General features: G+C 38.1%; 1 non-coding gene and 1 pseudogene across 2 annotated transcripts; both read right to left on the bottom strand.

Moving 5' to 3' along the window:
- Window positions 1-22,721: 22,721 nt before the first annotated feature.
- LOC149814589 (callose synthase 12 pseudogene) lies at window positions 22,722-43,586 on the bottom strand (annotated as a pseudogene). Its single transcript, XR_016428048.1, has 2 exons — window positions 38,074-43,586; window positions 22,722-23,044 (listed from the first exon to the last, which is right to left on the bottom strand). The product of XR_016428048.1 is annotated as a callose synthase 12 pseudogene (transcript).
- LOC149814590 (small nucleolar RNA J33) lies at window positions 40,381-40,460 on the bottom strand. Its single transcript, XR_016428141.1, has one exon. It is a non-coding gene; the product is annotated as a small nucleolar RNA J33 (small nucleolar RNA).
- Window positions 43,587-63,008: the final 19,422 nt, after the last annotated feature.

The raw sequence follows: 63,008 nt of genomic DNA, 5'->3' as shown, positions 1-63,008 counted from the left end.
AGACCAAAAAGGCGGGCGGAAAAAAGGGGGAGAGCTCCCCGTTCTTGCTTCTACTAGAGTTGGATACTCTTGGGAAATGAAAACCTTCCAAACCTATACAATAACAAACATTTATCGAATTTTTGGTATTTTTTTCATATTTCTGACCTTACATATGTGTTCAACATGATTGATTTACTAGAAATCAACATTTGGACCATGCATTTTGGATGGAAAAAATGATATTTGGAGCCTCAAAATTTTATGAAATTGTAGGCCATTGATTTTTAAAACCTTATAAAAACATATCCATGCATCGAAATCAAATGCTCGAAAAACTCATTCCTATAAAAAAATTATGCATAGATCACATCTGTAAGGTTAGAATTTTGAAAAGACACCGAAAATCCAATAAATGTTTGTTATTAAGTAGGTTTGAGGGGTTTTCTATTGGGTAGGTTTTCATTCCTCTATATATATATTGGTAGCTGCCTGCCACTTTCTTGCTAATTGACGGCGAATGCGCATGCGCTGTCCATCGCACGTGCATCTCACGCATGTGTGAAAAGTCCTTTAATGGTGATTTGAAAGCGTCATAAAGGACTTCATTGGCACTTTTGTGTGGCGCTAAAGGCCCTTTTAAATAATGCCTATATATATATGGCTTAACGTGGACGCACACCTGCTGCTGATACAAAAAAAATGACCTTTAGCCGCTGCTAAAGGTTGTTTTGCTCGGCGCTTTAGTGGCGGTCAAGACCACCACTAAAGCCCCTAAAATCACAAAAAAAATACAATCGGACATTCTGAGCACGTTCGATGTTTGTTTGACGGAAGGGCGTTCACTATATATATATATATATATATATATATATATATATATATATATATATATATATATATATATATATATATATATATATATATATAAACACAGGTTGAATGGATTTGTGTTGCTGATCACACGCTATCAGTGGCACAAAAGGTGCCCGGGCCCAGAGGCCCACCATCATCTTCACTGCTACCACGTTCGTGGGCTTCAATGGTGCCCGACTCTACTAATCATGTAGTAGGCTTCAAACCTACCAGCTAGTCTAAGCAACCTCCCATCTGTGTTGGGAAGGTTGAGGGGCGTCCTCGTGATGATTTCTGCTTCATGTTACTCTAACATGCTTGTGCCTTGCCAAGTTTTGATGATTGTTGGTTTTCAAGGAGGATTATCCAAAAGCAGATGGAATACCGCTTTATTTTTTAATACACTGAGTGCCTCATGGCCTAATAATATCAAGCGCAAAGTTTTTGGCCATCCATGATGGAATGTTTTTCATTCGGGTGTGGAATGAAGGTGACATGAGGAAGGATGCTTGGAAAGTTCACGTTTCTCGTTAACAAATGGTACTCTGGTATGGAATTGAAGGTAGTAGAATCTCACTCAGTACCATTTGGATTGGACTGCCACAAGTATTGGCAGAGTTATGTGCATGATTTTTTTGGTTGTGGTGGCAGAGCAGGGTCGGAGCCACATGGTGGGTAGGGTGGACACATGCCCACCCTGACCCAGAAAATATGCTCAAATGGTAATTGCTAACCCAGAGCGTAGGTGGATAGTGCCCACCCTGGCATTGCCCTCAGGTGGGGGTGGGCACCACTTGTGCTCGACACAAATGGGTCAGGGCATAGTTGGCAAACTCATTCGAGTCAAACCGTTGACTTTTTATGTTTCTTTTTCACGTAACATATTTATGAATCATGTTCTTATATTCATGGTTTTGATTTGTTTTTTATTAGTAGCAAATCCTTTGCAGCCTATGGCATTTATCTTGACACTGACTACAGACTCCGATCATCCTCCTATTGTGATATAATTCAATCACTCTGCCAATGAGATTTGCCGAGTATTCTGGTGATTTCAATGCCGATTCTTGTTTGCATTTCAGAGACCATTTATATTCCTCAAATTTTGGCTTTTACATAATGAGTGCAGGGAGATAGTCGAATCTTATTGGCATATCAAAGTGAGAGGTGCAACATGAAGCCAATGTTATTCAAGCTTAATGAAGTTTGTAGTAAGCTCCATACTTGGAATCAAGATGTTCTTGGCTGGGTTGAAAATAAAGTGAGCCAACCACAAGAGCAACAGTCCCAACTTCAATCTTGGTGGCGGGTGATCTTGAGGTCATCAATAAAGAAATCCAGCTTCGGGAGTCTCACAGCAGCACTTGATGAAGAAGGGATCATGTGGCAGAAAAAATAGGGCCTCGGGTGAAGGAAGGAGATACGAATTTGGCGTTCTTTCACGCTTCAGTTTGAGGGAGAAGGCAACGTAATAACATCATCTCCATTGAGCATGAAGATGCCGTCCTTACTGAATTTTCGCAAATCCAAGAGGTTGGTCATGATTTCCTCTCAAGATCCTTTCCAAAAAGTGTAACAAGTGTTGGAGATTTACTACTCTTTGTCTTGATCATGGAACCAAAGCTTTGAGGCGTGCAGCAATGGTGTACCCCACCAGGATTGAACCCGGGTATAGTATGCTTGAACACAAGCTCGCTTTTGAGATACAACCAAGATTACATCTCTCGTGCAATACTAACCTTTCTTGGCATTGGGTAGGTTAGTCACCATGACACAGTTACCCTGAACAACTTCACAATCAAAGAGAGAAGGAAAGCGACATGAAAGAAGGGAGAGCATAAAGAAGAGACTTGTCTTTGTATATTCTCTGTAAGGCAATTGAGTATACCAAACCAAATAGTGCAAGGTAACTCGCCCATTATGGGCAGCCACTGTCCCGATATGGGTGCCACGTGCCACTAGTGTCCCAGCATGAGCAATCACCATCCCAACATGAGTGCCACGTGTCACTCACATCCTATCATGGGCAGCCACTGTTCCAATATGGGTGTCATGTGTCACTTACGTCTCATCATGCTTACATGTAGAGGCTATCCAAATATGATAGGTGTCGCCTCCCAGCAAAGTCACAAAGTTCATTAGACTGCCTTGGTCAACCATAAAAACCTTTTTGAAAAAACCTTTAAAGAGAGAAATTTATAAGGTAAAAAAATATCCAAAACAAGTGGCGAGAAAAGAAAGGCCAAGAACAAGTCTGTGTTTGGGTTCGGGTTGAAATCCAAATCATTAATGATTAATAAAAGTTTATTAGATAAGCCCAAGATCTAATGCTTTTGAAGGTGTTTTCTTCTAAGGCAACTCTTCTCATTTTAAACTTTTGGAGTTTTTCAATAATGATCAATATGAGAATAAACATTTTCATATAGTGGGCTGTTTCCTCCAAAAGGCTTTTTCAAACAACTTGACAAAAGAAGGGGTTATTTTGCCAAAAACTTTGATTCCAAAGAGATATATTTTGAGCCAAATAACAATAATCCCCTACGTGGGTCAAAATACAGGATAGAAGGGACGAATGAAGTTTTACATGAAAGTTATATGCATAAATGAAGGTACCTTTCGGTTTGAATCTATACTTACTGTGAACAAGATTCAGACAATCTCATAAACTAATTAACTAACCGATTTAAACTTAGTCTCAAATGTGGACTTTCTAGGCTCAGTCACACATATACTCCTTTCAAGTAACTATATATGTCATCAATATATAATGGATGCATTTGTTTAAGGTCTTATGCAATATCCCCAACATCAATCTTATAAAAGGCGACCCACACTTTCACACTTATAAAGGTGAGTTTGTCAAAAGTAAAAACCATTTTAAACCACTTTAGCCAATCCGGCATAGAGATCTCATCAAACACTTATATACGTGAGTGTGTCAAAAGTAAAAATTGGGTGAAGGAAGGAGATACGAATTTGGCGTTCTTTCATGCTCGAGTTTGAGGGAGAAGGCAACGTAATAACATTATCTCCATTGAGCATGAAGGTGTTGTCCTTACTGAATTTTTGCAAATCCAAGAGGTTGGTCATGATTTCCTATTAAAGATCCTTTCCAAACAGTGTGACAAGTGTTGGAGATTTAGTACTCTCTGGCTTGATCGTGGAACCAAAGCTTGGAGGCGTGCAACAATGGTGTTGTCTTGAAAGCGACAGTTACCCCACCAGAATTGAACCTGGGTGTAGTATGGTCGAACACAATCTCGCTTTCAAGATACAACTAAGATTGCATCTCTCGTGCAATACTAACCTCTCCTGGCACTGGGTAGGTTAGTCACCACGACACAGTTACCCTGGACAACTTCACAATGAGAGAGAGAAGGAGAGCGACATGAAAGAAGGGAGAGCAGAAAGAAGAGGCTTGTCTTTGTATATTCTTTGTAAGGCAGTTGGATATGCCAAACCAAATAGTGTAAGGTAATTCGACCATTTTGGGTGGCCACCATCCCGATATGGGTGTCATGTCTCACTAGTGTCCCATCATGAGCAATCACCATCCCAACATGAGTGCCACATGTCACTGCATCCCATCATGGGCGGCCACCATTCCAAAATGGGTGTCATGTGTCACTTACGTCTCATCATACTTAAACATAGAGACTATCTAAATAGGATAGGTGTTGCCTCACAGAAAAGTCACAAAGGACATTTGACTGCCTTGGTCAAACATAAAAACCTTTTCGAAAAAAACTTTAAAGAGAGAATTGTATAATGTAAAAAAAATGTCCAAAACAAGTGCCGAGAAAAGAAAGATAGCCCAAGACCAAGGTTGAGTCTGGTTTCGGGTTCGGGTCCAAATCTAAATCATAAATGATTAATAATTAATAAAAGATTATTAGACAAGCCCAAGATCTAATGCCCTTTAGGGAGTTTCTCACTAAGGCAACTCTTCTCATTTTAAACTTTTGAAGTTTTTTAACAATGATCAATATGGGAATTAACATTTTCATAAAATGAGTTTTTTTTCTCCAAAAGGCTTTCTCAAACAACTTGGCAAAAGAAAGGGTTATTTTGCTAAAAACCTTGATTCCAAAGAGATATATTTTAAGCCAAATAACAACAATCCCCTACGTGGGTCAAAATATAGGATAGAAGGAAAGAATGAAGTTTTACATGAAAGTTATATGCATAAATGAAGGTACCTTTCGGTTTGAACCTACACTTAGTGTGAACAAGATTGAGACAGTCTCGTAAACTAATTAGCTAGCCGCTTTGAACTTGGTCTCTAATATGGACTTTCTAAGCTCAGTCACACATATACTCCTTTCAAGTAACTATATGTCATAAATATATAATGGATGCATTTATTTAAGGTCTTATGCAGTATCTCATTTTATGAGTGCTCTAGAAACAACCTTAATCTTATAAAAGGTGACCCACACCTTCACACTTATATAGGTGAGTGTGTCAAAAGTAAAATTTGGGTGAAGAAAGGAGATATGAATTTGGCGTTCTTTCATGCTCCAGTTTGAGGGAGAAGGCAAGGTAATAACATCTTCTCCATTTAGAATGAAGGTGTTGTCCTTAATGAATTTTCGCAAATCCAAGAGGTTGGTCATGATTTTCTCTCAACGATCCTTTTCAAAAAGTGTGACAAGTGTTGGAGATTTAGTACTCTCTATCTTGATCGTGGAACCAAAGCTTGGAGGCATGCAGTAATGGTGCTTGCTTAAAAGCGTCAATTACCCCACCAGGATTGAACCCGGGTGCAGTATAGTTGAACACAACCTCGCTTTTGAGATACAACTAAGCTTGCATCTCTCGTGCAGTACTAATCTCTCCTGATACTAGGTTGGTTAGTCTCCACGACATGGTTACCCTGAACAACTTCACAATGACAGAGAGATTGAGAGCGACATGAAAGAAGGGAGAGAAGAAAGAAGAGACTGGTCATTGTATATTCTCTATAAGGCAGCTGGGTAGACCAAACCAAATAGAGCAAACCACATTCCCGATATTGGTGTCACGTGTCACTAGTGTCCCATCATGAGCAATCACCATCCCAACATGAGTGCCAAGTGTCACTAACATCCCATTATGGGCGGCCACCATTCCAAAATGGGTGCCATGTGTCACTTATGTCTCATCATGCTTACACGTAGAGGCTATCAAAATAGGATATGTGTCGCCTCCCAGAAAAGTCACAATGGACATTTGACTGCCTTGGTCAAACATAAAAACCTTTTCAAAAAAAACTTTAAAGATAGAATTTTATAATATAAAAAAACATCCAAAACAAGTGGCGAGAAAAGAAAGATAGACCAAGGCCAAGGCTGAGTCTGGGTTCGGGTTCAAATCAAAATCATTAATGATTAATGATTAATGATTAGTGATTAATGATTATTGGTTAATGATTAATAATTAATTATTAATAAAAGTTTATTAGAGAAGCCCAAGATCTAATGCCTTTAAGGGTGTTTCCCTCTAAGGCAACTCTTCTCATTTTAAACTTTTGGAGTTTTTTAACAATGATCAATATGGGAATAAACATTTTCATAAAATGGGTTTTTTTCTCCAAAAGGCTTTCTCAAACAACTTGACAAAAAAAGAGTTATTTTTCCAAAAACCTTGATTCCAAAGAGATATATTTTAAGCCAAATAACAACAATCCCCTACGTGGGTCAAAATATAGGATAGAAGGAAAGAACGAAGTTTTACGTAAAAGTTATATGCATAAATGAAGGTACCTTTCGCTTTGAACCTATACTTAGTGTGAACAAGATTGAGACAGTCTCATAAACTAATTAGCTAGCCGCTTTGAACTTGGTCTCTAATGTGGACTTTCTAAGCTCAGTCACACATATACTCCTTTCAAGTAAGTATATATGTCATCAATATATATTGGATGCATTTATTTAAGGTCTTATGCAGTATCTCATTTTATGAGTGCTCTAGAAACAACCTTAATCTTATAAAAGGTGACCCACACCTTCACACTTATATAGGTGAGTGTGTCAAAAGAAAAAATTGGGTGAAGGAAGGAGATACGAATTTGGCGTTCTTTCATGCTCCAAATTGAAGGAGAATGCAACATAATAAAATCATCTCCATTTAGAATGAAGGTGTTGCCCTTACTAAATTTTTGCAAATTCAAGTGATTGGTCATAATTTTCTCTCAAAGATCCTTTTCAAAAAGTGTGACAGGTGTTGGGGATTTAGTACTCTTTGTCTTGATTGTGGAACCAAAGCTTGGAGGCATGCAACATTGGTGTTATCTTGAAAGCGATAGTTACCCCACCAGGATTTAACCCGGGTGCAGTATAGTTGAACACAACCTCACTTTTGAGATACAACTAAGCTTGCATCTCTCGTGTAATACTAACCTTTCCTGGCACTGGGTAGGTTAGTCACCACGGCACAGTTACCCTGAACAATGTCACAATGACAGAGAATGAGAGCGACATGAAAGAAGGGAGAGCAAAAAGAAGAGACTTGTCATTGTATATTCTCTGTAAGGCAGCTGGGTATATCAAACCAAATAGTGCAAGATAACTGGCCCAATATGGGCAGCCCCCGCCCCAATATAGGTGCCACATGTCACTAGTGTCCCATCATGAGCAATCACCATCCCAACATGAGTGACATGTGTCACTAACATCCCATCATGGGCAGCCACCATTCCAAAATGGGTGCCATGTGTCACTTACATCTCATCATGCTTACACGTAGAGGCTATCCAAATAGGATATGTGTCGCCTCCCAGAAAAGTCACAAAGGGCATTTGTCTGCCTTGGTCAAACACAAAAACCTTTTCAAAAAAACCTTTAAAGAGAGAATCTTTTAATGTAAAAAATGTCCAAAACAAGTGGCGAGAAAAGAACGATAGCCCTAGGCCAAGGCTAAGTCTGGGTTCGGGTTCGGGTTCAAATCCAAATCATTAATGATTAATGATTAATGATTAATTACTAATAAAAATTTATTAGACAAGCCCAAGATGTAATGCCCTTGAGGGTGTTTCCCTCTAAGGCAACTCTTCTCATTTTTAACTTTTGGTTTTTTTTAAGAATGATCAAATAAACATTTTCATAAGGTGAGATTTTTCCTGCAAAAGACTTTCTCAAACAACTTGGCAAAAGAAAGGATTATTTTGCCAAAAACCTTGATTCCAAAGAGATATATTTTAACCAAATAACAACAATCCCCTACGTGGGTCAAAATATTGGATAGAATGGAAGAACAAAGTTTTTCATGAAATTATATGAATAAATGAAGGTACCTTTCAGTTTGAACCTACACTCAGTGTGAACAATATTCAGACAATCTCATAGACTAATTAGCTAGCTGCTTTGAACTTGGTCTCTAATGTGGACTTTCTAGGCTCAATCACGCATATACTACTTTCAAGTAACTATATATGTCGTCAATATATAATGGATGCATTTATTTAAGGTCTTACGTAGTATCCCATTTTATGAGTGCTCTAAATACAACCTCAATCTTATAAAAGGCGACCCATACCTTCACACTTATATAAGTGAGTCTGCGAAAAGTAAAAATTGGGTGAAGAAAAAAGATACGAATTTGGCATTCTTTCATACTCCAGTTTGAGGAAGAAGGCAACATAATAACATTATCTCCATTGAGCATGAAGGTGTTGTCCTTACTGAATTTTTGCAAATCCAAGAGGTTGATCATGATTTCCTATTAAAGATCCTTTCCAAAAAGTGTGACAAGTGTTGGAGATTTAGTACTCTCTGTCTTGATCGTGGAACCAAAGCTTGGAGGCGTGCAACAATGGTGTTGTCTTACCAGAATTGAACCCGGGTGCAGTATGGTCGAACACAATCTCGCTTTCAAGATACAACTAAGCTTGCATCTCTCGTGCAATACTAACCTCTCCTGGCACTGGGTAGGTTAGTCACCACGACACAGTTACCCTGAACAGCTTGACAGTGAGATAGAGAAGGAGAGCGACATGAAAGAAGGGAGAGCAGAAAGAAGATACTTGTCTTTGTATATTCTTTGCAAGGCAGTTGGGTATGCCAAACCAAATAGTGCAAGGTAACTCGACCATTTTGGGTGGCCACCGTCCCGATATAAGTGTCATGTCTCACTAGTGTCCCATCATGAGCAATCACCATCCCAACATGAGTGCCACATGTCACTGCATCCCATCATGGGCGACCACCATTCCAAAATGGGTGTCATGTGTCATTTACGTCTCATCATACGTAAACATAGAGACTATCCAAATAGGATAGGTATCACCTTACAGAAAAGTCACAACGAACATTTGACTGCCTTCGTCAAACATAAAAACCTTTTCGAAAAAACCTTTAAAGAGAGAATTGTATAATGTTAAAAATTGTCCTAAACAAGTGGCGAGAAAAGAAAGATAGCCCAAGACCAAGGCTGAGTCTGGGTTCGGGTCCAAATCTAAATGATTAATAATTAATTATTATTAAAAGATTATTAGACAAGCCCAAGATCTAATTCCCTTTAGGGAGTTTCCCACCAAGGCAACTCTTCTCATTTTAAACTTTTGGAGTTTTTTAACAATGATCTATATGGGAATAAACATTTTCACAAAATGGTTTTTTTTCTCCAAAAGGCTTTCTCAAACAACTTGACAAAAGAAAGGGTTATTTTGCCAAAAACCTTGATTCCAAAGAGATATATTTTAAGCCAAATAACAACAATCCCCTACGTGGGTTAAAATACAGGATAGAAGGAAAGAACGAAGTTTTACATGAAAGTTATATGCATAAATAAATGTACCTTTCAGTTTGAACCTACACTTAGTGTGAACTTGGCGTTCTGAGCTACACCTTAATCTTATAAAAGGTGAGCCACACCTTAATCTTATAAAAGGCGACCCACACCTTCACACATATATAGGTGAGTGTGTCAAAAGTAAAAATGGGGTGAAGGAAGGAGATACGAATTTGGCGTTCTTTCATGCTCCAGTTTGAGGGAGAAGGCAATGTAATAACATCATCTCCATTGAGCATGAAGGTGTTGTCCTTAATGAATTTTTGCAACTCCAAGAGGTTGGTCATGATTTCCTCTCAAATATCATTTCCAAAAAGTGTGACGGGTGTTGGAGATTTAGTATTCTTTGTCTTGATCGTGGAACCAAAGCTTGGAGGCGTGGAGCAATGGTGTTGTCTTGAAAGCGCCAGTTACCCCACCAGGATTGAACCCGGGTGCATCTCTCGTACAATACTAATCTCTCTTGGCACTGGGTAGGTCAGTCACCATGACACAATTACCTTGAACAACTTCACAATGAGAGAGAGAGAGAGAAGAAGTCCAACATGAAATAAGAGACTTGTCTTTGTATATTCTCTGTAAGGCAGCTATGTATATCAAACCAAATAGTGCAAGGTAACTCACCCATTATCGGCAGCCACCTTCCCGATATGGGTGCCATGTGTCACTAGTGTCCCATCATGAGCAATCACCATCCCAACATGGGTGCCACGTGTCATTGACATCCCATCATGGGCAGCCACCATTCCAATATGGGTGTCATGTGTCACTTATGTCTCATCATGCTTACACGTAGAGGTAACCAAATAGGATAGGTGTCGCCTCCCAGAAAAGTCACAAAGGACATTTGATTACCTTGCTCAAACATAAAAACCTTTTCGAAAAAATCTTTAGAGAGAAAAAATTGTAAGGTAAAAAAATGTTCAAAATGAGGGGAAGAAAAGAAAGATAGTCCAAGGCCAAGGCTGAGTCTGGGTTTGAATTCGGGTCCAAATCAAAATCATTAATGATTAATGATTAATATTTAATGTTTAATAAAAGTTTATTAGACAAGCCCAAGATCTAATGCCCTTGAGGGTGTTTCTCTCTAAAGCAACTCTTCTCATTTTTAACTTTTGGAGTTTTTCAACAATGACCAATATAGGAATAAACATTTTTATAAAATGTTTTTTTTTCCTCCAAAAGGTTTTCTCAAACAACTTTCCAAAAGAAAGGGTTATTTTGCTAGAAACCTTGATTCCAAAGAGATATATTTTGAGCCAAATGACAGCAATCTCTCACGTGGGTCAAAATATAAGATAGAAGGGAAGAACAAAGTTTTTCATGAAAGTTATATCCATAAATGAAGGTACCTTTTGTTTTGAACCTACACTTAGTGCGAACAGGATTCAGATAGTCTCGTAAACTAATTAGCTATCACCTTTGAACTTAGTATCTAATGTGGACTTTCTAGGCTCAGTCACACATACACTTCTTTCAAGTAACTATATATGTCATCAATTTATAATGGATGTACTTATTTAAGGTCTTATGCAGTATCCTATTTTATGAGTGCTCTAGAAGCGACCTCAATCTTATAAAAGTTGACCCACACCTTCACAGGTGAGCCTGTCAAAAGTAAAAACCTCTTTAAACCACTTTAGCTAATCTGGCATAGAGATCTCATTAAGTGCGAAGGCTCATCCTCATATCACAAGTTTTTCATGCACTTATATCAAAATGGGACAAGATACTCTCTATCTTTATATATTCCTTTGTGCTCACCGAATTACTTTAGTGACTTTTCTTTCCATTGAACCAAGAACTTAGGTGACCCAAGTCACTCGGTTGGGTTTTCATCATTGGTAATTTTTTTAGTGGGTTTTAATCTCATTCCCTCATATATACTTTTAATGATTTTAGGTGAAAGGCCTTTTGTAAGTAGATCTACCAAATTTTGACAATATTTATCATATTTCATTGAAAATTATTTATAGCCTGAGTAAATTATTCACAATATTATACTTTAGACTGATATGTCTAGATTGTCCATTGTATATGTTGCTCCCTATTTTATATATAGTAGCTTAGTTGTCATTGTGAATAGCTACAGGAGGCAAGGGTTTGCTACCCAATGAAATCTCAATCAAGAGGTTCCTTAGTCATTCATCTTCCATACTAACAGATGTTAGTGCTATGAGTTTAGCCTCTATAGTGGATTCAATTATAATGGTTTGCTTCTTGAAAGCCCATGATATAGCCCCAGATCCAAGGGTAAAGACCCATCCGCTTATGTTTATCAAGTCATCCTAGATTCAATTAGCATTGCTATAACTTTCAAGGTTAGCTGATTCCTTCTTATAGAATAATCTATAATCCAAAGTCCATTTAAGTTACTTCAAGACCCTAAAAACCGCATCCCAATGTTCAAGTCCTAGATTGGTAGTATATTTTCTTAGTTTGTTTATGCAAAATGTAGTCTAGTCTAGTTTTATTCATTGCATACATAAGTGTATTTAGATCATTTAAAACTAGGATTAAGTGGAGTGTCAACAGTCTTAAAATCAAAATGGTTAAATTTTCTAAGCACTTTCTCAATATAACATGATTGAGTTAGTGTAACGCCCCAAAATTCTAACCGAAAACACATAAAAAAATTTTTTACAATAATGAAAACATTGTGTTGCTTTTGATAGAACTTTAGGCTAGTTACAGATCATACAATCATCTCAACTGAATTAAAATATGAATAACCTTCATCACTAAAATGAGTTGAGTCCCAAATAAATTAATAATTTATTCAGAGTATCTCAAATCCAAAATAAATAGTAATTGTTTTCTAAAAAGTAATCCTGAGAAAGGAAAATGATTTGACCTTGATACCGTCGCAACATCTCATTATCACAAGGCTTCTCAATTAATACCTACATATTTATAAGTGGAGTCAGACTTATTGAGTCTCAGTAAGAAATATAATTGCGCAATACATATGGATAAAACCAATAATAAATAGAACATGCATTCATTCACATACATACTTCAATTAAACAATTATCTTAATGAGAACATGATATCAATTTCAAAACCATTAAGCAGTTATTTCAATTAGAACATTCTATCAATTTCAAATATATGTCACAGTTTAACTTAGATGCAAATATCTTACATGTGCTTAGGGTAATGTATATGATTGAGCGTCAATATGTGATAGATATGTATGTCATTGTATTGTACATACACATATTTTTGTGTTGTTATTCATGCATATGCAATTGAGGCATGCATGTGAATGCTAGTATTATGCATATTTGTGCGCGTATGTAAGAGGCATATGCATGAACACGAGTGGCATAATACATACATATGCAATTACAATATACATATGAAAATTATGTTTTTTTTTGTGTGCATGTGTCAAGACGACATACGTATGAGTATATAATTGTGTGTGTATGTGATTAAGGCATACACATAGACTTATATGATGTGTATGTATGCAATCGTGGCATACATACAGGAAAATAGAATTTGGGTGGTTTATGTATAACTGACTGTTGATATGTGTATGCAAATGAAACATATGTATGAAAGTTTGATGTGATGTGTGTATGTCAGTGTGACATACATATGAATGTTTGAGATATTTGTGTGTGTATGCTAGTATGGCATATGTATGAATGTTGAGGTAATACATACGTATGCAAGTTTGGCATATGTATAAACAAGTGTTAAAATGGATATGTATGCAATTATGCATACATATAAATATATGTTGATGAGAACTGCACATATGCAACTATGCTATATGTACGAATACATAATTGTTGTCAATAGGCAACATGTACGTATGCAATGATGTCATACGTGTGAATACTTGGGTGACATTATGTGCATATATGTAATTGTGACATATGTGCAAACACTTGTGTTATTAATTGTGCATGTGTTGGATTGACACACGAATGATTGTTTATTTGTGCTCATATGCAATAGAGACCTATGCATGATTTTTGTGATGCAATGTACATGTAGTTGTTGTGCTTTTCTCTTATGTGCTTCTACCTTTTCTTTTGCCTCATACATAATAACGTTGGTTGACATTTTTTTTCTAATATGCTTTCTTTTCTCAAACAGTTTCACCAGCATAAGACAAAGTCTTTCCAGAAGAGGCACTAGGGGCTTATCATGTATGGGGAGAATCCAAGAATTGAAGCATTATGTTATATTAATAGTCAAGTGCTTCATGCAATATCCAACATGACATCTACAAAAAATATAGGGGATGACATACTTTAGTCATGGGTGCCTATATGTGATAATAATAGTCAATTTTGTTCACTCTCTAAACTCATTGATGTGTCTGAATTCGTGCTTAAGAGACTTCAAAAACCATACCCATGACTCTTTGGACTCCTTATCTACAACTACAAATGCTATAAAAAATATCTTACCACAAACGCTTTAATGAATTTCAATTGTTCTTCATTGTATGTGAATCCATTAAATGAGAACTTATTCAACCATGTCTCATTAGTATAAAAACATAAAATAATTTTACTATCCAATAAATGTTTATATAGCTTTTACAAAACACTAAAGGTTCGACTTTTCAATTGTCATTTGTGTATCATTTGCACCTGCCATTAATTATTCGATATCATCGGTGTCTTGGTCTTCTCCTATCCTTTATGAGTCATCCTCATCCGACATAATATAGTCATCATAATTATATGATTCTCCACTGTCAACGTGATCATTGCTACAATTAATTGATTGTTTGAATGCATAAACTAAATCAAAAGTCATTGTATTTATCACTTCATTTGCTTTTATGCATGCAACATTTCTGAATTTTTAAATTTCATGATTTACTATAAAAATAACACATTCAACATCACACCTATATCTCAAGCATAAATTACAAAGTCAAACAACTTGTACCTAGTTATGTCATCTGCCTTAGAAGGTTGGATGTTGTCAAAATTACTACAATAAAGATCAATAGCATCGGTTTATTGACATAGTTGTACATCGTCTATAATAATCCTTTGATTATATACATCAATTGTTCATGGAGGTTCTTCATTGCCTGCACATATAAAATTTATATCCCTAATTGGTTTGGGCAACTACATGCCCTCTACATGCATATTAAGAACAATAATATTGTTCAATGCTTGGGACAGATGAATGTTCACCAAAATACTAAATTCAATAGATGATGTCTGAGATAAATGCATATTCTTCATAGGATTCTCACCATTCTTATCATCAACTGCTTTATATATATCGCTTCCAACTGCTTTTTGTTTAGATATGAAAGCAACTACTCATTATTTAACTCTTAGAGCCTCCAAGTAAACATCACCACTAAATAACAATGATTCTACATTATAATCGTCCAAAACATTTATCCATATTTGTTGGTTGTCTATGTTTGGAGAATAATTATACCAAAGGCTCAATAACTCTTCTACATATCCGATTTTATAAAACATCAAAGCCACAAATTTCTTAAACCTATTATTTTTGAAAACCACTATAGATCTCTAATTAGTGTGATTAGTGATACAGTAATGTACTTTAACACTTTTAGAAGTTATCATTAACTGCTTACACCAACCACACAACATATCATTCATCTAATGAAAATTGCATTGAACAAAAAAGTCATCTAACCTATCATTCATATATTCAATTAAAAAAACTAATTACAATAACCACTCTAAAAACCAACTACCTACAAAAACCCTAACCCTATTGAATATTTGTGCACAGTCAACCTTGCCCCATCACACTAATTAAATGCTTGTGCATAGTTAACCTTAACTCTATTACCCCAAGACAAAACTATCAAATATTAAATAAAAGATAAGAAAACAAACATAAATAATCTACAATACCAATAAATATATATCTATAAAATAACCCGTAAATAGTAAATCTTAAACAAAAAATTTAGCACCAAATATTAATTAAAATACAGGCAAACATACATAAATCTTTCATGGCAACAACCAAATACAAATACTACAAGGTTGTATTAAATATATATATCTACAAAAAAATAACTTAAGAATGCAGGAAAATAATATATATATATATATATATATATATATATATATATATATAATAGAACTCACTTCAAGACCTAATCAAAAGTTGACCAAAAGATTGTTGTAACCTCGTCGAAATGTTGCAAGATGATTTCACAAGAATTGCCGCAAAGAGAAAAGTCATACTATATTTATAAAGGTTGTATTGTATTTGCGAAGGTCATACTATATTTGTGAAGGTCTAATCAGAGTGTGAATGTCGGGCATATTCACAATAGGTATTTGCGAATATCAACGAACATTTGTAGACCTCCTCAAGAAGTATTTACTTAAAGGAGGTTTGCAAGTTATATTTGTGGACGTACTGTATTTGCAAAGGTCTCATCAGAGTGCACACATCGAGGACATTCATAACAAGTATTTGTGAATGTCATCAGACATTTATAGACTTCCTCAATGAGTATTTAGTTAAAGAAAGTTCATAGGTTATATTTGTGAAGATCGTACTGTATTTTTGAAGGTCTCATCAGAGTGTGAATGTCGGAGACATTCACAACAGGTATTTACGAATGTTAACAAATATTTGCAGACCTTCTCAAGGAGTATTTACTTAAAAGAGATTTGCAGTTTATATTCACGAAGGTCATACTATATTTGTAAATGTTGTACTGTATTTGAAGAGGTCTCGTCAAAGTGCAAATGTCAAAAACATTCACAATAGGTGACTACGAATGTCAACACACATTAGCAGAGCTCCTTGAAGAGTATTTACTTAAGTGAGGTCTGCATGTTATATTCGCAAAGGTCATATTGTATTTGTTAATGTCGTATTATATTTGTGCTACATTCTACCTATATATCGCGCGAACCTCAGCAGGTCTGCATGTGCGAAGACAACAATATCATAAAAAAGTCGGGTATCGGCGATTTTGGATATGTGAAAGATTTTATCAAATTTTTATGTATTTTGGAAAGCACGCCAGTTTGCAAGAACAGTATAGTCATTTTCTAATTTTTCTTTTCCTTTTCCCTCTTTCTTCCTCCTTATACCTTGTGCGTGTAACATTCATGTTGGCTTTGTGATTTGTTGCTACAATTTCACCAATTTACTACAAATGTCTCACTTCAGCCCATGCCTGATCCACATGATCGATTGGCCAAATGGACCAAGGGTTTGGGACACAAGTTTCCTTTAAGGCCCAAGCCTATTAAGAATCGGACTGAAACTCGGCTCGTTAATAAACCAGGCAAGGTTGTCAGGCTGGGTCACCCCAAAAACCCGATGGGCCAAAGCTAAAAGAGTTCAGGTCGGGCATAATCGCCTCCATTGCCCACCCCCAGTCGCAGCCTCAATGATAATACATGGAACAAAATAGTAATCACGAATTTCAAAGCTATTGTGTGGTCAGATATAAACAAAAACTTCAACATGATCCAAGCAAATAACATCATGTTTCTTGTCCTGTTGGAAATTTTCCATAAATTTTTTTATAGGAATGCACCAAAAAAGGCTACATAACAAATTGGAGAACACCAATGATGTAAAAGTCTGGCCAAATCGGCCAGCTTTTAGCAGTCCATTTTTTCGTGTAAATAAGTCATAGATCCTCCAGAACCCAAAGATCAAACTGGTATAAAACTCCTAAAAGAGCTGGCGTTTTAGGATGAAACCAAACCTACCCATTACTTTCAATAAATCCTAATCAGTGTTATTAAAAACGCACCTCAAGGCGCAAAAAGCGTGCCTCGCCTCAAGGCGAGGGCCTTTGTGCCTTGAGGCACAGCATAAAAGCGTAAATACCCTAAGGCGTATGCCTCATACGCCTTGAGGCGTACGCCTCAGGGCGAGGCGCGCCTCAAAGTGAGGCGTAGATGCCTCAAATTTTTGGTCAAATGGGGGTCAAAGCACCCATTTGATTGAAAATTAGGGTTAATATATCGAGGGCCCTCATTCTCTGCTCGTTTCTCTGCGAGGCAAACAGCCTGCGTAAGCTCACCCAACAGGGGGGCATTTAGCCAATCCCTTCCGCCTGGCTTGTGGCAGCAGCAATAGGGTTGCTGCAGTTGTCGCCAACGGCAAAAAAAAGAAAAGTATAAGAAGAAGAAGAAGAAGGGGAGGAGGGCACTCACCTGCGCAGTGGGCGGCGACGACGACTTTCTTGGTGGTGGTAGTGGAGTACGCAGAGCAGAGAGAGGGATCTGAGAGGGAGCGTGGGGGTAAACATAGAGAGGAGTGAACGAGAGAGAGACTGTCATGAAGAGGAAGAGTCGGGGGTGGAGGTCGGCTAGTGTCTGGATCAGGGTTGGATCCAACCTCGATCTAAACCCTTTGTTTTAAGAGGGTCGGTTAGAGTGTTTGGATCTGGGTTGAATCTAAGTGGGTCGAACCTTGATCCAAACCATCTTAAGAGAGGGGAAATCAGTTAATGAGGTCGGATTGGGTTGGGCCCATTTGGACCCAACTCAATCTAATTACATATTTATTTAATATATATATATCATTTGGGTGTTGTTATTTCAGATTGGATTGGTAATGTTGGATCCAAGATCCGAACAAAACCAAAAATGAGTCTCACATTGAATAGCTTTGGGTTTGGGTCCAAACGGACCCAGCCAAATTCTAAATACAACACAATTGCATTGAATTGGAATTGGATCCAATCCAATCTCAATCCAATGCAATATAACGTAGAGATAGATTTTTAAAATGGATTTGGATTTGTATCCAAATCCAAAACCACACCTACACTATATATATATATATATATATATATATATATATATATATATATATATATATATATATATATATATATATATATATATATATATATAATTAGGTCTTCGCATGTCTTGACAATGAGTCCATATCCAATTCTAGTCCCATAGTTCTTATCAATATGGACCTAGCTTGGATCCAACCTGTTTTAGAGATTGGATCTATCAAATGGATATGGTTTTATGACATTAAAGGTTTTTTGAGTGGTTCGGGTATCTTAAGAGATCCGGCTATATATATTCTTCTAAACCCGGATAGGGTTCATTGACAGGATCCAAGTCCTTGTTATGATGTTTCACAATTTTGGACCTATTACTGGATCCCAACACATTTAAATTTTTTTTATTCATAATTTTAGATATTTTTTAGTCTTTTTTAAGTTCAATTTTTTTTTTTTTGAGGCTTACGCTTTACGCCTCGAGGCTTATGCCTCGCCTCAGATTTTGGTGGAGCGCCTCGCTACGCCTCAACGCTTTTCACAACACTGATCCTAATCTTATCTCAGCTTTTCAATCGATTACCACTCAAATAACCATTTGTGCCATTTTTTCCTCTTATCGACAATATTATTACACAATAAGTAGTTTTTTCATTACTCTAGAGAGAGAGAGAGTCTATTACTTTCTTATCTTGGCTAGAAAAATAAACCCTAAAATACTGGTTACTCTCTTTATGATTTTTAAAAATAGTTATAATTCTATTGGATAGTAGGAAAACATAATCAGATCCGAGTACTTTTTATGCTCTGATTTTAGATGAACCTCTACTATCTTCTTATCCAATTTGAGTTTTATATTGGATAGCACAGAGGATTTTGCGACCCTGTATCTAATTTTAGTTGCCGAAGTCCAAAACCACCACCACCATTATAGAAATGACATTGCGTGCATCCAACTTCACCACTATCACCATCCTTTTGTTTCAAGGGAAACACCACCCTCACACCCACCCACTGACTGGCCTCTAGTTGGTAAAACCCTTGAGAGGTCTCCCTTGCCCACCAGAGAGTTCACCCAGCTTTGACCTTGCGTCATAGGACCCATGGGTTTTGGACTTGTGATGTCCCTTCAACATGGCGGCATTTACAAGCCACCCCTAGCAGACGAGGGGAGCCCTTGTGGGTTACTATCACCATCATTACCATTTACTAGAAACCAACAAAACTTTCACTAGGTTAACGGTGCTTCCCAAATGCATTAGCAGGTAAAATTACATGCCAAGCCTCCTTTTTGCCTGTCACCCAGTGATACGTTCCTGGGCCCATGGTAAGTCTAGGTTTGAGCCTAGGTCAGGTTGAGTAGGCTAAAAATAGGTTTAGTTTGAGTTTTGATGGGGTTTAAAGAAAAGTTGGTTCCGCCTAAAATACAGCACAATAAAATGCTAAAAAAATTAGAATGTAGTTAAAGACACATCAGGCAAGCTTGGGATAAAATTTTAAGATTTTGAAAGTTGTGAGATAAAATTACTAGAAGTTTTGAGATTTTTTGAGGATTGGATTCTCTTGGGTTTCTGACAAACCCTAAGAGTGAGTAATTTCTCTCAGACTATAGTTCAAAAAAAGCATAGAAAATAGGGTTAGTCTAGGAGGTCTAGTTAAAATTTGAGAGTCTCAGTCCATCTGGTTTGGGATTTAAAAATAGACAAAGTTGAGACACAGTTGGGTTATGTCTATTTCTGAACTGGGATTTGGATAGAACAAGTTTTAGTGTTTGAATTAATTCTCATAAATGAAAAAGAATTAGGATCCTATATTTTGTGGATAGGTCAAGGACATGCAAGAATAATTGAGAATAAATTTGTATGTTTTGACTAGGTACGGATTGAGAGACACGTTGATGGAAAGAGACTATTTTCTAAAAATCACACCAACAAAATATTGTATTCAGTTTTGGGTAAAACCAGTCTTAGAGATTGAAACAAAGTTTCAAAGGCGGATATAGGATTGGGTAGGCTTATCAGGTCTTTCTAGGGTTAGAGAAAGTTATTCAATGGGATCCTTGATGCTAGGTTGGTGCAAGGAGCTCGTTTTCACAGCAGATGAAATGAGACCAATCATTCTTTGGCACAGTGTTGTGCAAATTGGACTTGGTTCACACCAAGTACACAAGAGGCAACCTACGAGAGGTCAAGACTCAGAGAGAAAGGTTTAGATGAGGTCTTTAAGGGTCAAGGGGTAGAGATGAAGAAGGCCTAGGGGCCAGGAGTAGAGGTCAGTGAAATAGGGACAGAGACGTCATAGAAAGGAGAGGAGAGGAGACTAGTTTAGAGAGGAAGAGAGTCGTTCAAGTCCAATTTCATTCATGTCATGATCTCCAAATACCAGGTAGTGGCCATATATACAGGCCTTAGGCAGAGCTCATAAAGCCTTCAATTCCCACTAAGGGACTTTACACTTTCCAAAGCATAATTTAATTCAAAGCTACATTTATTTTAAACTAGATACCACCTACCTCTAATACTAGATAAAGCCTACTTAATTCTAGAAAACACCCAATCTTCTTAATTAAGAGCCTGGCCTTCTAGGCCACGTCAAAAGGAGAGGTCGACCTCCCTAGGTGGAGCCCACTAGAAGACTGGCCCTTGCTGGCTTCATGAATCCGGGTCCATTCAAATCCGGCCCAATTTCTCATGCTTCACTCCATCTAATTTCAAACTGAATCTGGGTCCCAAATATGAAATGAAGTGACTCCTCAGACCAAATGTCGACTTGGCTGAGGATACTGTAGCTGCTGATGAGACACTTCAGGGGTGGGTCCCACAACAGGGTGGATCCAGTCTTCAACAATTGCTTAGCCTTCGAGACTTGAATTCAAGTCTTTTTTTTATCTTGATTCAGAACTTCGACATGCAGCTTTATGAAATTGTTTAGATCCACCCAAATCCCTTGATACAATGGATCTCTATTTAGGTCAATAAGTGTAGGTCAAAGTCGTCGACACAAAGATCTGTTTTACTTATCAGTGGTAATGAATCTAGAGTAAGGTCCTCTAGAATTTGGACTATCACCCAGATACACCAACATATTATAACTAAAGATTAGAAACCCAAGAGGCCTGGCCAGTTTTGGGGCATCTGGTTGCAAAGATCAATTGTCCTTCACAGTCCTCTCAATGCAACAAACTGCATAGGGTTTTCCTCTCCACAAAAAACTTATACTATAGATCGACATAAATGCAGAACCTTTCCATTAATCCCTAAACGATAGCGTCAAAAAACTAAAAAACAAAAAGGAAAAGGTCCTCTCAAAGCAAGACCTTTATGCCTGGAAAGTTGACGTCTTTAAATATCACTAAATATCACTAAAAGTAGTTAGTTCCTCTCAGAACAAGACTTTTATCCTTGGAAAGTAGACGTCTTTAAATATCAATAAGGTAAAATTAGCCTTTGTTAGATTTGTATGAGGTTCATGTTTCTTCCATTAAAATCTCTCCTCTTCACCCAGCAACCAAACCCTTAAGGACATCATTAGTACCACAATTTTAGAGAAACATGCGTGAATAACATAAAAAAACATTTTGGGATGAATACCATAACCTGGAATCCTATTGGAAGCAAACCCTCACTTGACTAAAAATAAAATGCAAATCACTCACACTTTATATATAATTCCTTGAAGTTTCTTTTACTACAGCAAATCCTATTGTTTAGGTACCGAAATAGAATTGTGTTACGGTTAAGCAACAACAAACAGATCAACTGACTTGCTAAAAGTTTGGTAGCTTAAGCGAAGCCCAATCTTGTTAAGAGATGGAATAACTCATTCAACTTGAGTGCACGCAAGGGTGGGCGTGCACACAAACAAACACACAAAAGCCTATCCTGGAGCAATTATGACATTCTTTCGAACAAGAGGTGTCCTGCTCAAATTCCGATCCCCACATATTTACAGTGAAACAAAATAATAATAATTATTGGTTCCAGCATACTCAACTTCTTAGATTCAATCAAGCTGAGCTTGACCATTCGTGCCAAACACCTGATCAACGTTGACCTTTGGTGTAGCATGTACCAAGACAAGTTCGAGCAGTTCAAGCTCAAATGTGGCTTTGGATCAGTATTGTCTGGATCGGCCTGAATTGGCTGATTCATATTTAATCGGCTAAGAGCCGGCTGTCATTTCAAAACAAATTTTAAATATTTTTTAAAGGGTTAGAATAATTGTTTATTTTTTATTGTTTAATAACACGTCCTCTTATGGTAAAAAGTTGCCGATATTAGATTCAGGTTTTTTTTTAAGAAATGAATCCATTTTAACAACATTGCTTTGGATGCAGTTCTATGAGAGGGAGAGAGTTAAACTGCTCCAACAAAAGAACAATGCTAGAATGAGTATTGACAACAAATTAATTACAGAGGGAAAAATGAAGAAAATCTTCAGAAGCGTGTCCTAACCATTCTACAACTCAGCCAAACACAATAACACTCCAAGAAAACTGCTCCAACTACAAAATAAGAGGACCAAATGCTAGAATGAGAATCAATGACAAATTACTTACAGAGTGGAGGGAAAATGAAGATCAAAGTGAGGGATAAGTGCTAACATCTGTCATGTACATTAAAACAAAAAGATAAATCATACACCACCAATCGCTTTGACCACAACATTCATAGGATTCCACATCAAAACCTGCAATTTTACCATAACAAAATACAATCAACTTAATATCAACCAAATCTACATGGTTTTATTTAAAATATCAAATAAATAAATATGGAATAAACTAACAGTATTTTATCATCACTCTGCAAGTGTCAAGAGTGTACATTGCATTAACAAATTTTCTGGTATGTATTTCACTCTCTGCCCACCTATGTCACATAGGTGCGGGTGCAGATGCAGATGCGGCACTTTAAAAAAACTTGGGTGTGGGGTTGCGGGGAGGGTATATATATATATATATATATATATATATATATATATATATATATATATATATATATATATATATATATATATATATATATATATATATATTTTAACAGTTTTAAGTTAACACTATGTGTATGTGTGTGCATTTATGTATTTATATATATATAATATAGATAAAAATGATTAGGGTTAACTGAATCTACTTTTGAATAGAAATAGATCTCAGTGTGGTTGACTTCACCTAACCCAAAGGAAGTTGTGTCCAAGTGTCGCACCCGCCTGGTGCAGGTGCGACGCGGGTTAGAAGAGTCAGTGTTACATAGCTGCCCACGTTTGTGTTTTTCTTTTGATAGTCAAGCTGGTGGATAAACCGGTGGGATTAGAACCCAAGACCCTTCAGTTGTGATAGTGTGACCTAACTCGGTTTACTGCTTAAAAACAAAAATCTTGTGTCTGCCCCACTTTCTTTTTCTTTTCTTTTTTTGAAAGGCAAGTCGGGGTTAGGTAGACCCCTACCAGTTACACTATACCACTGGGTTTTGAACCTGCAAAGTCCCAACACATGGTAACGTGCACAAGCTTCTCTTACCTGACAAGCGGATCCCCCATTGGTGCCCCACTTTCTCTTTCCAATTATTTACCTGTTTTCAGAAATGTTTAAAATGGCAACTAGTTTTGCCTCATCCATCTATTCGACAAAGATGATGGCCAATGCAAGTGTAAAAACCCACCAGACTGCAATTAGCCTTCAATTAGCAGATTACATATTCCAAAAGGCGAAAACCCACCAGCATTACTAATTTGACGCCTTCTCTCTTTTTACTTCAATGTGCATTACCATCTCTCCTCTCTTTGTACTTCAACATTGATACATGTTTTACCCTTTTACTTTATAGTTCAATGTTCAAACATGTCTTGTGCGTCAGCCATGACCAAGTACCTAGTTTTTCCAAGCCTCAGCATGTCTTGACACAAACAACTACATCCAAGATACCATCTAAGTAACACACTGGGCACACTTGCAATGAAAAACTGTTCACAAAACCTATTCATATTCTCTTACTATCTCAAGCCATTAGTTTGAACTTGTTTGTCTTTAGTTTTCTTAATTTGTCACCCATGTAACATGTTTGAAATTACTTTTTTCTTTTTTTTTCTAATTTGACATTAACATACCCATGATGGAATTTCTTAATGGTTTCAACTCTTGAGATGCAAATATGCAATTGTATCATAGGAAAGGGATTCCTAAATAATAGATTACAGACATCTAGGGGTGCACACGAGCCAGGCTCGAGGCGAGCCTAGGCTCAAAAATCTCGGTTTGTTCAAAAAATTGTATGTTCAAGCTCGGCTCGAGCTCTAGCCAAGCTTGAACAACCTGTGTACAAACTTGGCTCGGCACAAGTTCGAGCCTGGCTCAGCCCGCCTTGAGCTGAGTTGATTGTTTTAAAAAAACTTTTTAACAGGTGTGTAAAGGGTGGGATTTGAACCCCGCTCCACACACGAGTGCCTAACGAGTTAACCAGTTGGGTGAAACCCCTTTTTGAGCTTTCTATGCAACAAAAATTATGCAAATGCTAGAACTCATTATTATACGACTGCATTAAACAGGCGCAATCGAGTTTCAAAGCTTGATCAAGCTCAGCTTGTTCACCTATCCGAACGAGTCCGAACTGAACTCAAGCTAGCTTGGCTCGTTGTGCACCCCTACAGACATCATGGTCATAAGTATCATACTGACAATAACAAGATTTTCCTTGAAAGAATTTGAAATTAGGTGGTTTTCCATAGGAAATCTTGGTACATTTAAATTTTACAAATTGAAATTTAAAGAAAAATTAATGACATGAATGTGATATTTTATTTCAAAGTTTCTAATTGCAATACTTTGGTGTTCTGTCATTTTGGAGAAGAAAATATTGTAAAACGTGAAAATTCAAAGAAGATAGCAATGTTTGTGAATATCACAAACATGCACGTACATATACACAATTGTAAATAAAAAAATAAAATTAATTGGCTAAAAAATCCCAGTGAGATTTTAAATTTTAATTTTTCTTAGGTTGCAATAGGAATTTGTAAAATAAAAGTATAAAAGGAAAAAATAAATAATTTTCAAGAAAATAAGGTTAATAAAAACTAAGGGTTAAGTAGGATAGCTCGACCAGTTAGAGTTGCACTTAACCGAGAAAGCTCATGTTTGAATCCCACTGGTGGCAATCCTTGACTAGCTTGACTTAAAAAAAGAAAGCAATCATAGGCATTTGGACGAACACTTTGTTTACAATGCAAAAACACATCTAAAACAATTCTTCTCATCATCATATACAATTTTACAAGCACTGTGTGCATGTATTCTTCTTTTCATTTTAAGCAGTTTGAAAACTTTTTGGGCAACGTGAATGCAGCTAAAACTTATTTAAGTAATGTTTTGTTGGCATGATGTGCACTGTAAGCATTTTCAATTCACAAACACTTGGGTAGCAATGTAAACACTACTTTGTTGTGGTTTGTGAATAACAATCTCCGCAAATAACAATCTTCAGCATCTTAGGACATTTAATCTTAATAATTTACAAAGAGAGGAAGAAGCAACCATAGAGGATGAAAGAAATCCTAACCAATCAGATAGTCTTTCTAAGATTAGTTTCAAAAGCAAACTCTATCTTTTGAATTCAAGAAATTCAATAAACTTAAAATCATTAGAGCTAAACAATTCAAATTTTCCAAGGCATGGACAGGAAGGTAGGGATATAAGATCATTAAAAATAATTGTATGACAAATAGCATTCGGTACATCTAGGACCACAACTAAGCAAAAGGACCCCATCTTTTATTATTTTTCTTCTCAAGAATGAATCAAAATTGTATTAAAATCATAACCATTCAATTCCACCTTGTGGACCTTCTCATAAAGGCAGATAACACCAGTTAGCCAATAGTATCCCTCTTCTTAAATTCAAATGGTAGATGACTTGTGTAATAAAGCCTTTACTTGAGGAGAGGTGATACACAACCACAAAAGGTGGACTACCAATTCCTCTTTGCAGACCTCATAAAGGCACATAACAACAGTTAGCCAATAGTATCTCTTCTTAAATTCAAATGGTAGATGACTTGCTTAATAAAGCCTTTTCTTGAGGAGAAGGCTTCTAATACTAGGTCACCTTTCCTACGACAAGAGAAGCATCCATCTCCATGGTTTCACTATGATAGGACATTACTGACAACATAAGTGGGCAAGTACTTTTCAAGATAGGAGTATCAATCATATCAATACATGTCCTCTTAGGTAGCTTCTCCATAAGAGCATCAAGATCTTCCCACCATTCACAAGGTTTCTTGTAGCAATGACATTCGATCACTCTGCAAAACTCATTCTATGCTATTTGACAAAGCAAGAAACACAATCTGGAGAGTAGCTGGTCCACATGATCAGTTCCTCGAAAAGGATAGTCTATCCTATTATGCAGATTTTCCACAAGATCAGGTTTTTCTTTTGAACTTGCAAACTGTTTCTTTGATACCTGCAATGCCTTTGTTCATTCTTCTGAATTCCAAAAACCACTCTCCACTTGGATAATATTTTCCACTCCCACGGCCAACCAATCAATCATCCCTATACAGAACACCACCACCACCACTTGGACATCACACTTGTAGCTAGCTTTCTACTTTTAATAACTTCTAGAATTTTTTGTTCTATCATTGTCAGCTAACTCCACTATTCAATTATACGTCATACAGCAAGCTCTATACATTTTAAAAGGACCCTCGATATTTTTACCTTGTTTTACTAGCTTGCAAAATTTTCAAAGTTGCAAATTTTGCCATCTAATCTTGCTTTCCTATTATGTGCCTTATGGTGGTTTGCGTTGTTAAAATATATGTAATTCATATATATATATATATATATATAAAATACCCGATAGGGGTATTTTTGTCATTTCACAAGTACCCGATAGGGGTACTTGTTTTTCTTATTTTATTTTTCTCTTTATTTTTTGTAAAATCTATTTTTTGTTTTTTGTTTTTTGCTCACACAAAAGGGGCCCCACCATGTAGTCGATGGGGCCCCCAACGGTCACATTTGTGACCGTTGGGGGCTCCCAACGACTACATGGGGAGCCCCCTAGGTGGCTCTCCTTTTAAGGCCTCTGGGCCCTCTCTCTCTTCTTCTCTTGTGTATAAATAGGGGTGAACCCCTCTTGTATTTCTTACTCTTGAGAGCTCTCTCTCTTTCAATAAGAGGCATTTATATTTTTATGTTGTGTTGTCTCTTGTGGGTTTGGGTATTAGCCCTTCTTTGTTTGTTCATTAGTAGATGTTGTAAGTGCTTAGTGCACTCTTTGCTTTTCCGCATATTTCATTACATGGTATCAGAGCCTTGTGTATGCTCTTCTTTTTAATATAGCTAGTGGTGTAGCTATATTTGTTTTTTGTTTCTCTCTCCTTGGTATTCTCTTGTGAGTGGTTATTATGGAAGGAGAACAAAAGATTGATCTCTCCTTCAAGCTCAATGGTTCCAACTACATGATGTGGGCCGCCGCCATGGAAAACAACCTCAAAGGGAAAAAGCTTTGGGGATACGTTATGGGCACCATTCTGGAACCACAACTCCAACTAACTAAGATGGAAGGCGATCAAGAAAAAGCTCTTGAAGGAGATGCCCGCATGAAGGCCATTGAAGATCACCAATCTAAAATAGAAGATTGGGAGAGTAAGCATGCCAAGATTCTTGCTTGGTTCATGAATAATGTGGAGCTCAAGATTTGCGCCAACATTGCCAAATTTAGGATGGCAAATGAAGCATGGTTCTTCATGAAAGGTATGTTTACACAAAAAGACCTTGCTCGTCAATTCTTTCTCCAAGAAAAAATCCGGACTATCAAGCAAGGAGAAATGAGTGTTAGGGACTACTTTAGCACTCTTGGCCCTCTATGGGATGAGTTATCCTTACTAGAACCAAAATGGGTTTCTAGTATAGATGTAGAATTAAGGAGAGAACAAATGGAAAAAGAACACTTTTTCCAATTTTTACATGGGCTTAGGCCCGAATATGAACAAGTTAGATTCTCCCTCCTACATAGATCAAAGCCTCTTCCCTTGGAAGATGCCATAGCCGAAATATGCCAAGAAGAAACCCGTCTTGGCATGATTAAAGGAGGAAATGATGTCTTGGCCGTATCAAAACCCGGCAACCATATGAAAACCTACAAACCTCCACATTTTGGAAGGCAAAATAACTATAATGGCAACTATAGAAAAGCCATTTGCCATCATTGTCAAGAACCGGGTCATATAAGACCTAATTGCCCTAAGTTGAATGAAGCACCAAAAAATAAAGTTGCTTCCGTTGAAGAAGCTACTCAAAAGAAAGAGGATGCCATCAAAGGAACGGACTCTTTTTCTCTTGCTCAACTATCGGAGGCACTACAAACTCTACTCAAGATTCCATCAACTTCGGGTGCCGCCGTAGCTTCCTCCTCTTCTCCAGGTATGTCGTCTTGGATCCTTGACTCTGGAGCTTCCTTTCATATGACCCCCCTTGAAAATGAGCTTTCCGATTTATGTAATAACTTTAAAAACTCCTATGTTTCAACTGCCGATGGTACATCTTTACAAGTTAAAAGTTTTGGAACCTTAAACTTTTCAAAAGACTTCTTTGTGCCAAACGTAAGAGTTGTACCTCAACTTAATTTAAATCTCCTCTCTGTTGCTCAAATATGCGATCATGGATGTAAAATCTCCTTCTCAACTAAGGATTGCTCTATACAAGATCTCCGGTCCGGGAAGCTGATTGGGCAAGGCCATAGAAGGGGAGATCTCTATTACATGGGCAACTTGAAACTCCCCATTAGCTCTTTTTGTAACCATGTCCAAGATAAAAATATTGATATTTGGCATCAAAGACTTGGACATCCAAGTTTCTCAAAAATGTACTCCTTTCCATTTGGAAAGAAATTTTGTAATGAGAAACATTTTGTTTGCAAGAATTGTATTTTTGGCAAAATGAAATCTACTCCTTTCCCAAACCGAACTTTTGTATCCAAAAGACCTTTTGAGTTAGTCCATTCGGATGTTTGGGGTCCTTCCCCCGTCATGTCTAAAGGAGGGTACTCCTATTATGTCACTTTCATCGATGACTACACTAAGTATGTATGGATCTACTTTCTCAATTTAAAATCCGAAGTCTTTGAGTTTTTCAAAAAATTTCATATGATAGTTAAAAATCAATTTTCAAGTAATATCTCTACTCTTAGATCCGATTCGGGTGGAGAATATTTATCAAATGAATTTCAAAACTATTTAGAAGTAAATGGGATTTGTCATCAAAGATCGTGTCCTAGGACTCCCCAACAAAACGGCTTGGCCGAAAGAAAGCATAGACATATCATGGAAACCACTAGGACACTCCTTATTTCCAAAGAAATTCCAAAGAATTTTTGGGCCGAAGCGGCCTTAACCTCAACTTATTTAATAAATAGAATGATATCTTCATCCTTACAAAATACATCTCCATACGAAAAACTATTTGAAAGAACACCAGACTTCAATAGATTAAGAGTTTTTGGATGTAAATGTTTTGTCCTTACTCATAAACGGGACAAAATATCTCCTAAAGCTATTGAATGCGTTTTCTTGGGTTATGGAGAAAATCAAAAGGGTTTTAGATGTTTTGACTTGAAAAATAACAAACTCTATGTATCCAAAGATGTAACATTTTTGGAAAATGAAAATGGTTTTGTGAAAACTAAAGATATTGACGAAAGTGAATATACTTTTTTATTTGATCTTCTATCTCAAGAAGATGAGACTCCTCAAGAAGAGGAAATCTCTAATGAGTCTTTGAATGACCTAGAGGAAATTCCTCTTGATAATGCTATAGATGAGAATAATAGACCAATCCAAACATATGTTAGGCGTGGTCAACAAACTCAGATAAGTGCCTTAGAAAAATACTCTCAAGGATCCGACATTGAAGAAACATCTTTAAGGAGATCCAGTCGGATCTCCAATCCTCCAAATAGGTTTGTTTCCTATGAGTCCCTAACTCCTAGATATAGAGCATGTCTAATTGCGTTGCATTCATTTCATGAACCTTCACACTATAATGAGGCCAAAAATATTCCCCAACGGGTTGAAGCCATGAACTTAGAGCTTAGTGCCCTTGAAAAAGCAAAAACTTGGGAAATAACTTCGTTACCCACTGGAAAGAAATCAATAGGATGTAAATGGGTCTTCAAAATTAAAACCAAGAGTGATGGTTCATTAGAACGTTATAAAGCACGATTAGTAGCTAAAGGATATGCTCAGGAATATGGTATAGATTATGAAGAAACCTTCGCACCTGTTGTTAGAATGACTAGTGTTAGGACTCTTATTGCTATTGCGTCTGTGAAGAAATGGTCTATCTATCAACTTGATGTTAAGAATGCATTTCTAAATGGCGAATTAAATGAAGAAGTTTACATGGATCCCCCACCAGGAGTATGTATTGGTAAAAATAAAATTCTTAAACTTAAAAAGGCATTATATGGTTTAAAACAAGCTCCAAAGGCTTGGCATGATAGATTTAGTAATGTAATGACAAGTTTAAATTTCCGTTCATGTTATACTGAACTGCTTTGTTTGTGAAAAGTGCAGGGTCTTCTGTAGTTATTTTACTACTTTATGTTGATGATATGATCATCACTGGAAGTGATGAGCAAGGCATTAATGATATTAAAAAGGTTTTGAAAGAAAATTTTGATATGTCTGACCTTGGTTTCTTAAGATATTTTTTAGGAATTGAAGTGGCGTACTCTCCTCGAGGGTACATTCTCTCGCAGATGAAACTTGTTGCTGACATCTGTTCCAAATCGGGTATCTCCGATGATAAGAAGACAGAAACCCCAGAAGTCATCAATGCAAAATTAAGGTTGGAAGATGGAACACCTCTCGAGGATCCTACTCCCTACCGGCAACTTGTTGGGTCTCTAACCTACCTATCCATCACACGGCCAGACATTGCTCATGCCGTCCACTCTGTCAGTCAGTTTCAACATGCACCTACAACCGTGCACATGAGTGCAGTCTTAAGGATTGTCAGATATATCAAAAATACCATAACTAAGGGAGTTTTTCTTTCTTCTGCCTCGTCACTTGATTTAATTGCTTATACTGATGCAGATTGGGGAGGAAATCCCAATGACCGAGTCTCAACTACCGGTTTTTGTGTTTTCTTAGGTGACTCTATGATTTCGTGGAGATGCAAGAAGCAACACAAAGTATCATTGTCCTCGACGGAAGCAGAATATCGTGCTATGGCCACTACAACCATGGAACTTGTGTGGCTAAGAAGCCTCCTCAGTGATATGAGCATTGTCATCTCTACTCCTTCGAAGATGTGTTGTGACAACAAAAGCGCAATCTATATTGCAAGCAATCACACCTTCCATGAGCGTACTAAACATATTGAGATGGACTGCCATTACGTTCGGGATGAATACCTAAGAGGAACTATAGCACTACCTTACGTCACATCAGAGTACCAGTTGGCGGACTTCTTCACTAAGGCTCTTGCGGCTCCTCGGTTTTTGTCTCTCCTTAACAAGCTTTCGGTTATATCCCCGTAAAGCTTGAGGGAGGGTGTTAAAATATATATATATATATATATATATATATATATATATATATATATATATATATATATATAATACCCGATAGGGGTATTTTTGTCATTTCACAAGTACCCGATAGGGGTACTTGTTTTTCTTATTTTATTTTTCTCTTTATTTTTTGTAAAATCTATTTTTTATTTTTTGTTTTTTGCTCACACAAAAGGGGCCCCACCATGTAGTCGATGGGGCCCCCAACGGTCACATTTGTGACCGTTGGGGGCTCCCAACGACTACATGGGGAGCCCCCTAGGTGGCTCTCCTTTTAAGGCCTCTGGGCCCTCTCTCTCTTCTTCTCTTGTGTATAAATAGGGGTGAACCCCTCTTGTATTTCTCACTCTTGAGAGCTCTCTCTCTTTCAATAAGAGGCATTTATATTTTTATGTTGTGTTGTCTCTTGTGGGTTTGGGTATTAGCCCTTCTTTGTTTGTTCATTAGTAGATGTTGTAAGTGCTTAGTGCACTCTTTGCTTTTTCGCATATTTCATTACATGCGTGTGCGCACGAGTGTGTGCATGCGTACGTATGTACGCATGAATATGATCTATCCCAGCGTATTGAGGTTATAGCCACTCCAGCCACCCATGTTATAAGTTTATAATTCATGGAAAAGTGCTCCAATATAGTTGAGTCAGCATCTATTTAGTTGGGAGTGTGCTAAATTAGGAATAGTATTTTTTTAATTTCCCTAACTATGTAGAAAGCTAGAACATAATCCAAGTCGAAGAATCAGGTAGTTATAGCTGAAAAATGTATCTGTTGAGGAATAATGATCATTCAGACTTTCATTTGTTACATGAAGAGAATCATGTTCATGTCATTAGTTTCATTGTTGTCTAAATCAAGATTTTCCTAGAAATCTATTCTTAAGCTCTACAAGCCTCTGGCAAAGATCCTAACAGGCATCCTTTTTTATTTACCATTGTCATATAAATACTTCATTGCCAAGTACAATACATTATAACTATTTGTACATAAAAGTGATATGATACACCTTGGAATAGTATCAGGGGTAAATCAATACTGCGTAACATGAATTATAATTCTGTGATGCACCTTGACACAGTGTGATTTATACAATACATTAAGTCAAAAACTAGACTTTCCAAATCCCACTTATCTCTGACTTGTATGAAAGTTTCTAAACGTTTCCAAGAACAGAACATTTCAGGATTTCAGTCATACCTCCCTTATTTAACATCATTTGCTATACAAATTTGGCATTGAAAGAGGGAGTTATGCAGCGTGCACTACATTTTGAGAAAAAAGATGGTTTGTGACCTCCTTCCATCTCTAAGGTAGGTAAGTAATTCTCAGCAATTGGATGTATTGAGCCTTTAGTGAACATGGCCTCCAATGACCAACATGGCAATGGAGAAAGCAAGATAAACAAGAAGATCGATTACAAATTTTTTGGGGCTTCTGAGTCCAACAAGATCATTTTTAACCCCATAGACCACGGCTAAAACCTTATTTATGACATCAACAAGTTACATATATAAGGTCTTCAAGAACAAGGAGGAACGCACCTCTTCTATTTCTCTCCATTGGCTATGAGAATGAATTTCATATTAAACAAGCACATTGTGCACTATATCTTCATGAAAGGTGATTTCAATTTCATATTAATTATTGAACAAGCACATTGTGCACTATATTTTCATGAAGAAAGGTGGTTTTCCTACCGATCTTGTGGCTTCTTCCATCTAAGTCGATATTGGGCCTCTAGTGAACATGGCCTTCAATGGTATAGCACATCATTGGGGAAAGCAAGTTAATAAAGGAAGCTGAACATGCAAATTCTATGTAGTGTTTCAGCTAAATCATCATTTGGCTAAGACAAGAAGTTTTGTTGTATCTGCACTTCAATAGACATTCTACAAACATTCAAAGAGATATTCTAGAAACCATGAGCATGCAAAAGAAATATTAATGATGTAGAAAAGAGCAGATAAAGGCCCAAGCCCGAATAAAGGAGGAGGGTTGTGGTAGGTCAGTGACAGCCAGCATAAAAACTTAGTCATACCCTATGAATATGAACCAATATGAGAATTTCGTTGGGGTGTTCCCTACTGAGCGACGCGCTGTACTCTATAGGCCCAGACGCAGTGATAAATGGGCAAGGGTTGCTAGGTCGTCGCCCAAAAGCGACGTGTCACACCGGCGCCCGGGTGTGGTGTCAAATAGGCAAGGGTTCCCTCACTTGGTTGGACGGGTGGGGGTAAAGAAGATAGTTCAAGACCATAAAATTATGGTTAGCCACTTGGAACATAGGGTTTTTAACTGGTAAATTGGTAGAGTTAGTAGATGTTATGTGTAGGAGAAAGATTGATATTTTATGTCTACAAGAGACCAAATGGGTAGGTGAAAAAGCAAAAGTGATAGAACCTTGGGGATATAAGATTTGGTATACAAGAATAAATAGGAATATGAATATGAATGGAGTAGGGATTGTTATTAGTCGTGAGTTTATAGATAATGTAGTTGAGGTCCGTAGGAAGGGTGATAGGATTTTACTTATTAAATTAGTATTAGGTACGGATATTATTAATATTATTAGTGTTTATGCACTTCAAGTAGGTTTAGATGATTCCATTAAGCGTCAATTTTGAGAAGATTTAGATGAAGTAGTATAAGGGATACCTTATAGAGAAAAGTTTTTCATCGGCAGTGACACTAATGGACATGTAGGCATTAATAGGGATGGATTTGAGAGTATCCATGGAGGCTATGGTATAGGAGAAAGAAACGAAAGTGGAGAAAGGATTTTAGATTTTGGTTTGTCCTATGATATGATCTTAGCAAACACTTGGTTTAGGAAGAGGGAGTCTCACATAGTAACATTTAAAAGTGGGGTTAATACGAGTCAAATAGATTTTTTCCTACTTAGAAAGAGAGATATGGGTTGTTGCATCGATTGTAAGGTTATACTGGAAAAAAGTGTAGTTACACAACATAGTCTTAATTTTAGACCTTAGAATTAGAAAATGCCGCAAAAGGGATAGACATAAGATAGATCCTAGAATTAAGTGGTGGGCACTGAAAGGAGCTAAACAAGGAATGTTTGTAGAGCAAGTAGTTAAGAAAGTTGGTTGGTGTCTCGAGGAGGATTCAGAATCAATGTGGAATAAGATAGCGGGTGGCATGAGAAAGGTGGCTAAGGAGGTATTGGGTGAGTCTAAAGGCGGTGCACCACTAGGTAAGGAGACATCATGGTGGGACGAGGATGTCAAATTAGCTATTAAGGTTAAAAGAGAGTGTTAAAGAAATCTAAGTAAGAGTCTGATAATGAGAATTTGGAGAAGTATATGATAGCAAAAAAGGAAGCTAAAAAAGTAGTTTGAAACGCGAGGGATAAGGTATATAAGGAGGTTTATGACAGGTTGGATATCAAAGAGGGCGAGGAGGATATTTATAGTCTTGCAAAGATGAGAGATAGGAAATCGAGGGATCTGGATATGGTTATATGTATCAAAGATGAAACGCAAAGGGTTTTAGTCAAAGATAAGGAGATTAAGGTGAGATGGAAAGATTATTTTGATAAGCTATTTAATGGAAGTTAAGCTCAGGATCTTGGAGACTTCTTCATCCCTTTTCATGAGATGAATCGTGACTTTATGCGCAAGATTCAAAAGAAAGAAATTGCAGAGGCTTTGAAGAAAATGAAATCAAGAAGGGCAGTTGGCCCAGATGGTATACCTATCGAGGCTTGAAAATGCTTGGGAGAGAAAGGTTTAAAATGGTTGACAAATCTTTTTAACAAGATTTGGCGGACAAATAAGATGCCTAATGAGTGGAAGAAGAGTACTTTGGTACCTCTATATACAAATAAGGGTGATATACAAGATTGCACAAACTATCGTGGTATAAAACTCATGAGTCATACTATGAAACTTTGGGAGAGGGTGACTGAGTATAGGTTGAGGAAGGTTGTCATGATATCGGAGAATCAATTTGGTTTTATGCCTGGAAGATCAACTATGGAAGTTATACATTTTCTTAGACAACTTATTGAAAGATATAGAGAGAGGAACAAAGATTTGCATATAGTTTTTATAGATTTGGAGAAGGCATACGATAGAGTACCTAGGGATGTTCTCTAGTGGACAATGATGAAGAAAGGTGTTTCTCTAAAGTACATTAGTATCATTAAAGATATGTACGAAGGAGTAGTAACCAATGTTTGCACTTGTGGAGGGGTGACAATCAATTTTCCTATAACGGTTGGGTTACATCAAGGATCTGCTTTAAGCCCTTTCCTATTTGCTATAGTGATGGATGAGCTTATGAGATCAATTCAAGAAAATGTGTCGTGGTGTATGTTGTTTGCTAATGATATTGTTTTGATTGATGAGTCTAGAGCTGGGGTTAATGCTAAGTTAGAATTATAGAGACAAATATTGGAAGTAAGAGGTTTTAAGTTGAGCAAGAGTAAGATAGAATATATGGAATATCGGTTTAGTAAGCAACGAAGTAGTGATGGGAGTGTAGTGAAGCTTGGTGAGCAAGAAATATCGGTAGATGATTGTTTCAAATATTTGGGATCTATCATTCAAAAGTATGGAGAAATTGATGGAGATGTAAATCATAGGATAAAGGTTGGGTGGATGAAATGGAGAAGTGCAATTGGAGTGTTATGCGATCGTAGAATGTCATTGCGGTTAAAGGAAAAGTTTTATAAGACGACTATTAGGCCCGCTTTACTATATGGTGCGGAATGTTGGGCTGCCAAGAGACGTCATATTCAAAAAATGAGTGTAAGATGCGTATGCTTAGATGGATGGATGGAAATACAATAAAAGATAAGATTCGAAACGAGGAGATATGTAAGAAGGTATCTGTTGCATCCATTGAAAATAAGATAAGAGAGAATCGTTTACGGTGGTTTGGACATATTCGGCAAAGGCCTAATGATGCTCCGGTTAGAAGGATGGAGAAATGGGAATATATATTAGTTAAAAGAGGTCGGGGTAGGCCTAGGAAGACTTGGATGGAGATGATAGGAAAGGATATGAATGCTTTGAACCTCACCGAGGACATGGCATTGGATAGAAATGATTGGAGAAGAAGGATTCATGTGGAAGACTCAGAATGATTTTCTTTTTTTGGTTCATATCACCGACCCCAATTGTTTTGGGATGAAGGCATAGTTGTAGTTGTTGTTGTTTGTTGTAGAAAAGAGCAGCTAAAAGAGGCAATCATGAACATTGAGATTTGTAATTCACAACCATAGGATAGTAATGATGTAGGAAATGATGACCAAAGTTCTCCATCCTGATACTACACCCTAGCAATGAACAGGAAGTTGCAAATTCTACGTGAAAGGAATAGTACCAGAAAGCAGACAGAGTATGAGCAGCAAAGAAAGAGGCCCAAGAGGAGCTATCGTTAATAAGGTTTTCTTTCCTCCAAGAACATTCCTTGGGGCACAATCTAAAATTCACCTTAGTATAATTTTGAAACTCACAGTTAAATAAATAAATATGTGGTTGACTCATTTGCTTTTTGAGAAAAAAAAATCAGTTGGTCTTCAATAGTGCAAATTCATTTTGTTTTCAGGAAACTATTGACGCTACCAGTACTATTGGGCTTGGTTATAAAATTCCCTCATATCATAACTTGAGAGTGAAACTTTTTCATGAAAATATGAAGTCAAGGAGTTATTGAGATGAAATTAAGCATTCTTGGAAGAATATAGGTTGCAGTGGTTGGACATGTAAAAAGGCAAGAAACTCAAGATTTTCTCATGTTTTGTTCAGAGGAGATACGGTGCTAAAATTAGTGGATCTATCAAATGTATTCAAGGCTAAATGGACAATTTCTTGATGAAGTTGTTTAAGAAGTTGGACTTTGGATATGGTATAGTTCATTAGTGATAATGCAACTATAGGACAGGAAGGAGCTTCAAAACAGATATGGGCCACTCTTTTGAATCCAATGTGTAATCTATTTGTGCAGACTTTATATCTGAAGATGCCAGACAAATCAAGTTATTTAAAAATGCTAATCAGAACAAGTTACAACAGAAATGTGGAATTTACTATACAAAGCCTAATGAAACTTGAACTGCACTCAAGCAAATGTGTTCACCAAATAAACAGAGCAATAAAGACTAAAGGCTTACCTCACATCACCAGTCAACATTAGATTTCTTTCCAGTCAGTATGCGAGAAATGTGGAGACCCCTGCTGAATGCCTCATTAAATAAGATCCTTGTTTGCATTGACTGGAAGCCAGGCAACCAAGATAGGAGAGCTGTAGGAGCCATGACTATCACACCGAAAAGCATATCATATAGGCGAGCCAAAGCAACAACAGTATCCCACACAACAGTTTGCTCCAGCAAGGGCCTGAGCACCAGGGCTATTGATATCAAGCCCCAACCAGTGGGGATAAATGCCAACAGACTTGTAAGCATGTCAATGAACTTGAAGCTAGTGAACTTCAGAAAGAGGACCAAAACTAAAATCGCAAAGACTATAATAAAGGATTGAATAGCTCGGTAGTAGATGTGCTCCTCTGCAGCATACCTTTCTCTAGCATAGAACATAACTATATAAAGTGCAAGGACCACTATCACAACAACCCAGGAAATCAGGTACACCGATATATTGGTGCTGTTATGAGAAATGCCAAGCTGGTAAACAATCCCATATTGGAAAACAAAGAACCGGCAATCTAAAAGTATCTCCAGCACTTTTCCCCACAGACCAGTCGTCTTGAGATGTTCTTGCTCTTCATACCACCATTTCTCCCAGCTTTGATCCGCTTTTACATTCACCCCACCAGTATACCATATCCAGTTCATGAAATCATCAAAATCATACACAGTCTTCAACCAATCAAAGCCCGAGGGATTGAAGATGAAGGGTGCTATGATCCATGATACTACCAGGATCCAACTTGACAATGTCATAATGATGTAGACGGCTGTGTTAGAAGCCAAAGAAGCAACGGAGCTATAAGATGCATAAATCGTCAAGATCACACCCAGTTCAATGGCCTTGATGAAATGACTTCGGGCATATAGCCTGTAGTTCTCCGCAAACCTCTTATGCTGAACAACAAAGCCACGCCCAGTTGCCCGATACTTTGCTCCACCATGAAGTATCGTTCTTCCAAAGAAGTGTGTGCGAGTACCCATAGAGAACGTGTAGAAAACAGAGGAAAGCTGGATCAGCATTGTCAAGAAATCCCAAACAGATGCAAGGAACCCATGCTCAAGGGAGTTCTCGACAATCATCGGGAGAGCCGTAAACAAGCCGAGCTGAATGATGAACTGCTGGTTAAGAGCCGCGGTCATTGCAGCATTGTTGGTAGAGGCCTGTATTATGGAAGACTCCACGCCGCTGAGACACAGATACAGGCGGCCCCACAGAAAGGCATACACAGTGAGCACCACCATCATGGTGTTGAAGAAGAAGCCCACGGTGGTGTAGTAGAAGGACAGCATCCGCAAGAAGTCCAGCCTGTGACCCAGGCGATAGACATCCCTGCTCAGCACCTGCTCCCCATTGCCACTCGCTACCTTCGCCTCAAACATGGAGATCTGATTCATGCCAACATCCCGCCCTTTGCCTACTTGAATGTACTCATGGTGGGTCACATTCCCTCCCCTCAAAGTGCAGTTAAACCCCGCGAATATGTCCTCACTGATGTTGATCACTCTGGAAGCCTTGCTTATTCCGCCACGGCTCAGGAACCAGAGCCGATCAAACACATCAGGATGACCATAGTGCATTCGCACCTTCAGAGGCCACGCGAGAACCCGCTGGCCCAAGGTGACGAAGCTCGTCTCCTGTGCAGACATGAACCAGGCGAGCGACGAGACTGAGCCGGTGAAGATATTCTCGCGAACTCCGAGTATGGTGGGCTTCCTGATCCCATAGTGTTGCTTGTACTCCTCCAGCAGATTCCGCATCTTCAGAGCCTCCTCGAAGTAGTTGTCTTGGTTCATGTCGATGGTCTGCACGGCGTCGCCCCTGGTGAAGATGAACGAATGGTTCTGGTTCTCCGGCTTGCCTTCGCCGAGCTTCAAAGGCCCTGGAAGCCTGATCCGGTATATTTCCACCTCCTTCGCGAGCTTCTGGTCGTACTTGACCAGCACAGAGTCGTACAGCACCTCATCGCTGCTGTTCCGAACCTCATCAACATACGCAATCCGAAGGGCCTCATTATTCTTCATCAAGTAGAGGATGTCCTCCGCGCGAGGGTCCTTCTTGGCCTTCTGGTTGCCGTAGATCTGGCAGGCGACCACATAGGTGAATTTCATGAGCGCTGTGCCGTACTCGTGACCCTTGAACAGCATGCTCACCCCACTTATCTCCCTGCTGAGGCTGCGGTCCGCCACAGGAGGCCACCCCGAGACGCTCTCCATCTGGCGGAACGAGAAGGAGCCCGACCCGGCGGCGGCGAGCTCTCTAGACCCCTGCTGAACGTCTATCTCCGACGCGGAATCAAGGAACACCAGCATCTTGAGCGCCTTGTAGTAGTACATCATCCCCCGGACGGTTCTGGCGAGCGTCTGGCCTCTGTAAGAAGCCCAGAGACGGAGGTCCCTCACCCTGGTGGTCCACACCTCCTCGGGGTCCTTCATCCCGTCTCGCTGCATTCGCTCCAGGAAGTTCTGCCACTCGTCCGGATAGATCCTCTGAAGGTAGAAGATGATGGAGATGCCGTCGCTGTTCTCCGTCCGCAGCTGCTCCTTGCTGTACAAGACGTCCTCGTCGTAGTACGGCGTCAGGACGCTGAAGGACAGCATCTTCTCCACTTGGGGTGCGCGGGGCATGTTCATGAAGAGGGAGTTGCTGAAGAATGCTAGCCTCCGCCTCGCCTCCAGGTTCCTGGGGACGTTGTGCATCGAGTCCCTGGACGTCAAGATGGTGGACAGCCTCCTCAATTGCCGGTAGAAGAGCGATTCCTCCTCCGTGCTAGGGATGTCCACGGCGTTCTCGAACAGCAAGCCACTGGTGTCGCCACCGCGGCGGGTGGGCACCAGGCCGTCCGCCCGGAGCTCGTCGATGCTCCTCTTCTGCTTCGGCAGGTCACGGATGGAGACGTCGTACAGAGTCTGCAGCGCGTTCACCACCTTCTGCCTCGGGCCGCTGTCCTTGGAGCCGGGCTTGTCCAGAAGCGCCTTCACCAGCACGATGAGCTTGGCGTGGACATCGGCGAGCTTCTTCATGTCGTAGATCACCGCGAACCTTTCTGTGGCAATGGCGTCGTCGATCTCACGGAAGATGGCGGAGACGATGGAGTGCTCCTGGGTCTGCTCCCTGACGATCCTCAGCAGCAGGAACTTGACGCTGTCGTAGGACTCGATGACGGCACAGAGCCTGTACTCGTTCTTGCGGATCTTCATCCACAGCGAACTATCGGAGACCTGCAACTCCTTGGCCTGGCTGAGCGCAAGCAGCAACTCGTTGCAGAGGAGGAGGCAGGGCCACCGGACGACCCTGATGTTCCACGCGTTCGCCGGCAGCTCCAGCAGCTCCACCTCCTTGTCGCTCACGAGGTCCTCCTCCCGGAAGGTGGTGATGATCTCGTTCCATATCAGGGCGAACTTGGTCGCCTTCACCTGGTCCGATTTGATCTTCTTGTAGGGCTTCCCGAACCCGTACCTGAGCTTCACCCTGCGGATGGCGTCCTGGATTTTGTTCTTGAGCGACCCCTGCGTCCTGAAGTGCTGCTCCTCCGGCATGAGGTTGAACTGCATCGCGCTCGCGAAGAACTGGAACCGGAGGCGGAGCTGCTGGAGGTTCCTGATCTCCCCGATGTGGGAGAAGAGACCCACCAACGCCCCCGTCGCGGACGAGTAGATGGAGTACCAGATCGATATGTCCATGAGGTAGATGAGGACGACGGGCGCCCAGAGGAGGCCAACCGCGAACCTGTTGGAGCGCTTGAAGAACTCGTGCCACCGGTACGTGAAGGCGGTGATGCCGAGAACCGTCTTGGTGGGGGAGATCATGGGCTTGATCTGCAGGAAGTAGCTGAACATGAACTTGGTCGCCAGGACGACCGTCCAGAAGGCCGCGTACGCGACGTTGTCGAGGATCCCCTCGCGGAGGCCCCTCCCCACGAAGATCCGGCTCTGGAACCACCACGTCAGGAAGTAGAACACCTTCCAATTCTTCTGCTCCACGAAATTCCTCACCCACGGCACCACGAACAGCACCACCGCTAGCACCTCCGGCGCGACGAAGACGGCGACGGCCCAGCCGAAGTTCCGCACCTGCTGGTCCCTGTTCCTCTGGCTCCATATCCTGCTGTAGAGCACCCCGAAGGCCACCGTCCACCCGGCCGCGAAGATGCTCTTCAACACCATCCTCACGCAGAGGGACACCGTCTCCCTCGACACCAGGCTGTACTGCATCCCGGCGTCCAGAAGGGATTGCAGGAACCTGAGCCCCGCCCAAGTGATGAAGATGCTGAGGAGCTTGACCCGCAAGTTGTAGTCTTTCATAAGAGCCTTCCATGGGGTAGACGATTGATCCCAAGCCACTATCACGGCCGCCTGGAAGAAGAGGATGTGCATGATCCAGAGGCGATCGAAGCTCCGGAAGATGTTCCAGAACGATCTCTGCTCAACGAAGCCCGTCTTCCCCACCTTGTTCTTCCGGAACGCCCTCCCTGACGCGGGATGCAGGGGCGGCTGGAACGGCGAGGAGGAGATCACCCTCTGCTGCGAGGCATCGGGCGGGAGGACGAAGAAATTGCAGGTGCGCTTCAAGGGCCACCCGACCTGCGAGAAGCACCGGTTGCTCCAGAAGTACTCGTTGATGTCGTCATAGTTGCGCCAGGCGGAGTGCGGGGCGGTGCCGTTCCGGCTGGAATCAACCTCCGCCTTCACGGTCAGATAGAGAGGGGTGACCACACCGTTGAGGAAGGCGTTCTCCCCCATGTAGGACGGTACCGCGGTGCGGCCGGTGTTCCCATCGATGTAGCCCTCGAGGATCTGGTTGAGCTCCATGGCCATGTGGTGGAAGATATAGCAGAGGCATTCGGGAACGAAGCGGAGATTGGCGGCCTCGCCCCATATAAGGAAGTAGAGGGAAACGTAGAGGAGCTCGCGGCGCTGGTCGGAGGAGCGGTCGACGCCGCGGCCGCGGCCTCCACTGGAGGAGGAGATCCAAATGTTGGAGGTCCGGCCGAGGAAGGCGCACCAGGAGGTGTAGTTGCCGAGGAGCTTCTTTCGGAGCTTGCGGACGACTGAGGGATCGAGGGCGTCGATGTCGCTGGGGGGAGGCTGGATCCTCATCTGGGAGTTGGCGAGGAGGAGGATGAGGTGCTCCCGCTGGTTGCGGACGTTGTCGGATTGGAAGCCGAAGAATATACGGAGCCAGTCGAAGAGGTCCATGGAGTCCGACCACGGGACGTAGGGAGGGCGCCGGAGATCTCCGACGGTGCGTAGGGCGGCGACGGCGGCCCGGACCTCGGGGAACCTGAGGGAAGGGTGGTCGGCAAGCAGGTTGTGGATGGGGATGATGTTGTAGGGGACATCGTCGTCGTCGTGGCGGTCAGACTGCTGCTGCGTTCGTGATGGCCGACCACCATACCCGGCATTGCTCCTCTGCCTGACGCCGCTCATGGAGTTCGCTTCCCCGCTTCCCCAACCAGGAAGCGGAAGAGACGCAGGCAGCGAGAGAGAGAGTGAGTGAGTGAAACCACCACCACGACCCCCGCGGCGTTTTTAAGACTCTCTCTCTCTCTCTCTCTCTCTCTCTCTCTCTCTTCAGCGGGATAGGTCCGTCCGATCGTGAGATTTTTGGTTCCCGGGTTTTGTTTTTTACCCACAACCACGTAAACCATGATGAGGTTCGGCCCAACCAAAGGCTTAGATCCGACAAAAAACCTACTCCATCGGACCCACCAAGATGGGTTTAATCCCGATTCAAATTTCAAATTTCAAAGTGGCGTGGAGAACAGCCATTGAGGTGTCGGTTGTGCGGTTGTAAACTTTGCGAACAAACCAAGCTCTATTCAAATTCAGCTCAAATAACTAAACGGGTTGGGGTTGGTTTATGACTCGGGCTTATGAAAGTCTAACCGAGCAGATTTTATTCTTTTTAGCTAGCACTAAGTGGAGGGAATTTTGGTAGGTGAGATTCAAATCGATGACCTCTTTAGGCTTTTGGGCCTAACTGATTAGTGGAGGGGCACGTGACATCCAGCACCACACGGATCGTGTCGCTTGATTAAACGAAAAGTTTGGTATTTTTAGAGGGAATTGTATTTATTATTTTTTACTATAAAAAAATGATATTTTTTTCTTTTTTTTGGTTGATCCGGTCAATGTCTTGACTCTTGGGTACCTGGATTAGAGAGTTGGGAGTTTTAAATTGGAGGTTGTGTTGTGGTTTTCCATGCTCCATACCCTCCTCCTACTGTTTAGGAGCAGTGGCGTGCGTAGCTAAAACAATGCGCTTGACGTCGCATATCACTACCACAACAAGATGTTTTTGGCAACTTCATCGCTCAACATCACCCATGCAAAATAATGTCTCGGTAAAACACTGAAACTGTGTTTTCATTCCAATGCAAGGCTCTCAAACTTGCCCTTAATTATATAGGTTTCGGTTTCTCCATAGCTCAATGGGTTATGGATAGTTGAACGTGATAGAAACGGGTGGGATTGTGCCTTCTATTGAAAGTTTTTTTAGTTTAGTATTGACCAAGTCTCTAGTAGGGCCGTTTGAAATCTACGAACTGAGATAGGAGTTAATGCATTTGGCAAAAGATTGATCAAACTATCACCTAGTGATTGTTTGGAAACTGGTAGCTGGGATTGGAGTTAATGCATTTGGGATGGAAAGTGGCATCCTATTTGGCAGCTGCCACTTCCTTAAGGGGGTGATTGTCCTCTGATTTGAGATCTTATGCTTTTTAAAAAGTGATTCTGAAAAGCAAGTACAGATAATGCATGAAAATGTATTTATATTTATTATTAAATTCATGCATTTATGTATTTTTTATTATGTTGATGCTCATATTTGTGATGTTTCATGTGTCAGAGCTATAGTTCGAATTTCATCGAATTCAAAGTTAAAACAACAAAGTTATCGCTATTTTATTATTTTTGACCGAGTTTTAAAAAATAACTGGTTCTCAAACCAATCCAAATAACGTCTGATGGATCATGGATTTGATTCACACGTGATCAGCAGCCCATTCAACTTAGATTCATTGTTAAAATCTTAACCACCACCACCAACCCCTCCTACTTGGCACCACCTTCTTTTTGTAAATTAGAATAGGTTTAGGTAGTAGTTTGAAATAGTTTTTTAAATTAAAGATTTTTTTTGTAATTTTCATTTTAATCTAAAAGTTAGTATAAATAATGGTTGAGAGGGGCATGAAATTCAGTTTGGCCCTCTCTATACAGTCGTCCCCCTCTTCCTTGTTTCCCTCTTCCTCTTTCAGCAAATCCCCAAATTCTCTTCCTCTCTCTTCTTCTACTACTTCTTTTTCTTCTTTATTTTCCTTTCTCCTTCTTCTTCTTCTTCTTTGTATCTTCTCTTTTTTTTGCAAGTTCAGCATGAGGAACCACTCTGGAGGACGTCTGTACATTTCATGAGGCCAAGTTCACACTTTTCTCAATTCGGTCTGCCGGGAGATGCCGGATCGACCATTCGGTACCTCATTCTCCCTCTTTTCGATTATAGATCTAGTTTTTAATTTCAGTATTATTTTTTTCTAGATCAGATTGGATTAAATTAAATTTGTTTTTGCTTATTTCAGCATATAGCCTACATTTTATTTTGTTGATTCTTTTTGAAAAAAAAAAGGAGATCAATGGCTTGAATCAGCCATCGTCCAACTCAAGCCGCCGATTGAATTGAGTTAGGCGTTCTTTATGTTTTTATATTTTATTTTTTTTATTTTTTTTTTGTGTGATTCTTTAGGATATTGGTTTGTTTTATGTTTTGTCAGTCTGATTCGTTAGAAGTATTTTTTTTAGAAATATTTAGTTAGAATAGTCGGCTACTTTAAGAAAAATCGGTAGTTCTTGATTTCTGATTCTTTTCATTTTTTCCCTGATATTGTTTTATGCGTATCTAGAGTTTTCGGACACATTTTTTAAATCCGTAAATTGGATTTGGTTTCTGGACAAATCTATTTTCAATCTGCAAATTTTTGTCAGATTCTGACTTCATTTGATGGATTGTTGCATTGATTTAGGTGAATTTATCTAGAAACACATTGTTTAGTGTTTTTTGCAATTTTCGATTTAGTGTAGTTATTTTGTGAATTTCGTGTGGAGTTTTTCAACTCTTTAAACTGTGTCATATTTCTGAACATGTTAGGAACAAATCTGCAACTTTTCAGCAAGATTTGGCGCAGTTTATCTGTTTGTTCCTCTAATTTATGAGAACCTATTAAGACAAAAAAATCTCAAAATCATGTAGGACAAAAGCATTATTTTTTCATGTGTTTGGTTTAGTTTTGTGAGATTATTTTGTGGTGTCATGTCTTGAAATAGAGGACACTCTGTCTAGTACAAAAAACCATGAAAGTCTGTTAGTTTTTGTGTTTAGAGTTTTGTCCTTTTATTTTAGTTTAATGTTCTCATTTTGTCATGTTTTAACTAACCTAGTTATGTAGTCATCATGTAGTTTGTGTATTTATGTTTATGCAGGTGGCTATCGTAGGCTAGGTGGTTGGTGTCTAAGTGGATGTATGAAGATATCGGTACCCATACGCGGAAAGTGGTTCATGAGCAGAGCCAACTTTATCTTTTTCTTTTTCTTTTTTCTTTTTTCTTTTTTCTTTTTTCTTTTTTCTTTTTTCTTTTTCTTTTATTTTATTTTTAGTTAAGTAGAGCCTTTGGCCGCATTCACTAGGTTGTATTAATTTTCATTCTGCTCAATACTTTGTAATAGGGTTTTATGCATTTGTTTGCTGCACTTTAATTTATTTTTTTATTTTAAGGCAATGAAGGCATCAAAATTGTCTGGAATATTTAGATCTTGTCATGTTCCCTGAGTTCGATCTAGATTTCACTCTTCGTGTGAACTGGTTTTTATTATTTGGTGTTCGGTTTGCACAAACATTTTTATTAAAAATGTCCTTTTAAAAATATCTTTTATAAAATGTACACTAGCTTCCTGTGATTTGAGATTTCATTTTTGCTTCTTTGAAGATTCTTGTCCATTATTATATGATTTTTTATTTTTTTATGTATGTGAAATGAGGCTTGGGCTAACCGTGCATAAGGTGCTAATGTGGGTAGTTAGTTTTGCAGAATGGTTGTTGTATATATTATGTTCTCAATAGATGTTGTATATTTCATGTGGTTGGTGTAGGTAGTTAAGATGACTTCAGTATCTGCTAAAGTGCACTATTGCGTCGCTAATAATCGTAGTTGTAGATTTTTAGTAGTCCCAAAAATATTAGCTTTAATTAATTAGTGGCTTGGTTGTCTCAAAAAACATGACTGAATGAAGAGTTAGTTAGCCTCTGGTATACATATTCATTGTCCATAGGTAATTAACTAGGTTGGGTAGATGTTTTTTACGATAATGATGTAAAAGAAATGTTATTTAGTGGTGATGTTTACTTAGTGGTTCGCATAATGCAATAAGAAGCAATTGAAAGGGGTGTAGAACAATCTATCAGGGTCAGTGTGTTGTCAAACATCAAACTGTCACAAGCAGTGAATGAGATTGATGAACCAAACATGCAATTGTCTCAAACAGTAAATGATAGTAATGTTGTACAAGTGGAGAACATGCAGTTGCCCGAATCGATTAGGAATATAAATGTTAGACCCGTAGACAATGAAGAACTTCTGTGAATAATTGAGTGTGTACATCAATAGAGGATCAATAGAGAGGATGTGAAACCACTTGGAGACCCTAGTTCCAGTAATCTGCATCCTAGCAACAATGCACAAATGACCTCTTAGAAGACCAAACGTTGGTATATTGTGTGAGTTTTGTGAGCATTTATTGGGCTTTAGAAATATTTTAGGTTTATACGCTAATGTTTAGGGTTTACTAGGTTCTCGTTGGATGGGTTCACTTTCGTTGAAGAGCAATTGGCAATCTTCGATGTGGATGCATCTCAATTGTATGAATAGCTACATAAAGAAAGACTTGACGATTGTGAATAATTTCAGTGGCTATCAACAAAGCCCAACGATCGAGAGGTTGCTATCAGCAAAAGGTTTAATGATGTCTATGATTGTCGTGAAATTCAAGAAGAGTTGCAACAATAAAGTAATTGTCATATGCACACAAAAGAACCTTTAAACTAAGATTGTTTTCACCTAGAGGATTCATTGCATAAAGGTATGAGGAGCAGCATTCTTTTAAGTGAAGAAGTATCAAAGCGAGCATATATGTGGTGGATCATTGAGCAACATAGTAGTAAAAAACATACATTTCAAGTGGGTTTCATGTGTTATACATGGACAGTTGCATGATAACTTGAAGATGACTCCAAGAGAAATCATGAATGGCATAAGTTGTGAGGAAGGTATAGAGATTAGTTACAAACAAGCATGTCATAGACTGGAAGTAGGTAAGGTGGAGATATATGGTTCGTTCAAAGACTCCTTCAGGTTGCTTCTCGCTTATTATCATCATTTAAAGATGATTAACTGAGGATCGTGGGCGGTCATTGATAATGATACACAAAATCGATTTATGTACCTATTCTTATCTTTTTGTCCATGCAATGATGGGTTTATTAAAGGATGCCCTTTAGTTCTTCTGCTAGATGACATATTTCTAAAAGAAAAATACATGGGCATATTGTTGTCTGCCCATAGTATTGATGATTGTGGTCAGATGTTTCTGGTTGCTTTTGCAGTTTTGGATAAAGAGTCAAAGGATTCATGAGAGTGGTTTTTGTCACACATAAAGCAACAATTGGATCGTTGCGACATTGAGAACCCCATATCTGAACAATAGTTGATAGTCATCTTAGATAGGCACCTAGGTCTACTATATGCGATCACGTGCATTTTTTATGAAGGCAACCAACCAAATGAATATTGCGACAAGTGGTATACTATTGATTTGTATCGTGCTGCATATAATAGCTATCAATTCATGCTGATGGTGGATAATGTGACACACATCGCTCCTCCAAACCCTATTCTCCTCTTACCACCAAACGTGTGTCGTAAACCAGGGCGCCCTGAGAAGAAAAGATAGATAGCAAACAAGGATGGTGTGCCATATAAGTACAATATCTGTGGTAAATTTAGCCACAACAGGCAGAAGCACATTAAATCATACATTTATTCTTTATTTTATTGTGTCATCTATATTTGTTACTTTTTTCTTTAATGAATTTTGTTTCTTTATATTTATGTAGTCTTTATTAATGAACAATTTCAATGTCTTATGTGTTGTATGTATATCTCAGGTAGTTCGCAATAAGTACAAGGACAACTAAAGAAAAAGGGAGTCGTGACAGATGTCAGCTTTACAAAGCCCTATCCCCAGCTTTAATTGTTGTGCATGAGGTACAGGATGTGCAGAATGTGCAGGATGTACAAAAGACTAGCAGATAGAAAAAAGAATTTGATTTGACAAAGAAACTTGGATGGCAAGTGATGTAAATATGAAATTTGCATGTTTGTTTGTTTGTTGTTTTTGTATGTGTACTCATTTGAATATAACATGCATGTACCACATATGTTACATTTAGCAAGATTCATAAAATGACTTCAAGTAAAACATAATCACCTCATGAGAAAAGAAGAAAATCTAGGCAAAGATTCCTCAAAGTTGTGTAAGTTTTATAGGGCATTAGCTCATGATGCCGAATAATGCATTATCCTAAAGCAAATTATCCAGGATTATCTAGGCAAAAGTGAACTTGTGCTCACTAGAGAAGACAAGTCAACAAGTAATGAAGATCAAGGTAGTTACCAAGACCCTTTCACAAGCAATCAACAATCTAACAATGTGAAAGTAATTGGGAAATTAATTTGGCATAACAAGAAGTTCTCCAATCAATTAGGCATTCAAATATGATGGTTATATGACCAGTTTACGTGGAGCCCCAAGCTAGACAGAAGCTCTAGGTCACTCTAAATTGGACCAAGATCCCTATCATAATAGTGGGGTAGCTCAAACTTTCAAGTCACCAATGACAAGACTGACAAGAACTAAGAGGTGTAGTCACAATTCTGTCAAAATTTCCATCAGCCTATTAGGAAACTTGGTTAAATCAATGGTTAAGTTAAGAAGCTGGATGAAAGTCATCCCCACTATGTAGATTGGGAGAGAGAATTATTTAGTTGGGGTGGGCTTCTTCAATCTATCGATCCATCTATTGTAGAAACCTTTAAGAGTTTTTATTTGGGTAAGAAGATATGGGATATCTTAAACCATACTCTAGGAAAACCAATGTGGCAAAGAAATGTGACATTATGGAATGAATTTAAAATGCACAAAAGTAAATTGACCTTTCAATGAATATTGCAGTGAGCTTCAGAGGCCTTGGAAGGAACTAAGTCTCTATGACAAAGTCAAATGATCACACTTTGTGACTGCAAGGCAAGAAGAAATAGAAAAAAAATTACCTTGATAGTGAGCATGTGCACATTGTCATGCATCACAGAGAAGTTCCTTGTCTAGATATAGTGTGTATTGTCCTTCAAAAAGAAGATAAGAACAATCAGGTTGTTTCTCAATAACAAAGTACTAGAATTTTCTCTTTGGTAAGAATCCTTCCTAGTGGAACACAAAAAAGAGTAGGAAGATGAGAAGTATGCAATTGAGGTTGTGGTAGAGGCTCCAATTCTTGTGAATGAGAAAAACAAATTCAAGTACTTTTTTTTGAAAGGCAAGCTAGGGTTAGGCAGATCCCTACCAGTTCATTAAGCTACGAATAGAAGTATATAGTATACAAAAATCACCCTTCTATCAATGGGTGTCAATATGGGGATGATCTTTGCAAGTTTTAGTCAAGCCCCCTCTAGCTAATTTGGTTGTCATTTACAATAACCATATCTAACTTCGATTCTTTGTAAATTGTACAAAGTATCAACAAGTTTACTTCAAACTCCTTCCTTGGACCCCCTACCTTCTAGGTTTTTTGAGATTCTATATGTGATCTCTACCCAGTTGGTGCCACCTCAGCTATGTGCTTGTGGGCCCACCTTCTCTCCAAACCTCTAACATTCCATGCTATAGTTTCATGGATAGGAGTCTGTGGGGTGATAACTTCCTCTGGGTCAACCCTAGGGTCCCCTCCCTCCTTAATTTACTCCTCCCAGCATGTGTTGTCTTTACCATCCAAGGGGCTTGTTTTCATCATCCACATACATGCGGGATGCAGTGGCGTGTCCACTTGAGGGCCTCTTGGTGGGGGGTAAAACTGACTTTTTCTTAAAGCATGGTTTAGGGCTCTTAAACAATACTTTGTTATCTTTACCATTTATCAATTTTTTCCTTTTCTTATGTTGACTTTCTAACTGGATCAAACAGGACCTCGAATACGGGTCCATTTTCAACCCCATTTGATTACTGTTGGGAGTACAGAAAAAGCGTGGGGGCATCTCTAGAATTTGACACTCATGAGTTGGTTATGACGACTCCTTAGGAGGGAACGACAATGATACACGTGAGGGGGCATACCTAGTTTCCTGGGGAATCCTCCATAGTGATGTCAGTTGTCGATTTTCTGGATGAAGGATGAGGCTCAACAACTGGGAAATGGGTGGTGCTGCCACCAGGCGACCTTTGGTCCTGATGCCCCTCCACTTTATCATCTCTTGTACGTTCAGTCACATCCACCTTTTGTAGTATACAGTTAAGCTACAGGGGACGTCCCACTCACCTACTGAGTCTTGTGTCCCCCCTCTCCTTCCTTCACACTTCTTCATTGTGTTGCACTGTGTCGCGTCGAGTCTGCCTTCATTGAGATAGAGTCATGAAGAATGGTTCACTTTGACCATCCCCTCCTATCGACAATGGTATCTTCCAGTGAGATCTCCCTGGTCTTCTAGTGCCTCAACAATTATTGGATGTAGCTCATTAGGCTGGGGCGCTTGAGGCATCTCCTCCCTATTGTGTTCACGCCTTGTAGGTCAGATTTAACATTATGTAGATTTTTGTCATCCTCCACACTAGTGGAGCCTTCTTCCCTACTCTCCATGAAGGGGGCTAAACCAATTGGATGTCAATGGCATAAATCGAAATGTAAAAACAAAAAATACATATATCTGTAGCTGCCATGATGAAAACGATTGAAAAGAGTGTTGACGTAGATGCTCGATGTTCTCATCAGCCTATTGATGCCCATGATAAGACCAAGCTATCAAGTCGATGGTGAGCAGGACCCTGAACCCAAATGAGAGAAAGAAAGCATCTGGGTTACACTCATCAAGCAACCATGCCTTAATTTATAGTGGGAGGAGTGTGTGTGTGTGTGTGGGGGGGGGGGGGGGGGGGGTACATACATGGCATTCATGTATGTGAACCCTTGACATGCCATATTGAATGTGAACTCTTCACATTCATGTAACCCCTCCCCACTAACTCTACACTAATGCCTTCGTTAGTGCCTTGTATAAAATCGGGTCACTCAGGGTTGGATCTGATCCAAAATGTCCAGCATTCTTCCACTTGATCCATTGACATAGAAAGGCATAAAATTGGGGTTCTTTATCGTTATCTTAATCTAATTTTCATGTGGGTTCACATGCTATCCACTATCACAAGAATGAACCATATGAGTCATGAAGATGAACACCTCTGTATGAAATGTCATATTTTCATGCACTACAATATAATTTATTTTTAATATTTTAGCATGTTAAGATTACCTTTATGAATAAGTTGCTCTCTAATGCATTCTATTGGTCCTTCAATATTGTTATTCTGCTATTCTCTCTACCTAAATGAGAGATCCTTTATATAGAATCAATAATACACATGACCATAGAGTATCAATTTATCTTCATAAATGTGATCACATATAATAATAATAATGCATTGTTATACATCAAAAGAAATCAAACAAACTCTTCTCCTTTATATGTTGAGAATATAATCTCAGTGCTAGCCCTTTACTAAGGGGATCCACAGTCATTTTCTTCATACCGATTCTATCAACACACTAAATGATTTTGAGTCCTTTCTTTAACAATAACGTACTTTAACTCCATGTGTCAACACGAGGTTGAGCTCTTGTAATTATTCAAAAAGGACACATAAACTTTAATATCACAAAAGATCTTTAGTGATCTCTCAATAGAGTCCATAATCCTGAGACTCATAATAAAGGTTCTTATTCAAATGACTTAAGATAAAGTTTCGTATAGAGCAATGAATTTTGCCTCCATGGTATGAGCATCAATTATAAACTGCTTTCTGCTTCTCCATTAGATGGCACTACCTGCAAGTAAGAAGATGTATCCAGTTATAGACTTTCTACTATCGTGTCATCCTCCTAAGTTTGCATCAGAGTATTCAATGACCTCTAGGTGGTCAACCTTTCTGTAGCTCAACATATAGTCTTTCGTTCCTTACAAATAGTGCATGACCTTCTTCGTTGGCTTTTAGTGTGCAATACCTATATTATATTGATATCTACTAAGCATTCCCATAACAAATGTCATATCTGGTCGTGTGCAGGTCTATGCATATTGCAAACTCTCAATCGCTAAAGCATACGAGACAGTTGTCATCTGAACCTTTTTATTATCATCTTGAGAACAATCCTTTAAGCTCAATTTATCACCTTTCACTATGGATGTTGAACTAAGAGAACAATTCTCTATCTTATATTTTTTAAGAACCTTAAGGATATAGGATTTATGAGAGAGGCCAAGGACACCCTTAGTTCTATCATGACGAATCTCAAGAACATATGTGGCATCACACATGTTCTTCATGTCAAAATGAGTGGAAAAAAATCATTTGCCTCATGTAGCATGCTCAAATCTTTAGTTGCAAGAAGAATATCAACATATAAAACCATAATTGTGAACTTACTCTCACTAGCCTTTAAGGTATATGTACTGATCAACAATGTTTTTAGTGAATCCAAAATCATCGGATTGAACTTTTTATATCACTAGTAGGAGGCTTGTTTAAGTCTATAGATTGATTTCTTCAATTTGCAAATTAAATTATTCGAATCAGTTATACTGAAACTGAGAGGTTGTTGCATATATACCTTCTCTTCCAGATTCTCATTCAGGAAAGTCATTTTTACATCCATTTGATATATCTCTAAATCAAAATAAGCTATGAAGGTTGTGATTATTCTCAATAATTCCTTAGTTGAGACATGAGAAAAATTTCATTATAATCAATGCCCTCTATTTATATGAAACTCTTTGCAATGAGCCTAGTCTTTTACCTCTCCACTTTCCCTTTAGAGTTAGTCTTGATATTAAAGACACACTTACAACCAACAGGTCTTACTCCATCAGGTCGAGGTACAAGATCTCACACTTGGTTCTTTGCAATAAAGTCAAAATCTTCTTTTATAACATCGATCCAATGTGTCATCTTTTACTTTCAATAGCTTTTGCAAAGGTAAAAGAATCATCATCAATGTTTATGAAATCATTGAACTCTTGTAAATACACAAGATAATCTGAATGGATAGCAGATTTTCTGGTCCTCATAGACCTCTATACAGGTGCTATAGGTGGTTCACTATGAACCTCTGCCTCTTGTTATTTTTGTATATCCTCACCAACAATTTGTTCTACTTGGGATTGACATTAATTGACTAAATTTTTCCTAGCATTATCCAGAGGAACAATGACAAAAAAAATTAGACAATTTTCCTTTACAGTTATGAAACCTAAATCTTGTATTTTCTCAAATTTAAAACTTTAAGATGCATCTATCCCAATAGAACTATTTTCAAAAAATCGTGTTTTATCTGTTTTTACCATCTGTGGTGTATGAGACGAACAATAAAATCTAAAGCTCCTTAATCTTTCTAGATAACCAATGAAAAATTCACTAGTCGTTCTAGTATTAAAGGCTTCTATATGTGTGTTATACAATTTAGTTATAGCTGGACATCTTCATATGTGCATATATGACAAAGAAGGTTTCCTACCAGTACATAGTGCATAAAGAGTCTTTTGGACAACCGTTGTAGGAACCTTATTCAATATGTGCACTGATGTCCTAAGAGCTTCACCCCACAAGCTCAAGAGAAAGTTTCAGTGATTCAACATCGCTCAAATTATTTTCTGAAGCATACGGTTTCTTCTTTCAGCTATACCATTCTAGTAAGCACTACCAGTCACGGTGTATTGAGGTGCAATACCATCATCTTTTAAAAACTACGCTAATAGCCTTTCTTTTGTTATATCTCTTTAAAACAACCATAATATTCGTCACCTCTATGAAACCTAATCACTTTAATAACTTTATCGGTCTATTTCTCTACTTCTTTCTTAAAGTCCTTAAAAACCTGAAAGACTTCAAAATTTTCAAATAATAAGTAAAAATATATATACCATGGGTAATCGTCTATAAAGACAACAAAATATTTTTCATTCATGTAATACTGGAAAAAAGGCTTGCAAACATCTATATGCATGATCTTTAATTTTTCATTGATGTGTTTGACATCTTTCTTATATGTGTTAGATTGCTTAGTCTTTATGCAGTCAACATATGGTTCAATATTTGTGAAATCAAGGGATTCAAGAATCTCTTCTTTTATAAGTCTTTTGACTCTCTCTTTCGAGATGTGTTGTAACCTTTGATGCCAAAGCAAATAGGATTGTTCAACTTTTAGGCCACATTTATTGTCAATCGTTATATTGTTAACGGAGTGAGATTCTCGGATTTGAAATTTGGTTTTCAAAAGATACAAACTATCACACACATATGTAAAACCTACAAGAATAAATTTTTTAACAATAATAAGCTTGGAGTTTTCAATTTTAAAAACAAAACCAAACTTATCAAGTTTTGAAATCGAAATAAGGTTTCGACTATAGGATGGAACATAAGTCCCAACATTCTTGACATGTGAACGCATTTTATTTCTTGAGAAGATGCTTTTTTTATGCTTTGTTGGTTCTCTTTTGTTCAAAAATGCCTATAAAGAGTTAACAATGTGCATCGTGGCACTAGAATCAATCCACCAACTATACAATAGAACATGAATTAAATTGCACTCATAAGAAATAAATGACTCATTACCTTTATTCTCGAGTCATTTCTTATACTTCAAGTAGTCCACCTTCTTCTTATAAAAGAAACACTTTATAGAAGAACACCCTCTCTGGGATTTAGATTTCGCTTGAGAGTTTGAACTCTCCTCAAAGGTTTTCTTCTTGTTCTTCTTCGTGAAGGAATCTTTCTTTTCTCTCGACCTATGTTTTTCCTAATGAGAGGCCATATGTGCGCTTGACAATCTCTCACCCTTCAGTCTTTCTTTCTCTTCAACACAATTGGTCAAGAGGTAATCAAAAGACCACTCATCATTGTGTGTATTGTAAAAAATCTTGAATGGTCTGTATTAAATAGGCAACGAGGTCAAAATCAGACGGACTAGAAAGGAGTCTTAAATGATGAACTTTATGTCATTAAATTGAGATGAAATGTTTCTTATTTCTAAAATATGGTGTCGGATGTGACTATCACCAGAATATTTCATAGATACCAATTTAGACATCAGTGTATTAGCTCTAGCCTTATTAGAATTGATGAACTGAGCCATAATGGCTTTCAGAAATTCTTTCATTGTTCTATAGTGGGGGTAGCGCCTAGAATGTTCTTAGCCACTTGAGATTGCAAAAGCAATAGGCTAAGTCTATTCGAGCGCTCCTACTTCTCAGAGATAGCCTTCTGTCCGGCTGTACTCTACTCTATAGGAACGATAGGTTCGTCAATCCTAAGACCCAACTCTAGGTCTATGTAACTCAGAGTGAATAAAACAATTTCTTTTTAATCCAAAAAATTGAATTTGTCTAAGATGGGGATTTCTCTCGCTTTAGTCGTTTCTCACCCGACACTGAAGAATGGTGTCCGGCCAGGCCAAAGCCATAATTGTATCAAAATATTGCCTACGTCATATTCTCGATCCAGATTACTGCCTGTGTTAGTACCCACAAAGCTAAAAACTGAAACCTAAATTTACTGTACATTTAGTTAGGCATGACATACATCATTTAAAAAAAATCTATTTAAAGTGAGGGGTTAAATACATGGCATTCATGTATATGAACCCTTCACATGCCATATTGAATGTGAACTTTTCACATTCACTTAACCCCCTCCCTACTAATTCTCTACTAATGCCCTCACTAAAGCCTTCATTAGTGTCTTGTGTCAAATCGAATCACACTTAGTGTTGGATCTTATCTGAAATATCCAATATTCTCTCACTTGACCCATTGACATGGAAAGACACAAAATCGAGGTTCATACTATTATCTTGACTTAATTTTTTATGTGGGTTCATATGCTATCCGGTATCATAAGAATGAATCATATGAGTCATGGAGATGAACACCTCTTTATGAAATGTCATATTTTTATGCACTACAATATAATTCATTTTTAGTGCTTTAGCATGTTAATATTATCTTTATGAATATGTTGGTCTCTTACCTATTTTATTGGTTCTTAAATATTGTAATTATGTTATTCTATTATTCTCTCTACCCAAATGAGAGATCCTTTATGCAGAATCAATAATATACAAAGCCATAGAGAATCAATTTAGTTTCATAAATATGATCACATATAACCATAATGCATTGTCATACATCAGAAAAAATCAAACAGACCCATCATCTTTACATGTTGAGAATATAATCTCGGTGCTAGCCCTTTACTAAAGGGATCCGTAGTCATTTCTTTTGTACCGATTGTATCAATATACACTAGATGATTCTTAGTCTTTTCTTTAACAATAAAATACGTTAACTCCATGTGTCAACGTAAGGTTGAGCGCTTGTTGTTATTCGAGAATGACACAATAGTTTCATTATCACAAAAGATCTTTAGTGGTCTCTAAATAGAGTTCACAATTCCAAGACCTATAATGAAATTTATTATCCAAATGGCTTAAGATAAAGTCTCATATAGAGCAATGAATTATGCCTCCTAGTATGAACAATAGTTGTAGACTGTTTTAGCTTCTCCATGAGACGACACCACCTACCAGTAGGAAGATGTATTCAATAATGGACTTTACTGTTGAGACATCATATCAAGTCCACATAAGAGTATCCAATGACCTCTAGGTGGTTAACCTTTCTTTAGGTCAACATATAGTCCTTCGTTTCTTGCAAATAATGCATGACCTTTTTCGCTGCCTTCTAGTGCACAATGCCTGGATTTGATTGATATCTTCCAAATATTCTTATAGTACATACGATATTTGGTCGAGTGCAGGTCTGCGTGTACTGCAAACTCCCAACCGTCGAAGCATATGAGACAATTGTTATCTAAGTCTTTTCATTATCATCTTGAGGACAATCATTTATGCTTAATTTATCCCCATTCACCATGGGTGGTGATTTAGGAGAACAATTCTCCATCCAATATCTTTTAAGAACCTTAAGGATATATGATTTATAAAAGAGACCAAGGAAACCCTTAGTTCTATGACGATGGATCTTAATTTTAAGGACATATGCAACCTCACCCATGTTCTTCATATCAAAATGAGAGGAAATAAAATCTTTTGTCTTATATAGTATGATCAAATCATTAGTTGTAAGAAGAATATCATCAACATATAAAACCAAAATTATGAACTAACTCTCACTAACCTTAATGTATATGCACTGATTAACAATGTTTTTAGTGAATCCAAAGCTTAAAATTACCTGATTGAACTTTTATACCACTGGCGGGAGGCTTGTTTAAGTCCATAAATTAACTTCTTCAATTTGCAAACTAAACGATTCAAGTTATCTACACTGAAACTAAGAGGTTGTTGCATATATACCTCCTCTTCCAGATCCCCATTCAGGAAAGCAATTTTTATATCCATTTGATGTAGCTCTAAATCAAAATGAGTTATGAGGGTTATGATATTTCTCAACGATTACTTAGTTGAGATAAGAGAAAGTCTCATTATAATCAATGCCATCCATCTGTATAAAACTCTTTGCAACGAGTCTATCTATGTACCTCTCCACTTGCCTTCTAGAGTCTGTCTTGGTCTTAAAAACCCACTTACAATCAACATGTCTTACTCCATCAAGTCAAGATATCGGATCCTACACTTGGTTCTTTGCCTTGGAGTCAAGTTCTTCTTTCATGGCATTGATCTTGTCAATCTTTCACTTTCAATGGCTTCTAAAAAGGTGAAAGGATCATTATCAATGTCTATGAAATCATTAGGCTCTTGCAAATACACTACCTAATATAGATGGATAACAAATTTTCTAGTCCTCGTAGACCTCCATACATGTGCTACAGGTGGTTCAAAATGAATCTCTACATCTTGTTGTTATTATATATCCTCATCAACATTTTTTATTTAGGATTGATGCTCATTGACTGAATTTTCTCTGACATTATTCAAAGAGACAATGATCGGAAAAACTGGATATTTTTCATTCGCAGGTATGGAACCTGAATCCTACATTTCCTCCAATTCGAAACTTTGAGATGCATCTATCCCAATATAACTATTTTCAAGAAATCTTGGTTTATTTGTTTCCACTATCTATAGTGTATAAGATGGACAATAAAACCTAAAGCCCTTTGATATTTTTGGATAACCAATAAAAAATTCACTAGTCATCCTAGGATCAAAGACTTTTATATGTGGGTTATACAATTTAGCTTCAGTTGGACATACTTATTTACGCATATATAATAAAGAAGGTTTTTTACCAGTCTATAGCTCGTAAGGTGTCTTTTGGATGACCTTCGTAGGAACCTTATTCAAAATGTGCATTGTTGTCCTTAGAGCTTCACCACACAAGGTCAAAGAAATGTTTGAGTTATTCAATATTGCTCAAACTATTTCTATAAGCGTACAATTTTTTTTCATCTACATGATTCTGATAGGCACTACCAAGCATGGTATATTGAGGTACAATACCTTCCACTTTTATAAATTGTGTTAATGACCCTTCTTTTTGTCTCATCTTAGTGAAACGACCATAATATTCGCCACCTCTATCAGACCTAACCATTTTAATAACTTCATCGGTTTGTTTCTCTACTTCTTTCTTTAAGTCCTTAAAAAACTAAAAGACTTTAGATTTTCAAATAATAAGTAGTGATACATGTACCGTGAGTAATCGTCTATAAAGGTGACAAAATATTTTTCACCCATATAACATAGGAAAAAAGGCTCACAAACATCCGTTTGCACGATTTTCAATTTTTCATTATTACGTTGGACATATTTCTTATATGTATTAGACTGCTTAGCCTTTATGCAATCAACACATAGTTTTGTATCTGCAAAAACAAGAGATCCAAAAATTCCTTCTTTTACAAGACTTTAGACTCTCTCTTTAGATATGTATTCTAACCTTCAATGTCAAAGCAAATATGATTAATCCCTCTTTAGGCCATGCTTATTGTCAATCATTATGTTCTCAACATAGTGAGATTTTTAAGTTTAGAATTTGGTTTCAAACGATATAAATCATCACACACATATGCAGAACCTTCAAGTATATATTTTTTAACAATAATAAGTTTGAAAATTTCAAATTTAAAAACAAAACCAAACTTATCAAGTTTTGAAATCGAAATAAGATTTTGACTATAGGATGAAACATAAAATGTATTGACCAAATCTAAAATAAATCCTGACTCCAACACAACTCTGCAGGTTTCAATGTTCTTGACATGCGAACACATTTTATTTCCTGATAAGATGTTTCTTTCATGCTTTATTGGTTTCCTTTTATTCAAAAATGCCTATAAAGAGTTAGCAATGTGCACCGTGGCACCATAATCAATCCACCAACTATATAATGAAACATAAAGCAAATTTCACTTATGAAAAATGAATGACTTATTACCTTTATTCTCGAGCCATTTATTATGCTTTAGGTAGTCCATCTTCTTATGTTCATTCTTCTTGCAGAAGAAACACTTTATAGAAGAACTTTCTACCTAGGATTTGGCCTTCGCCTGAGAGTTTGAACTCTCCCTAGATGTTTTCTTTTTGCTTTTCTTCTTAAAGGAACTTTTCTTTGCATTCAACTTATGTTTTCCTAATGAGAGACCATATGTGCACTTGGCACCCTTCAGTCTTTCTTCCTCTTCAATACACTTGGTTAAGAGGTCATTAAAAGACCACTCATCCTTATGTGTGTTGTAGGAGATCTTGAATGGTCCATATTCATTGAGCAACGAGGTCAAAATTAGATAAACAAAAAAGGAGTCTAAAATGATAAACTTTATGTCATTCAGCTAAGATGCAATGTTTCTCATCTCGAAGATGTGCTTTCGGATATGACTCTCACTAGAATATTTTATAGACACCAACTTGGACATGAGTGTTCTAGCCCTAGCCTTATTAGAACTGATAAACTGAGCCTCAATGGCTCCTAGAAATTTCTTTAGTGTCGTACAGTGAGAGGTGGCGATTCGAATGTACTTAGTTAATCGAGATTGCAAAAGCAACATGCTAAGTCTATTTTAGCGCTCTTACTTCTCAAAGGTAGCCTTTTGTTTTGCAGTACTCTGCTCTGTAAGAGCGGGAGGTTCATCAATCCTAAGGTCCATATAACCGAGAGTGGATAATATTATTTCTTTCCAATTTGAGAAATTAGATTTGTCTAACATGGGGATGTTACTAGAACCGTCAATGATGAAAAAACTTGGTACAATAAGAAACGAAAGAAAAAGACCTTATAATTGCTCAAACAAGACTTATGTTGAAAAGGTAAAAACTAAGATCCTTTATTATTTACATTTTTTGAGATAAGCATAATTGAGTCATTATCGTTTCACTTTGATGAAAACGATAATACTCATAGTTGTTTCGTCTCCTCAATTCATAAAGAATTGACTACAATTAGTGAAACTAGCAGATCATGTAACCATGAGGTAATTTAACACTATACCTTTGGGTACGAACATGCTTTATATACGTATCTACTATTACACCCCATGTGAATTTGGAACACAATGACCTACATTTAAATCGAATCATTGTTTTTATAAAGTCACATACAATCATAATACTGAATCTTAACACGGTCCAAAAAATCTTCAATCAACACAACTTAGATTACTTTAGTGATTGCATAAGTCAGTTAATCAAGATGTTTTATCACAAACATATTTGTATTATGGAGCATGCCCATGCACACATGATAATGCATATATATTCATGAAGAAATATGAATTATATCATCAAAAAATACAAATGCATGCTTCAATTTATATGCATAAATAAATTTTGATGAAAATACATCACAAATATCATGAATTTAGTCATAATTCATGCTTAAATATCATGCATAACTTAAATAACATCCAATGTATATAAAATGACATACCTTCATGATAATAAACACCTATAGAGCATGAAAAAATAATAAAAACATGCTCTTATGGGTAAAACCCAGGGTCCATAAGCTAGAATCGGTCTAAAAATGCTCTGAACTAGTCTGAAACGGCCCTGAACCAGTCAACCAAGGGCCTAAACCAGTTTTTGAATAGACGAAATGTACAAAGCTTATAAACCCCTAAAACCGAATGAGAAAACCATTGTTCCTTCATAGATTAAAAAAGCAGGTTTTTTACATTCAAGAACTGGTAAAAAACTGCTAGAAACCGATAAAAAATGGCTTTGAACCAGTCTCAAAATACCCCATATCGGTCACAAAACCAGTTCAATTTTAAATGGGTTTAAATAGTACATGGACTTTATTTCGAACCAGATCTAATTCAATCTGGATCTAGATCTAGTTTTAATGGATCATGAGTCAGATTCCTCTAGTCCAGATCTAAACCCATTATTATCGGGTCTCGGGTTGGATCCCACAATCCAGACTTACCCTGGATCCATATCTGGTCCAAATATGAGTTGGTTTGGATCCAAATCCATAACTCGATCCATATTCAAACCCGATCCTAAGATGATACATGTCAGATCCAAGAAACCCGACCTGATCCA

The sequence above is a fragment of the Nuphar pumila genome, chromosome 15 (genome assembly GCF_984573655.1).
Source record: "Nuphar pumila chromosome 15, dmNupPumi1.hap1.1, whole genome shotgun sequence".
Lineage (NCBI taxonomy): Eukaryota > Viridiplantae > Streptophyta > Magnoliopsida > Nymphaeales > Nymphaeaceae > Nuphar > Nuphar pumila.
Note: the sequence above shows the minus strand (reverse complement) of the source record. Positions and strands in the feature narration are given on the sequence as shown.